We start from the raw sequence: 72,089 nt of genomic DNA, 5'->3' as shown, positions 1-72,089 counted from the left end.
TTGCGCGTCGCAGGCTTTGGACCTTCACGACGTCACGGAATGCAAGGATATTGCCTGTTTCATAAAAAAGGTGAGGTCTCGTGTCTCGTCTACGGATAATGTTCATAAACAGCAACCAATTTGGGTTCGACTCACTGTACGCTAACGACTGTGTGTAACACTCATTGTTACTTAAGCACTCCAGCAGTATCATCCTGCATACACCTTACATGTATTGAAATATTTGGAAAATCTCCCTGAGAGACAAATGCATAGCTGAATCCCTTCATAAATCCTCATGGGAATTTCCAAAATCTGGCTTGCTTGGTTCCTTGAGAAGAAGATTGGAAGCGGCTTGGTCGAGTTTGAATTATTGGGTGTTCTCATGTGCATCTTACTCGATGTTCAATTTGGGGAATAAGAATTAGATAGGACTCGACACCCAAGCTTCAATAGGGCTAATTTATGTTTGTCTGTGCAGGAGTTCGATACTTCCTACGGGCCAGGTTGGCAATGCGTGGTGGGTACAGACTTTGGTTCCTATGTGACTCATACTTGCGGCAGTTTTATCTATTTTTGCCTTGGACGGCTGGCCTTTTTGCTGTTCAAGGGAGTGCCAGGATGAGTGAGAGTCGAGTCTAGTGTGTATAAAAGGTACACCGAGAAGTAGCCTTCTGTAAAGAAATAGTCTTGTACAAAACAAAACACCTGGCAGGAGAAAAAAACCATCTTCTTGTACGTTACAACTTACGGGGCAATGCCATTTTCATCTTTGTTACACTCCTTTCCGTCTTGGAAATTCTTGGGATCGATTCCAAGCCAAGGCAATACCATTTTCCACCTTTACGCCTTTTACCTTGCTCGAGAGAAACATGTCTTATGAAAGCTCACAGCAATAAGAACCTTTGTGAATAGTCAGAAAAGGTGAAAAGAGTACAAAGAAAAAGAAGCCTTAGAAGAAAGACATAGCAAGGGGTTTGAAACTTGGTAGTACCCTTGGAATTCATGGTATTCGATAACTTTTCGATTGAGGTTGATCATTAGAGAGAGAGAGAGAGAGAGAGGGGCGGGGGGGGAGAGGTAAGGTTTGCTTGAACAAATGAAAACAACTAGAGGTAGGTGTGTGTGTGTGCTCGTGCACATACATCCTAAGGGCAAAGTTTGATCTTTTTTTCATATGGGCAATTTGGACTATGTGGAAAGATGGGAATCATAGATGCTTTGGAGAGCCTACTTTCATTTTCTACTATTCTTGGATGTTGCTCAAGCAATCTTTTTATGATTGCCTGCCTATTCGTGAGATAGATTACACTATTTACTTGTCTTCCAATGAATTTTGAGATCTTGTATTTGGTGGGCTCCACTTTAGGGACCGCCTCTTGTAAGATAAAAATACATGGTTTTCACCTCCCAAAAAAAGAGTGAGATTTCACCCAAAAAAGTATGTGTGTGTGAGAGAGAGAGAGAGAGAGAGAGAGAGAGAGGTGTGTGAGTGTATGTTATGATTTTTAGAAATGAAGAGGACTAGAGGAGAGAGGGAGGGGAGTTAAGCTTATGTTATCATTGTAGAAATGAGAGAGAGGTGAGCCTATGTTATGATATTTAGAAATGAAGAGGACTAGAGGAGATAGGGAAGGAGGGAGTCAAGCTTATGTTATTGTAGAAACGAAGAGGGAGAGAGAGAGAGAGAGAGAGAGAGAGAGAGAGAGAGAGAGAGGGGGGGAGGGGGTTTTGAGAGCCCATGTTATGATTGGAAACATAATGAAAGGTCCTTGATCCATGGATATGGAAAAGCATTTTAATCCTAGATCACATAAATTTTGCTAAATAAATGATATTGTGCTAAAGAATTGTCACCCTTACAAATTCTTGTCTATAAAACCTTAAAGAAAAAGTTAGAACATTGGAATTTTATATGAGCTTGCATTTCATGTGGCATACAATCTTTCAAAATCGTTATTAAAGTTTGTTTCTTAATTGACAAAATTACTTTGTACAAAACTAATTGGCCTTAGTGGATAGTCTCTATAAAAAGAGACCATTAGGCTAGGTTAAAAGATCCACTTTTAAAAGGATAATGGTGGATCCACTATGAGGAAGTATTGATTATGGATTTTGCAAGGATTCCCAACCCTTGGCGCGTTGTCTCTTTATTACTTTTTAAAGGGTTTTTAAAAAACTAAGCAATTCATGCCTTACTAATGTGCACTTATCTTAGGCGCTTAATTATTGGAAACAAGGTGGGATATGTGATTCAATGTTCAATTAGATCTTCATTCACTTTCTTTGGAATTTTACCTTTGTTAATATGGAGAATGTGTTCTTTTGACATAATTTGGTAGTTGTCATCTAGTGGAGCATGATGTGGCATGCAACGTTATGAAATCTTTGTAAAGGAATTCTTTGCTTTGAAGTGTACTATTGATCTTGCAGTTCCATATTATTGTAGTAGCACTTAAATACATGACTCTAGCACTTGCAAGTGTCTTAGACCCCACTACAGTATTGCTACAACTCCAAGAATGATGTTATGACACTATAATTGGGGTGTAATGTTATTGGTCATCGTAGGGAAGACTTTATTGGAGTTACAATAGTGTAGTACTAGTGTTGTAATGGACATAAATGTGGTGTAGCAATCATGATACAATGCTAGTGAGAATTGCAATATGATATAATGTTGATACAGTGCTATTGAATACTATTAGTGATACAATGTAACTATTATTGTGGTATTGAATATTGTAAATGATACAATAGAATTGTGGTAGGGGTTCTAATAAGGATTGTAATAGTGATACAATAGTATTGTGAAGTTGGTACAATGTTGATATGGTGTTGTCAATGCTCTAATAGTTCACCAATAGTAGTGTGAGTGCATTGAAATACTCACAGAGTGCCAATCAAAACTGCAATATTGATATAAAAGTATCGTGGTAATGGTGTAATAGTGCTAACCTAGTTATTCTCTCATGTAGACCATAGAATAGTAAGATTTGAGCATAGTTACAATGCTTTGTCCAAGTAGTGCTATGGTGTGTGGAGTGTGATAGCAATAACAATGAAATAGGGTCGCAATATTAATATAGTGTTAAAGAGGATTGTACTAGTGGCACATCTCTCTAATGGTAGTCACTTCTACATGTACTTATCCATTGAAACCACTTGGATGGTAAGCACCACACTCTACACAAACACACACACACACTCTGTGTGTGTGCGTGCGCGTGTGAATTACCCAAAAAAAAAAGTGTGTGTGTGTGTGTGTGACCCTTCAAATGTGGCCAAATATAGAGTGTTCTTTATGAGATGAAGCTATAGAACAACATTTGTGAAGTTTCAATGAGGGAAGTTCTAGTTTTGCTCTTCCCATAATTGAATAGATTAAAAAAATTCCAAGACTACACAACCTTGGTATTAGGCTTGGAAAACTAAGTTCAGTTGATTTCCAACCCTAGTGGTGGCCTTTTCAGTGGAGTAGGTTGTCCATGCGTAAGCCCTTTCTGGTTGACACAAGTGACACATCGTGACACCCTCACCTTGTCAATTGTTATTACCCTCATATGCATTGAAACATTCTTGACATGTCATGAGGATCTCGTGTCACATCAATTGCATGGAAGGTCCTACTTGCCACCTACTATTGCCAAGTCATGCATGTTGACACATTACCATGTCATCTACTCGCCTACTACATCATTTCATGCAGGGGTGTGCTTGCCATATTAGCCTTCCACATGCTCACGCACGTAGCACGTGACATGCCACATTATGATCCACTAGGACGACAATGAATGAGAAGCTTCTTTTGCTTCGCAACTCAGTGAGACCAAGAACTACAAACTACAAGCACTTGTAGCAGTATAGAACATAATGACTCTATTGCACAACCATAAAAACAAATGACCACATTTTGGTTTTGGTTTCCATTATAAAAAAGTATATTTGATGCTTGAAAAATGATGACATTTTAGTTCAAAATAGTGGGATGGTAATGATTGTGTTTAGGGTTTGTATAATGATGCGAGTCTTGGCCCAATTTCCTATGCATGGTATATTAAATCGCTAAGGTATTGAGGTGAGGAGCCTTTGCATTTCGTGTTTGAGACATGTGTATGTGAAAGTCACTATTTTTTAACAGTTTGGTCAGGTATAAATTGTCTTTATTGCGTTTTCTTGAACGTGTTGTATACATGTTATGGTTGGATGAAAAGATAACCTTTCTAGTGTTACTCCTTATGCATCATGGAGTATTCTTGTTGCTGTTGGTTAAATTGGATAGTATGTTCATGTGATGTGCTACCATTTGTAAATCATTTGTAACAAAAAGTGTTCATGGGTCGATGCCTTCTTTATATAAATGTGTTGTTTGTTAAATGCACGAGTTGCTAGAGAAGTGTATCCAAATGATGGTCATTGTCTAGCTTTAAATATTCCATCCACTCCATTTACAAGGCTGTCAATTGTGCTACAGTTACCTGCACAACTCGATTGCATCTCTTTTTTAAAATTTATTTGTTTATTGTCAAAGTCCAATAGTCTTGCTAGGGTCATCTGACAATGAGAAGGATTTGAGGTAGTTTTTATGTCTTTGGTCTCCGGCATGAAAAATGAAAGCTTTATCGCTTGTTTCTAAAAAGGCATGGTCATTGTGCTTACGGGTCAACTTGTTTATGCAAGATAAGTGTGGTAGTGTATAAGTGTGGTAGTGTTAAGTCATGGGGTTAAGGTTTATATCATATGGAATTGGTAGTGTTGACGTCTTGTTGTTGTTGCGTGTTTGTTTAAATTTCTTCAAGATGTTGATGAAGGTTCGATCATTTTGATCGTAGATAGTTGATAACATTTGACATGATCGTTCCAAAAGTTTTTCTTTAGAGGATTCGTTTGTAGGAATATCCATTTTTCACACATAGGTGGTTATTGGTATAGGTCACTAGTGATAATAACATCTATGCCTTCAAACTAACGATTCTGAACGCATTTGATAGCATGTAGGCCCTTGTCATTATATCCAAAGATCCTTTTTCTAATCAAAGAGATTTCATCCAAGATGATTGTTAAGAGTTCAATGTATTGTTTTGAACACTTATTTCATTAATTTTGGACTCATATGTCTACATTTGGACTAATCCTAAAACTCCTTCCCAAATGAAAAGTTTACTTTATGAAAATGTTGTTCAAGAATCAAAAGTTTACTTTTTGCACTGTCATTTTTGCGTAATAAATTTCAGAATATCTCTCTATAATGTTGCACTTAATAACAATTTAAATTAATAATTTAATAAAAAATAATAGTTTAATTACATTTAAATTCATAAAAGCAATTTGAATGTATGAAAACATTATATGTATGCATGCATGCATGCATGTATGTATGTATGTATGTATGTATGTATGCATGAATGTATGTATGCATGTATGTATGTATGTATGGCCCATGCATGACACTAATTTACCATAAGAGTCCTCTAAAATCTTCAAGATATCATAATGGTATTAACAAACACCTTTTGAGAGTTTGAAAACTCTAAAATCTGGTAGATATGGAGTCACACATGACGTTGCACATGCATGCATGGAACGTACATGTCCTTGGTTCATCGATGAAAGGCCATTGATACATATGGTGGGACCAATGCACTGCACTATCCACGTGGCATGGGCGTGCTCGTAAGGCTTTTATATTTATATTTATATTGTTAAGGTCCATGTATGAGATTAATTTACCATTTGAGTCTTCTAAAATCTCCAAGACTTAATAACGGTTTTAATAAACACCTTTAAGAGTTTTGGAACTCTAAAATCGCCAATACTTAATAATGGTGTCAATAAACACCTTTCAAAGTTTCAGCAAACAACATTGGTATAATCTCAAAGAACTTTATAAACACCTTGCAATAGTTACAAAGGTTTTTAAAGATGTGTTTACACTGAGTGAAGCACACATCTTCAAATGATGCATCTTGATGGAAGGCAAAAGAGAGAAAAAGCAAGAAAAGGGAAGGGAAGTGGGAGAGACATGGAATGGAGAGGGAAAGAGAGGAAAGAAGAGGGGGAAGCCTCGGGGAAGGAATGAAGGTAAGGGGAGAGAGAGAGAGAGAGAGAGAGAGAGAGAGAGAGGGAAGGGGAGAGGGAGAAGGAAGGGAGGGTAGGGTAGCTCTCTCGCTATTACAGCAAAAAAAAATTAAAAAAAATAAAAATAAAATTGTGCAACCCCTTGTATTGCCATGGGGAAGGAAAGAAGAGAAGGGGAGGGGGGAGAGAGAGAGAGAGAGAGAGGGAGGAGGGGGAAGAGAGAGAGAGAGAGAGAGAGAGAGAGAGAGAAGGGGGCAGGGGAAGGGGAAGAGAGAGGAGAGGAAAGGGAAAGGAGGAGAGGAAAGGGGAGGAGAGGTCTCTTGCACTACCATGATAGCAAGAGGAAAGGAGAGAGGAGAAATTATTTTTAAAAATAAATTTAATTAGATAAAAAGAGAGCGAGTCGTACTGCTGCGACAGCCTTTTTTCTTTCTTTCTTTTTTGTCGCCATGGCCCCTTGTGCTACCGCGACAGTGAAATGAGGGTGGGGACGCATGGGAGAAGAGTAGAAAATGGTGGGGAAGCAAGGGAGGGAGGAAGGAGAGGAGAAGGGAAGAGAGAGGGAGAAAAGGGAGGAGAATGGGAAGAGAGAGGGAGAGAAGGGAGGAGAAAGGAGAGGAAGAGGGAGAGGGGAACGGAGCGCAACACAAGGGAAAGGGAGGGCAACATGAGGGAGAGGGAGAGGGAGAGGCAGGAAGGGAGGGGACCATGATGGGGGCGAGAGTAGAAGGAAGAGGGAGAGAGGAAGGGAGAGGGAGAGAGGAAGGGAAGATTAGAGTAGGGAGAGGGAGAGGGAGAGAGGGAGGGAGGGGAACACGACAAGAGGGAGGGTGTGATTGAAAATGAATTATAGGAGAGGTGGGAGTCAATATAATGTCCTTAATATAATTACGGTGAGAGTCAATATAATGCCCTCAAGGAATTCAAACTTCTCGCTCCTCCCTCTCCCCCCCCACCTCTCTCTCTCTCTCTCTCTCTCTCCTCCTTTCCCTTCCCCCCCTCCTTTTTCCCTCCCCCCCACCTCCCCTTCTCCCCCTCCCCCTCCCCTCCTCCCCCCCCCCCCCCTTCTCTCTCCCCCCCTCCCCTTCCCCCTTCCCCCTCTCCCCCCCCTCTCCCCCCTTTTTCCTGCTCCCCCCCTCCCCCCCCCCCCTTTCCTCCCCCCCCTTCCCCCCCCCTCTCCTCTCCTCCATTCCATTAATTTCCTTTTTTCCCTACCCAAGATAAATGTTTAAGGGTGAATATTTTCCCAAAGACGAATTTAGGAACTCCAAACTAGTGTGGCTAATATTTCAATCTTGAAATTAGATAAATTTGCCCAAAAATTAACATAACTTTATTGTACTAGATCCAAATTTAGCCCCCCAAGTACTCAAATTGATTGGCATGAACCATCTAAAGTCATCTATAGGGTTAGAATTTTCAAATTCCAGCTTATCTAAAACCTGTGAATGAAGTTTAATTATACTTAAACCAATTGAAACCTTAAAAATGGTAGCATGGCTAACATTTGTGACTCTACCCCATACCCTAAATCATAAACCCTGATCCCTATAGCCTAAATCCAAATTTCTATACCATAAACACTATTTCCTATAACTTAAACCCTAAAATCTATACCCTAAATCCTAAACCCTATACCCTATATCCTAAAGCTTAGGCCAAAAAATAGTATTTGAGGTGTGTTATTTGATCGTGCACATAACCAATGGGCACGATCCTTTGTACATGCATCAATCAAATCTATGTTAAAGCACGTGCAAAGTAACATGTGCATCGGATATGCTTTCGATGGTCAAAGTCCCCATGAATCCCATTTTTCACCAAGTGTTATGCACAAACATCAAAAATAGTATTTGAGGTGTGTCATTCAAACATGCACATAACCGATGGGCATGAGACTCTCTCCACATGTGAATAAAACCTATTTTAATGCACATATAAATTATCGTACCCATCGTATATGCTTTGGATGGTTAAAGTCGCCACAAACCCCATTTTTCATCGTGTTATGCACAACCGTAAAAAAATATTATTTGAGGTGTGCTATTCGTACCTGCATATACCCGATGGACACAATAATATTTATTTGTGTCAATTTAACCTATGTTGAGGCTTGTACAAAGTATCTTGCTCATCAGATATGCTTTAGATAGTTAAACTTGCCACGAACCCCATTTTTCTCCAAGTGTTATGCACAACCACTAAAAAACATGCTGTGAGGTGTGTTATTCGAACATGCACATACCCAATGGGCGTGATACTTTGCAAGTGTATAAATATAAACTATTTTGAGCTGTCTTCAAAGTATCATGCCCATCAAATATGCTCTGGATGGTCAAAGTCACCACAAACCCTGTTTTTCACCAAGTGTTATGCACAACCATAAAAAAATATTATCTAAGGTGTGTCATTCGAATGCGTTCAAACCCAATGGTCACGATAATTTACACACATGTCAATACAACTTGTGTTGAGGCATGTGAAAAATATGTCCATCGAATATGCTTTGGATGGTCAAACGCGCCACAAACACCTTTTTTCACAAAGTGTTATGCTACACAATTGCCAACAAATAGTACTTGAGGTGTATTATTCGAATGCGCTCATACCCAAAGGGTACGATGCTTTACACAAGTGTAAATAAAACCTATTTTTAGGTGCTTGCAAAATATCTTCCTTATCGTATATGCATTGGATGGTTAAATGCACCACAAACCCCATTTTTCACCAAGTGTTATGCACAACTACCAAAGAATAGTATTTGAGGTGTGTTATTCAAATGCTCTCATACTCGATGGGCACGATGCTTTGCACGTGCATAAATACCATATATTTTGATTTGTGTGCAAAGTATCATGCCCATTGGATATGCTTTGGATGGTGAAAGTTGTCACAAACTACCTTTTTCATCAAGTGTTGTGCACAACCACAAAAAAAGAGAGTTTAAGGTGTGTTATTCGAATGTGGACATACTCAATGGACATGATACTTTGCATTCATGTCAATCCAACCTATTTTGAGGTCTTTGCAAAGTATTGTGTCCATCGAATATGATTTCGATGGTCAAACGTGTCACAAACTCCATTTTTCACTAAGTGTCATGCACAACCGCCAAAAAACTTGCTTTGAGGTGTGTGATTCAAATGTGCACATACCCGATGGCCACGATACTTTGAAAGTTCATCAATAAAATCTATTTTGAGCTGTGTGCAAATTATCATGCCCATCGTATATGCTTTGAATAGTCAAAGTTGCCACAAATCCAGCTTTTTAATCAGGTATTATGCACAACCGTCAAAAAATAGTATTGAGGTGTGTTATTCGAACACGCACATATCCAATCGGTACCATACTATTGATACAAGTCAATCTAATAGATTTTTAGGATTTTTCAACATATTATTCCCATCAGATATTCTTTGGATGGTCAAATTCACCACCACAAACCTCATTTTTCACCAAGTGTTATGCACAACTGCAAAAAATACGCGCTCTAACGTGTGTTATTAAAATGCACACATACCCGATGGGCATGATAATTTGCGCGTGCATCAATACAACCTATTTTGATCTGTATTAAAAGTATTATGCGCATCATTTATGCTCTAGATGATCAAAGTTGCCACAAACCCCATTTTTTACTAAGTGCTATGCACAACAATGAAAAAATAGTATCTGAGGTGTGTCATTCGAATGTCCTCATATTTTAGTTTTTTTTTTTTTTGCACTACTGTGGCAGCACGATCTCTTCCCCTCCTCCTTGTCACCCACCTCTCCCATCTTATCTAATTAAATTTATTTTTTACAAATTATTTCTCCCCTCCCTTCCTCCCTGTGTGCGTGTGTGTGTGTGGCAATGCAAGGGACAGCCAAATAAAAAATAAATTTTTTTTGCTACCACGGTAGCAGAGAGCTTCCTTACCCTGCCCCCCCCTCTCTGTCCCTCTCTCCCTCTCCGTTCCCCCTCCATTCTATCTCTCTCCCCCTTCCTCTCGCTTTTACTTCTTTCCCTCTCTTTCTTCCTCCATCAAAATATGTCATTTGAAGGTGTTTGCTTAAAAAACCTTGGTAACTGTTGCAAGGTCTCTATTGGCACCATTATAAAGCTCTTTGAGATTATACCATTTTTTGCTTTTTGAAATTCTGAAAGGTGTTTATTGGCACCATTATTAACTCTTGGAGATTTTAGAGTTCCAAAAGTCGTAAAGGTGTTTATTAACACCGTTATTAAGTCTTGGAGATTTTAGAGGACTCTCATGGTAAATTAATCTCATGCATGGACCTTATATATATATATATATATATATATATACGTATGTATGTACGTAGGTACACACACACACACATATTTTATCCATGGATTTAAAATTTTTAAATTTATTGAAGCTATTAATAAGTTAAGAAAAAGTTAAACTTTTAAATGAGGATTTTTAAAAATAAAAAATTATACTAGGATTTTTGCAATATAGAGTAATGTAAGAATTACATTTCTTAGTTTTTGCATTATTAGTACAAAATGATAATGTAAGTAAATAAACTCTTTATTTCAAAAGGGTAGTGTCATCTTTTGGTTTCGGAAGGATATTTTCATAAAGTAGATTTTTTCAATAGAAATTTAAGTACAAAAATGAATTGGGACTATGCACCTGTCTATGTAAGAAGTTACACTAATTTTCATAATTTTGGTTTTATTTGCTACTGTTTCTTATCTTTTGGTGTAGCTTATCTGTGTTACATTTTTATAATTTTGATTTTATTTCCTTCAAAACACTCTAAAAAATTGTTTGTTTTTATGTTTTTATCTGTGTTTTGAAGAGTGAGTTTTTCCTTAAATTTTATCCATAAACTAGTCCAAAAGTATCTATAAAAATGAATTTGTACATTGATAAGTCCAAAATTAATAAAATAAGTGTTTTTGTTAATTTGCCTAATTTATCAATTATCGATTCAGATGTTATTTTGCAGTTTATAGGGATAGATAATTGGAGTGAAGAGTTGTTCCATTGATGTTGTAGGTTTATAGGTAGCCTTGCCAGTAAATGCCATTTTTAATATTTTGATTTTGAGTGGATCAACATTAAGATCATTGTTATATAGGCAAAGTAGTTGTTTAAAAAGTGTTTGTATGATTGTGGTTTTCCCCATACCAACTCCCCTATTAGAAAGAGGTAGATTGGCTTATGATGATCATATCTTTTGTTCCATATTATGTCATGAAGTATGTGCCGTGGTTCTTGAGCATTCATACTTGGGAATAATGATCTTCTATGGAGGATATAGTTTTCGATGGATGAAGAAGTTGGAACATATTGTTTTTTATAATGCTCGGCTTTTTTGGGTTTAGGGTTGATATGTTGATATCAAGCATAGGATTGTCCATGTAGTTGTGATTTGTGACATCTATTATGACAAATGGATCTAGTAGAATTGCATTATTGAATGTCTCTACCAAAATGTTCTTATTTGCTTCTGTTTCCAATTTCATGAACTTGATGCTTGAGGTTTTGCAAGAGGTCACTAGCTACTTTATGTTGTAAGTGTGTTTGTGACAAACTTGTTTTATGCAAGCTTCTTGCCAAGTATGATTTGTTTCTTTTAAATTCTCCTCCGATTCACAATTGGAAGATAGGGCATCAATTGTTCTCTATAATGTCTCGATGTCAATAATGTGTATCTAATAATGAATGATCATTTTCTAGCTTTGCATGTCTTTATATCTCACGTAGATGCAAATTCTACCAGGGTTATCGATTCCATTGTGTTAGGCCTTTTAAATATCTATCAGCAATTGATAAACAAATTATGTCAGTCCAATCGTTTGGTGCTGCTTATAGGATTTTAACAGCTTTTAGCATTATTTTTGTTTTTGTGAAGGTCATGCGTTTATGAATTTGAATCATTTGTCAACTTTAGTTTCTGGTGGTTGGTTTTACTTTCAGTCTTTTCAAAGTATTTGAGGTGTTAAACCATTTGTCGAATTGTTTTTTTTCCTATGGTTTTTAAAGGCCTTTTTTGAAATTTTTATTTATATTTCTCTTTTAAGTCATGTGATCCTTTTGTTTTTGCTGAAAAGGATAGCTTATTCTTTCAAAGGTATGTTAATATGGATCATTAGGGGAGAAATGGGGTCTCAAAAGGGCCTCCAACTAGTGTTTCCTAATTTCAAGGGATTAGAGAGTGATTTGAGGTGTACCAATGAGAGTGCTAGAAGGTGTGGGGCAATGGCATGTTGAGGTGGAGGGTGGGCTGTTGAGATATCGAGCTCCACTCGTGATATGCCAGGGTGACCATTGTGCATTTATGTCACCGACTTGTTAGCTGCAGATGCAGTTGGTACACCGCCCATGAATAATAGCTAGATGACAGCTATCCTTATGTACTCTAGTTCGTGGCTCAGTTAGTATGCCACCTTAGTTAGCTGAGTTTGGTTTGAGACCCACATATAGGGTTCTTCTATTTCTTTGTACTAGAATTCTTTTGGCTTTCACAACTAAGAAGAGGAAAACTATTTTCAGCCTCCACCTTTGTGTGTATTCCCCCATTGTGTATGTGACTCAAGCCGCAAGTGAGACTCCTTCCTTCTCTCCCACTATCTTCACATGGTATCAGGAGCCTGGTTCATGGTAAGGAGCTCAAGAAAGCAAACCAAGTTTGCAGTGCCCTGGTAAGAGGACCAATGTCGCTTTCCTTTTTCGAGTTTGGGAGAAAATCTCTGCAGGTAGCATAGCCAAAAAGTGCAAGAGTGCATTGTCTCAGATTGAGATGCCCTTCGTGGTGTGGCGAGAGGGCAATATATGCTGCGGGTGAGGGAAAAGCCCTTGGTGACTTTATTTTTCTGATTCGAGGCCATTTCGGGGCCCGTTTTGGAGGTGGAAGTTCTCCGCAAGCACTGAGAAAAAGGCCCTGTTTTTGCTATGCGACCACTGCTCTGTAGATTGGTGAAAAGTTACCGTAGAAATTGCATCATATGCCTGTGTGCAGAGATATTGGGAGTTACAGAACCATCCTTACTGCCTGTTGATGCAAAGTCATCACTAGGAAGTGACTGTGTAATTAAATACCACTTTCGCCAGTTTTGCAGATTTGCCCTTGTGAGGCAGAAGCTGTGTTTTTTGTAGTGACAGAATATTTTGTAGTGTTCTGTAATGGCATCTGATTCTCTTTCACAGATTATCACTGAAAAGCTTGACAAGAACAACTTCCAAGCATGGAAGTTTAGAATGATGAATTTCCTTATGGGAAAAGGCTATTGGGAGTTCATTACAGGAAATGAAGAAGAACCAGTTGTTCCTAATGTTCCCAATCAACACAAAATGCAAGCAGTTAAAGGATGGCATGAGAGAGCCAGAAAAGTCATGTACTAGCTATCTATCAGTATTTCAAATTCTATGATTGTGCATATTCAGGATGCAAGTACGCCAAAGGAGGCATGGGATACTTTGACAAAAATGTATAGCACAAATATGCAAGCCAAGAAAATGCAACTCAAGCAGGAGTTGCACAATGTGCAAAGAGAAAATATGAGCATCAATGACTACCACATAAAGGTGAAGAAAATTGCAGATGCACTTGCTTCCATTGGGTCGCCAGTGGAAGATGATGATCTAGTTTTTGTGACCTTGAAGTGTCTAGGAAAGGATTATGCACAGTTCCGGACATCTATTGCCGTCCGTGAAAAATTTCCTGATTTTGAAGAAATATTTGCTCTTCTAATTTTTGAAGAGCAGAGAAATGGGGGTGCATCTTCTTCAAGAGGAACTTCAAAAGAAACTATCTTCTACTCAAATGCTGGAAGAGGTAGAGGAGGCCGATCTGGAGGCCATGGTAGAAATTAGAATATGCAGCAAACTCAAGAAAATCAGTCCTTTGGAGAAGGACGTGGTAACTCTAGAGGCAGGGGGAGCCAAAGAGGTCGTGGTGGATGGCAGAAAGGCCAAAATGCAAACAGCAATGTTGAATGCTACTATTGTGGTAAAATGGGTCATATGGCTAAAGACTGCTATAAAAAGCAAAATGACATCATGAATGGAAAATTGTAGTAAGGGAATTATGCATCTTCTAGTAGACAGGGTGATGACAAAAATGAGCATCTGTTTATGGTGCAGCACATGACCAATTCTGTGACAAGTGCAGAAGAAAGCAATGATGTGTGGTATGTTGACTCAGGTGCATCAAACCACATGAAAGGTCATGCACAATGGATGTAGGATGCAAGGAAAATAGAAAGACCAGGATTTGTGGAGACTGGTGATGATACTACACATCCCATTGTGCAGATTGGTAAATTTCCTTTGTTTATGCAGGATGGGAAAAAGAAATACCTGTCTGATGTATTTCATGTCGCGAATATCACCAAGAACCTAGTTTCTATTGGTCAAATGGTTGAGCAGGGCTTGTAGGTCAGATTTAATCCTCATGGATGCTTTGTTGAGGATATGAAAAATAACGGTCACTTGATAGCAAAAGGAAAGAAGAAGGGCATGATGTTTACATTAGATGCAGACATGCCTGAATTGAGTGCAGTAATGTTTGCACATGGGACCGGGGTAGTTGCAGATATTGATATCTAGCATAAACGCATTGGTCATGTTAATGTACAATGACTTAAATCAATGTAGGCCCAAAACATTGTTGCAGGATTGCCTAAATTTAAGGTTGCAGAAATGCATAAGGTATGTGAAGCCTGTCAATTTGGAAAACAGGCAAGGAAACCATTTCCTAGACATGTTCAAGAGAGTAAGAAGCCATTGGAATTAATCCACTCAGATGTGTGGACTACTAAAGCTGCATCTATTGGAGGAAGAAAAGTGAAGTGTTTGGGCATTTCAAAGCTTTTAAAGCTATGGTTGAAAAAGAAACAGGCTGCAAATAAAATGCCTAAGGTCAGATAGAGGGGGAGAGTACCTCTCACATGAGTTTGCAAGGTTCCTATAGGAGCATGGCATAAAGCAACAATATTCATGCAGTCATACCCCACAGCAAAATGGACTTGCAAAAAGGAAAAACAGGCATATTGGAGAGGTATCTCGGGCCATGCTAAATGAAAAAGACCTACCAGATTATTATTGGGCTGAAGCAGTTGTTACAGTAGTTTACATAATGAATAGGACTCCCACTGTAGCAATACATGGCATGATGCTAGAGGAGATGCATACTGGTACGAAACCAGATATTTCTCATTTGAAAATTTTTGGTTGCATTGCCTATGTTCATGTGCTAGATGAGTTGAGGTCCAAGTTGGATCCAAAAGCTGAGAAGTGCATCTTTATTGGTTATTCTCTGCAGTAGAAAGGGTATAGATGATATAACCCTTCTACTTGTAAGTTTACAATGAGCAGAGATGTTGTTTTTGATGAGATGAGCAGCTGGTATAAACCAGTAAATGTGATTGATGATGTAGATGCACAAAATGGCAATGCTACACAGAATTCACAGCAGCAATCACAAAATATCAGTGGACTTGTAATGTCCTAGCAGTGGTTCACATACTTCGCCATGGATAGGTAGATTGAGATCAGGAGAATCTCCTCAAAACAATGCAGATAGTGGTATGTAGGTATCACAAAAAGGAAAACAGAAGGTAGATCAGCCCATGTTTGATGTGAATGCAGGTCATTCTTATGTGGATGGTGAATCCAGTGGCTCAAAACAGAGCATTGATGATGAGTTGGGTATTCCTTCTATTGTTACACCTAGAGTAAGGAAGACCAGGAATGTTTTGAGAGCATCTGGAAGTGAGCCTATTTTGCATAGGTCTACCAGAGCTAGGTATCCTGTGGATAGGCTGAAATATGATGGATTTACAGCCATTCACTATGCCTATATGGTCAAAGTGATACAGGAACCAGAACCCACTTCTTTTGAGCAAGCCATGGGAAAAGAAAAATGGGAGAAAGCCATGGATGCCTTGGAAGCAAATGCTACATGGGAATTGGTGCCTTTGCCTAAAGACGAATGCAATTGGCTGTAAGTGGGTTTATAAGGTAAAGCACAATGCAGATGGTTCTGTGAATAGATACAAGGCAAGATTAGTTGTCAAGGGGTATGCATAGACATATGGCATTGATTATGAAGAAACATTCAATCTAGTTGCAAGGATGGCAGCCGTAAGAGCAGTCATTGCTATGGCTGCATCAAAGGGATGGTCTTTACATCAGATGGATGTAAAGAATGCCTTCTTGCATGGTGATTTGCAAGAAGAGGTTTTTATGGAGCAGCCACTAGGTTATGTTCATGCTGTTCATCCTGAGTTTGTTTGTAGGTTGAAGAAAGCCTTGTATGGCTTGAAGCAAGCACCTAGAGCATGGTCTGACAAGATAGCATAGTATCTTGTCACTATTGGCTTTCAGATTTCCAAGGCAGATTTCTCACTTTATGTGAGAAAACCAGAGAAAGGTATTATGCTGCTTGTCATTTATGTTGATGATTTGATCATCACAGGTGATAGTGATGAAGATATCCTTCATGTGAAAATGCTATTAAAGTAGAAGTTTGAGATGAAGGATTTGGGAGAGCTGCATTATTTCTTGGGCATTGAGGTGATTAGATCACCAAGTGGGATACGGCTCTTGCAGAGGCAGTACGGATTGGACATGCTGTCCAAATATGGGATGATAGGGTGTAAGCCTATTTCAATTCCTTTGGAGCAGAATGTGAAGCTGAGCATAGATGCAGGTGAGCTTCTAGAAGACCCTACTATGTACAGGCACATAGTAGGAAGTGTGATTTATATGACTATTACCAGAGCTATGCTGTTGGATTGGTAGGTCAATTTATGCAGGCTCCAAGGAAACCGCATTTGGATGCAGCTAGACACATACTCAGGTATGTGAAGTCCACATTCCAGTATGGACTATTTTATGAGGCTAGAGTATAGATACAATTGCATGGATACATTGATGCTGATTGGGCTGGTAGTATTTCTGATAGACGATCTACCAGTGGATATGTTTTCTCTTTTGGGAGTGCTGCAATCACTTGGAGCAGCAAGAAACAGCCCACAGTTGCCTTGTCGAGCATAGAGGCTGAGTACAGGGGTGTAGCAATGGTTGCATGTGAGGTAGCTTGGTTGCATAAGCTACTTTATGATATGCATCAATCTACAGATGGGCCAGTTGTCATTTATTATGACAACATGAGCACTATACACTTAGCAAATAACCCAGTCTATCATGCTAGAACAAAGCACATTGAGGTGCATTATCACTATGTGTAGGAGAAGGTTTTACTAGGTCTTATTGATCTAGTTTATGTCAGCACAGAAGATCAGGTAGTTGACATATTCACGAAGGCATTGGGCACAGAGAAGCTGTGCAAGTTTAGAGACCTACTTGGTGTGTAGGAATTGGGATTGAGCTCGAGGGGGAGTGTTGAGATATCGAGCTCCACTCATGATATGCCAGGGTGACTGTTGTGCATTTGTATCACCGACATGTTAGCTGCAGATGCGGTTGGTACACCGCCCATGAATAATAACTAGATGACAGCTATCCTTATGTACTCTAGTTTGTGGCTCAGTTAGTATGCCACCTTAGTTAGCTAAGTTTGGTTTGAGACCCACATATAGATTTCTTCTATTTCTTTGTACTAGAGTTCTTTTGGCTTTCACAACTAAGAAGAGGAAAACTGTTTTCAGCCTCCACCTTTGTGTGTATTCCCCCATTGTGTATGTGAGAAAGCCACAAGTGAGACTCTGTCCTTCTCTCCCACTATCTTCACATGGGCAGGCCTGCAAAGAGACCCTATTGGTTGCTCCCCTTACACTAGGGACCACCCAAACCATCCCCCCCCTCTTAACCCATGTTTGACCCTCCTACCCGGTGCACCTCCCCCACATGATCCCAAAACTACCTTCAATGGGATGGTAGGGCCCTTCTGGCAAATTTTCCTTCTCCCCTCCCTCTTTCTAAGGCCTCTGCCCCCCACTATTCTGGTCCAGCCTACCAAATCAGTCCATTTGAACCAAATCCCATGTATTTTCCCTCTTCTTCCTCTTTCTTTGCTCCCTCCTACTCTGGCCTACTTGCTGTAGCTCCTCTCTCTCTCTCTCTCTCTCTCTCTCTCTCCCTCTCTTGTGCTTCTATTGGAGCTGCTCCATCCCTCTCCTTCTCCCTCTCCTATGCCTCTGTTGGCTACTGATCTGTCCCTCTGCTTCTCCCTCTTTCGTGCCTCTATTGGAGTTGCTCTGTCCCTCTTCTTCTCCCTCTCTTGTGCCTCTATTGTTGCTGCTCTGTCCCTCTTCTTCTCCATCTTTTGTGCCTCTGTTGGAGCTGCATTGCCCTGTGTAGGAGTCCCATTCTTGTTGTGGCAATCTCTGCAAGCATGGTGAGGAGCAAGGCTACAAGACCACGCAATGCTTTGACCTCTTGTGTCTTCCATAACACCAGAAATGCTTTGGATGAGTGGATCCCTTGCACCTATAGCTTAAATGACTGGATAGTGATGAAAGGATCAGCCAAAGGTCCACATAGGCTTCCCAAGAGTAAGGAAGGTGACATCTTGCATGAGTGGAAGGGGCGCATCTTGAAGTTCAAGTTTGGGATGAAAGGATGGCTCACAAAAGTGCAACATGTTTACATGGGAAAAGATATGTGGCTTCCTCCATCATACAATCAATCTAGGATACCATCACACTGTAAGCCTTTCTATCTATGTACCTTTTTCACCTGTAAGTGTAATGAGTCCATTTGGAAATTTTGTGTTTGGTTTCTAAGAGCTCTTATTCATGGTGGCAGATGTTTCCCTTCGGACTTCGAGGAGTGGGAACCAGTTGAATCATTCATAGGCAAGTTCACCATGATTCATGAGGATTTAGGTAAGCAAATGCATGCTGGGGAGAAGTTGGCCTCCTTGCGAATGAAGAATGTGCATTGGTATAATGCAACATACATCACTCCAACAACATCATCAAGCTATGGCCGTTTGCAAACCATTGCACCACCCTAACTTCAAGACATGGATTGTAGCAATGTGGACTCGAGGACATTGCAATCATACAAGGACAAAATTGCAAAGGATGTGGGCATGGCCATGAAGTTCACATTTGGATCCAAATGGACAAGGTTATCTTAGTTTATGCCTCTGCACATTTTTGCTTCTTTATTTTAGAATATACATATGCATAGAACAAAAACTATGTGGTCCTGCAAGCATGCAGATGAAAATGCTCTTGAAGATTTACTTGGGATGAATTGGGGAACCAAGTGGGAAGAAAACAAATGGCCGGTGGCTTCCCCTAGACTCTAATGATGAAGACAATATGGGGTAAGTTTGTCTATTGATGTTGAAGAGGAAGATGTCAAGAATGTGAATGTCACATCGCAATGGACTCTAAGGGATGTGCGAGAACACCTATTGGTCATGGAGGACGGCATGTCAGAGTCCTACTTTACCTTAAATGATGGTAAGATCAGCTGCCATGTGGAGAAGTGCATGCATAGTGCCAATTTCATTCCTCCTGCAACTTTGAAGATTGCTAGCAATGTGTTCGACTAGTGCAACATTTAATTTTTTGTCTGTCAAATCCTAGTTATTGCTTCAAAAGATCATGGACAATTAAATTAAAATGTTATTTCTTTTAATGTTTTCTCCTTTTAGTTCATGGGGTAAATGTTTTTCAAAAAATTTGGGGAGTTTATTATTAATTCTAAAAATTAGGGTTTTGATATATATTAAGGGGTAATAGCCCTTTTTACATCACATTCTCACTTTCACATTTAGAGAGCCATAGAAACTCCCATCCTCAAAAGTTACTCCCTCCATCAGCTCTACTATTTGCCACCATGGATTCAGGTAGAACTGCATTCCATGACTTCATCTCACAAACTGCATTTGCAGATCATGAGGAAGAGCTATTTTTAGTGTTTGATAGGAATTTAGATGTCCTAGGCACATATATGTGAGCCAAGGATGAGTTCTCAGATCTCATCCTTTACATGCAAGATAATTTCTCAAATTTTGCTTATACACTTGACTACTCTTCAAAGGTATGGGTTCCCATAGATTACATAAAGTATCTGTTCATAGAGGAACCCAAGTTTGTAAAGCACTTGGCCCGCTTTTGTGACAACCTTATAGACGAAGGGTTTAGGATAGTCAAAGTTCAAGACATCCTAGACACGGGGATCATAGGAAATGCAAGCACCAAATTCCTTTCATGGGAGATGACATTCATCTTCCTTCTCCAAGAAGGAAATTTAGAGGAAGAAGCCTCATCGTCTAGCACCCACTCTAGTAGAACTACTGATCTGGTCATCCCTAGACTAGACTCGAACAAGTACATAGAAGAGAGTCTTGACGATGCAACAGAGGAGATGGAAGCAACTCAAGCATTGAGCCTACTTCAAGAGCCCCCAGTAGAGCAAGAATTTGCATCAGAGACCGCTGACCCAAAATCAGAATTATGGTCCTTGTCCCCCCTCATCATCGATGGAGAAGAGTACGTATTCCTCCATAACATAGAGGTTATTTTTGGACTACGAGAGGATGAGGCCATCGGAGTCCTATCGGGGCTCGATGTTGACACAAGTGTCAAAGATCTTGGGGTTTTAGGTTCCGAAGGCCAGACAATGGAATGAGGGATGCAGACATGTCCATATATGATGCACAACCCTCTATGCAAAAGCTTCCACCTCCAACACAGGTCAAGAGAAAGCATCCATCTCCCAAATGGAACATCACATAGCACTTGGTTCCATCAGCATTGCAAATGAGGAAGGGATAGAAGCCAATGATGTTGTAGTGGTAAGTTCAAACAATATTTTTTATTTTGATGTTCTTTCAGTAGAATTTATTTTTTCAGTCTTCTAATGTTTGTTGAATTGTTGTAGGACACGTTTGAGCTTGATGAGTTCTCATCTCGACGGGGTAATTTTTGCAGCACATTTGGGCGAGATCATTCTTTGGCCCATTACCTTGGCAAAGTCACAGAGCATATCGTGGTCTTTCATAGCAAATTTTCTCCTCCAGGTCCTTCGAAGATGTTGAAGTGCAAGGCATTGTTGTGGGCTATCGGATACTCCAACATTACTCGGAATGTCGACAAAGTCATTTTGGTACACCACCTCACTGCTACTATCAATGCCTTTGGATCAAACATTCATGGCAGGGCATTGATGACAAGGCTATGTCTTTGGTAGTAGGAGAGGAGGATGTTAGTGCTATTGCGGCTAGATTTATATCTAGGAATCTACTGAGGGATTCAAAGACCCCTATTCTCGATGTACTCAAACTAGCCAAGAAGAACTATAGCCTGTGAGGCCTTTTGTATATATAAACATATATTTAAATGGATATTTCAATGGATACATGACTACATGTCTTTATTATTTGTTTTAAGTTATCGTTGCTCGTTATGAATTCCATTGTATTTTGTTTAAGTCGATGATATATTTTCTCCATTATTTTAATTGTGTTAATTTAATACATTTGTAGCCAATTTAGTATCATTTTCACCAATTCTGGGTATTGAAAGTTCATTTCAGTCAAATCCTGAAGGAATTTCACTGTCGCGCAGAAGGGAAAAGTGTTCAAGACGTCGCCAAGACCCTAGAAAGCCCAAAACCCACCACGGCATGAATTTGGGCATTCTAGGCCCGTTGTGGTGGATTTTGGGCTTTCTAGGGTCCTGGTGACATCCCAGACACTTTTCCCTTTTGCATGATGGTGAAATTCCTTCAGGATTTGGTAAAATTCAAAACTTACATTAAAATGATTAGTTACTTCAGTCATAGAAATGGAGAATACACAATAATGCGATAGTGTAGAGAATGTGGATATATTTTATTAAAAAATATCGGCCCTTGGGCGTTAGATACAAGATAGTGCCTTCAAGGGCAAGGGGTGGTCTAAGTCCTAAGAGTGGGCTACAAGAGAATCTATGGCTTCAAGCTTGGGTCACTCCATAGCCGCTTCTTCGAAGCCATATCCTTGTCCATGACCATGACGCGCTTTGCCTGGATGGCACACAAGTTGGCATCCTCGAATAGAGCAGTGGTCACTGTGCAGCCTCTTGGAGCACCCCCATAGCTCATGTGCTAAATCACACATTGTCCTTGTATCCTTGTTATATCTCCTATACCACATGTTGGAAGGGAGCATGTGGGATCAGGTTGTCAATGGTGTTCTGCATTTGTGTGATCTCTCTTAGGGCATGTGCTCCTGGCTTTGCTTTGTATGCCTTCTTGACTCTTGGTGGAGGCTTTACAGGTACCCAAACATGATCCCATGGCCTCCTGTCTACCTTGAATTTCTTCCGTTGCTCTTGTCTACATTGATCCTCCTCCAAATACTCCTCTCACGGACATCTTGAGCTTTTTCCTTCTTTGGGATGGGGCTTCCTTGGCGTCTGCTTTACTCTCTTCATGGGCACAAGTACCATTTCTACGATGGGCTGTATCACTAGGAGAGGGAAGATTGTGCTCTTCCTAGTAGTTGTTGGCCCTCAGGAAGGCTCTCTATGTCCGAGAGGTTATCGAATACGTTTTGTTCGATCAGGGGAGTGCTCTCATGGGGAGGGGAAGGCCGAGGAGAAGGCTGAGGGGAAGGTTGAGGGAAAGGCTCATGCTCTTAGGGCTTGGGAGTGGGCTCACGAGACTGGGGAGTGGGCTCATGGGACTTGGGAGGAGGAGAAGGCTCACGAGACTAGGGAATGGTCTCACATGACTTGGGAGAGGGCTCACAAGAGTTGGGGGAGGGCTCACAAGAGTCCTGGGAGACCTCACAAGAGTTGGGGGAGGGATCACGAGAGTCGGTGGGAGAGGCGCCACCGAACCCAGATAGGTTCATGTGTGCAGATGCCATGGAGGTGGTGGAGCTAGAGGAGGAAGTGTGGAGGTGGCGCCACATGGGTCTAGCAGTGTTCTTCACTCTTGCCATTGAATAATGAGAGTTAGGGTTCTATTAAATGTTTTATATAGGCCCATCATGTTTTGATACCCCTTTTAATTACGTTTAGGGTTTCATCATGCCCCCTGCCCCTGCCCTAACCCCTCCAACCCCCCCACCCTCATCGCCCTCCCCCCCATTGCTCTCCCCCTACTTGCCCCGCCCACACCCGTCGCCCTCCCCCATACCCCCCATCCCCCCCTCCCCCCACCCTTGCTATCACTCCACCCCTCCCCTTGCCCTACCCCGCACCCCTCCCTTCTCTCCCCCCTCCTTTCCTCTCTCTGCAACGTTGTGTGAGTACAAAAATTGTGGTAAAAATAAGCAAGATATTAAAGAATGAGTACACAAACTGTGGTCAAAATAAGCACTATATTTATTTCATATTTGTATACAATTACACCATAGCTTCTGTTGGTGGTTGGACCCATCTGCTCCCTTCTCTCACTCTAGCTTGCAACCAACGTGCAACTCCTCGACTCCCTATGGATGCTTTCCAAGCACTATGCCTTCTATTCTTTGATACGATTTGAACTGCTTTTGCAAGTTCTGATGCCTTTTCCTTTTCAAACTTCAAAGTCCTTCCTAGTAGACATCTAAAAGACCAGTCGAATAGCTCATGCAATGCATTGCTACGAGTGACACCACCACCATACCTTGAGTTCTTGAAGTAGGCTGCCTTGGCTCTATAGTGCGACTTCTCCATGCCTTGGTATTCCAAATAGACAAAGGGCCCCAATTTTGTACAAACCATGGTCCGTGTGCATAGAGAATATGGTGCAAACATGATGAGAATCATTTCAGCGAGACAAAAACCATTTATAAAGCAAGTGTTAAATATTACGATGGTGCCAAGATTACCATGTAATGCGTAATGTGCGACTTCCCCCATGCTTTCACCATTAATTGCATAAACTCTTTCACGGCCATCCTAAACCTTTCATAATGCATCTCATTGATTTGAACCTGGCGAAGCAATTTTATTAATGCATCTACCTTTGTCCATACTTTAGCTCTCAAAGTTGCTACTTGAGGATGAGAAGCCTTATTGGTCATGCATTCACACAATGCTTTCCAGTATTCCCAAAGCACATTGCTTTGAGACAATGTATGTTTGTCTTTGTTGAGATTGTGGCGGTTTAATAGAAATCTCCTGCCTTCCCTCCATCCATGGACATTTTTGCAGGAAGATTCTGTGTTGCCCCAAAGATTTTCTTATCCTCCTTAAGTTTGACATCTCCTCCATGGAATCCCATCTCTGACAACAACTTCTCAGCTTTTGCAATGCACCATGCAAATACTTCTTGCGGAATTAAATTCCAAGCATAAATAAGATGAAAATACAACAACTTATCAAAGTACGTGTAGTTCTACATGTAAAGTACATATGTGTACTCTCTCAAGTGGGATGGGCAAGATGGGATCCCACTTTGGATCCTTCTTGTTGCAATTGGGAGCTTGTGTTTGGTTGCACGATAGAATGCCATTCTCCCATTATAAGCCAACCTTTTGCTTACGTTGTGAACACATGTAATAAAAAGGCATGTGTTCATTGCATTTGCCCCTGTATCACAACCATGCAAGAACTTGAGGGTTTTCAAATCACCAGCAAGATGCCATTCAACTCAAAATGTTCCATGGCCATCGACTATCAATGTTTGCCCTTCCTCTTGTCTTCAGATCGTTGATGGGATTCCTGTTCTATCTAGAACCCACTTCAATGTCTCATGGCACTCTTTTGGAGTCTCAAATGCTGTAAACCACCATATATTTTTCTCTGATTGCATTGAGATATCTTGCTCTACTTCTTCATTCCCTTGAACAAAGGCTAAGGCTTTATTCATAATGTAGATGCTCACTCTCTCTAACTTGTGTCCTTTCACCAATTGAGCTTCATCCATTTTGATGACAAATATGAGCTTTCCATTGCAATTTGTACAACAAAAGAGAGAAATCGTTAGGATAAACATGATATAGGAAATGAACTAAGTAAAGTCCAATGCTATGATGGATTTCCTCTTACCATCTTCTCTCATGCCATAGAATTTGGCCATTGCTTGTTGTAGTTTCTCAACATCTAAGTAGACATTATTGAAAGCTTTCATCTCAAAGGTTTGCAAGCCAGATTTCTTTTTACTCTTCCAAGTCATTGTGCCCCTTACGCAATGGTACCCTCCAAGCATTTCTCTTGCACATTGGTTTGTTTCTCGCCATGCATGTCTCATAGACCAAGGTGTGGGTAGGGGCACTATAGACTTCTTATACTTTCCCAAAATAGCAGACTTGAAAATTTTGAAAATAGATGTGTAAGCTTCATGACTTACACCGGCAGTATCACAAGCTACAAGCATCTCCTTTGCATCCACAATATCCTTGAAGTCCTTGATCACCTCTTCAGCAACTTGCACACATAGGCGCTTGTGTCTTGGGTCCCTTAGTATCCCAATGACATTGCTTGACTTCAATAAACTAGTGAGAGCATATGAACAGTCAATATCATCCCTTTCCGTTCTTCCCATCACATCTTCCATGAAGTTCCTAAAGAAGAACACAAGAAAAACTTAGTCACAAATAGTGTAGTGCAAAAGAGTGTAATTTCATTGGAACATTTGATAACCAACCTTGTAGCCTAGACTCTACTCTTTCTAGCACCACGAGTGGATGCCAATGCATCCATGTTATGTAAGTACCTTCTTTTCCTCTCCTTCAATCCCAAAGGTGTTTCTTTCATCTTTTGCACTCATTCTTCTACCTTCTCTCATTCCTTCTCTATGGCTCATCAAACTTGATTGTATATATATCTTTCCAAGACTTTTTTGGATTCAGCTATGACGCTTCTAATTTATGTCGCTCCAAGTCCAATGCATTTCGCTCCAAGTCCAATGCTTTGGCTTTATCATGAAGATCCTGCTTCTTCCTTTGAAGATCGTGCATAGAGTTATGCATTGCAACAATGGTAATGTTTCCTAAATGTGCTAGTATCTCTACTTGGGCTTTGCACATCTCACTTGCCTGCATAGCCATTGACTGAGCATTGTTTAACCAATTGCAACAATAACCAAGCAACCTCGCATGTCCATTTTCAACAAACCAAACTTGCTCATGCATTGTATGGAAAGGAGGGCTCTTTTGGTTAGCAGGATCTAAAGGATACAAGGATCGTTCTACCCAAAGGTTGAGATGCTTCTTTCCTTGCGAACGAAGACTGTGGATTTTAGAAGCTCCCCTCAATACCAGACTACGTGTGCTTGCATATATAGCCTCCAACTATAAGTGAACCTAGTACTTGTTGGAGACATTCTCGAATGGTGCCATGACTAAAGGAGTGTAGAGAAGGAGAAGGTGTGGAGATGCAGGCTTGAAAGAGTAGCACGCAAGAAGAGGGAGGGCAAGGAGGAGGAGGGATGGGGGAGGGAGGATCAATAGTTGAAGAGGAGGAAAGGGGGGCAAACAAACACAGGTGTGGAGGATGAGGAGGAGTAGGTGTGGAGGAGGAGGGAGGGAGGAGGGAGGAGCAGGAGGGAGGGGGGAGGAGAAGTAGCAGTGGAGGAGGAGGGAGGGGGAGGGGAGGAGGAGCAGGTGTGGAGGAGGGAGGGAGGGAGGGGGAGGGCAGGAGGAGCAGGCATGGAGGAGGGAGGGAGGGAGGGGGAGGAAGAGGAAGGGGGAGGAGTGAGTGAGGATAGGGAGGGGGAGGAGGGGGGAGGGGGAGGAGGGAGGCGGAGGAGGAGGGAGGGGGAGGAGAGAGGGGAGGGAGGGAGGGGGACGGAGGAGGGGGAGGGAGGGAGGAGAGAGAAGGAGGGAGGGAGGAGAGAGAAGGAGGGAGGGAATTCAAAGTTTGAAATTTGAATTTTGAAATTTTTGGTTCCCCCACCTAGGAGTAAGAGTTGTGTAAGAGGTGTAAGAGGTGGGGTCACTTTTGGGCTTAGCCTACCTAGGTGAGGGGGGGTTAGGACTTTTTGGGACCTACCTTGGCCCTTTCATTAGGACTAATCCATTCCTTATGAGGCCTTTTTGAGACCCAAATTCTCCCCTAATGATTATTTTTTAAATAAAAAGGTGTTGAATTCTTGGATGATTCTTTGCATTGTTGGTGTAGGCATTCTTTGCATGACAAATTGTGTGATCTTGTTTTTGTCATTTTGTCCAAAGGTATCATTTACTATTGTTTATTGGACTATATGCCAAATCTTTATTGTTTTTTTTCCTTTATAAAATCTTATAGTTAATCGTTCCTTTTCTTTTTTTTCACATGTAGTTGTACCTTTAAAAAATCGAGTTGGTTCCTTGTCTTTTTCTTTTGCCATTAGTATGACTACTTTGAGTAGTTCTATGAACAAGCTAATTTGTATGGAAATCCATCTAATTTTGTATTATTATTGAAGATGCTTGTTTTTGCTTCCTTTGTGGTTTTTTTCCATACAAAGATTACATACATATAAAATAAATAAATTCAGCTCAAAATATTCCAATATTTATGCTTAGGACAATTGTAATGCTAATGTTTCTAGCAAAGGTTTCAATTATTATTCTTGTTTTAGTGGTAGGTTCAAAGTCGAGACATATATCATATATGATTTGCAATGGAGTTGGGCGGAAGTGTTGATTGTATTTAACAAATTCCATTTTGTGCTACTGAAACACTCATGCATGTGAGATATTCATCATAGATCTATACCTCATGTAGGCCATGTACAAAATCCAAGGAGAGAAATATTTGTAAACAATTTGTTGCTTGATTTTCATTATTGTGCAAGCATGTAAGAAATTTTTGGATTATTACAATTTGAAGTTGGTTTGATGTCAAATTTGTTAGTGTCCAGAGTTTAAGAGAATCAAATCGGCAGTCACTTTCTATATATTGGTAATTTGTGACACTACATAGAAGGTGTTGATACATGACACTATCAATTGATTCATATTATTTCATCTATGAGTATTATGAGTAGGTATGTTATAATTTCAACTTGATACTGCAGATGTTGCAAAATTTTACAGTTTAATAATCAAAATATCTTTTGAGTATTTCCAAATACATAATACCACGTGCAAATGATAGTATGTCAAAAAGGCAAGAAAATGTGAAATTCATCTTATATGATTTTGAGTATCAATAAAACTATGATAGTCTTGAGTTTTTCTTTTACTTTTGTCTTTCAGTATTTTGTCCACATTGATGTCCGAACAATGATTTATACAACTACTATTTTGTCTTGTTGGTATAGATGTATCCAATTTGTTAATAACAAGCTGCCAAATGTCAAGGTAAACTTGCCACTAACTTTAGACTAGGAAAATTTTCCATCAAAACTACTTTTCTTCTTTATGAAAGAACTCATTGATTGGAGTATCTATTCCAAGTATAGGAAATATCCAATAGTCTTTAAAGTTGACTTAAATAAGATTGCCATTATTAGTCATGAAATTGATGTCCTCAGCTTGCACATAATTTGGACTGTGCATGCAATTGAAAGTGTCTTTTCCTATTTTTTGTATTGTGGTATGGCTCTTCTTGAGAGCAATTAGTATTAAAAGAATTATCTATTTGCATAAATCATAATAGCCTAGAGAACTATACAAAAGGAAGCACTTATTAAAACTAAGCAGTTGGTAGTAGTCCTTGTGTTAAAAACTTATTATAACTCATTGAAACTTATAACTCATTGAAACTCAATTAAAAGGTCATACAATATCTTTATTGACCATTTGGTTATTGCTATTGGATATGATTAAGACAAAATGTTGATGCATCAATTATGTGAGTTGCAATTTAGTATAAGTATAAATTCTTTTTGGTAGTATGTCTTCCTATAGTGACATCTGTTAATTATGTGTCTAGTTGAATTTCCATTGCTAAGTGCATTTAGCATCTTGTTCTTAATATCCTTGTGGCCATGGTAGAACGCTAACTACACACCAAAAGATTATAAAAATTAGTTTCATTTTCTTTTTAAAGTATAAATCAACTTACAATTTAGTAGTAGTCATCTCTTATGCCATCTGCAACTCTCAAATAGTGACTCATGAATTTCTCAATCTCATATGTTGTCGCATTCTCCAAAATGACAATTGCCATAGTAACTATTGGTTTTGGTTATGTAGCTTGAAGTAGTTGTGTTATTTTTGTGTCTTTAATGAATGATAGTTTTGCAAGTTGGTAACGATGTACTAGTAGTGTTACGTAATCAGTTTTAACCCCATAGAGGGGTTCCCTTTTTCCCAATATGACTTCTATTTTGTAATGAGAAAATTATTGACTAATAAAGTTCCCTCGATAGTTTTGCATATTCTCTTATGAGTTTGTTATCCAATTGTAAAGTGATTGTTGTGAAGCCATCTTTGTCTATCAAAATCTATTCTAACATTAGGAAATGATGTAGTATTATTGTTCCTATCATATGTACCATATCGGCTCAAAATCATTCCCTCGAATGGTATAATGTATTTTATGTGTGTCACTTGTAGTTGTGATATATCTTGTTTCTATGCTTTTGGTATAATACATTGGTCAGTGCCTATTCTAGACAACCAACCATACATTTGGAAGATGGGGGGATAGATCATATCATCCCATATAACTAGGGCCATGGGAACATAGACTCGCCTGCCTCTGGATGCCCTTAGTAGAGACACAAGGCAATAGTAAGGAGCTTGAAGCAGCAACAACACCCTATTTTGGTACTTGTACATGGCTATAGGTGTGAGATACTTTGTAGGGTACTTTGAGATTATCCTATTTGAAGTATTTATACATAGTACTTTGGTTTTCCACATTATTGTACATAGTCTTTTAGATCTATATGTTTCACTGGGGAATGAAAAGAAAAGTGTTCCCTCTTGGTACTCAAGGGCCTAAAATTTACATAGATTCTCCATTTGTTACTTTTTGTTATGGTGATACTACGTGGAAAACTTGTTACACCTTATTGATCTCCTTTTGTAGTACCTCTACTTCCCTAATCTTCTCTACTTCTAAGTGGGTGATGAGCAAACTGGAAAGCCCAAGATTTATCTTGGTATCCATTAAAGTGACTATCCTCATGTCCATGTAGTGTGTGACAAAACATGAAAATTTTTTCTTTCTTCCTCAGTGCATTTAACAAAAGATCATATGTTCCAAAGGCTCATGCTTCCATTTCTTCTCCATGCATAAAGTCTCTAAGCCCTCTACATCAAAGAAGGGATGGATAAGGATGGTAGGATACTCCTAATGATCAAGCTTTTGTTGTACTATACCTTCTTTCCTGGTCCTTGTAAGATCATATTACCAATTTCCTAATTCTAGATTGCCCCTACTCTCCTTACCAGGCATGACCAAGGATGATAGGATACCCCTTATGATCATGCTTGGTAGGAATTGCTTGAAAAGTAAAAGACATAGTATATCATGGATGTCAACCTTCAAATTGTTGATCCTCCCAAGAGCTTTCACTGTAATATCATAGTCAATTAATATATCATATAAGAAAATCTTGTAGAACACTCTAAGGTAAATTTGTTACCTTGTGTCCCAAAAGGAAAGAGAAAAAGACCAGAAACTTTAGAGAGTATGGGAAACTGGATGGGACAAGTTACCCTATTTGGAAGATGAAGATCTGGAGTCATTTCGTGGCTCAAAAGCTATGGAAACTGACAATGGGAGCTAAGGCGAAGCTGGAGAATATGGTGGACAACAAGGGGGAGATACTACTATTAGAAGGAGAGGAGCTCAAAGCTTGGGAAGATACAGATGCCCACATCCTAGAATTGATCATAGGGACTACGGTAGACTCTGTGCTTTCTCACATCCAGACGACCGACACGTCAGTAGAGGCTTGGGCCATTCTGAAGGATTCGTACGAGATAGATAATACATCTTGGATCTTGCTTCTTCAGCATCAACTCTACAACTTGGATATGGATGAGGGAGATTCAGTACAAGATCACTTGATGAAGGTCAAGGTGGTGTAGGATCAACTAGCATCGATTGGTCAGAAGGTGGACTTGTGCCAGTTGGCCTTGATGTATTGAGGAGGCTACATCGGAGTTTCAAAAGCTTCATTACAACTGTGATAGTAGGACAGAGGACCTAACCTCTAACTTTTGAGGAGTTGGTACCATTACTGCTCGAGGAAGTAACTAGGGAGAAGCTCTACAACAACGACAAAGATGACAAGGCATTGTTGGCAAAGGGAAGGGCAAGCCTAATGGTGGCAAGTCTAAGAAGGATGCCTCATTGATGAGGACACTTCCAAGAAAAGGAAGTAGAAGGAGAAGTGCTTCTATTGTGACACGCCAGGCCATTTTTGCGAAGGATTGCAGAAAGACGAAAGTGGATCAGAAAATAAGACCATATTCAATCAATATACAATACAAGAAACTCCTTAGAGAAATGCTCCAAGGTACAAAGGAATACTCTGTGTCAATTCTTTAAAAGATAACACACACGAAAGAGAAGGAAATAGACATGGTAAAACAAGATAAATCCTTTGAGTGATAATTCATTAGTCTATGATATAAAATTTAGTAAAATATGGAAAAATAATCATACTCTCTACTTATTTCAACCTTTAGCATCTCTCTCTCTCAAACACATACATAGGAAAACATTATCATTAATTCATAGTTGATTTAGATACATAGGAAATCATTATCATTATTACATAATCTATATACTAAAGTGTGGAGAAACAAAAATAAACTAAATCGATAGCAAATTATAATCCAAGGTACACAAAAAGGATTTGTGTTTAAAATTATATTTTAAGTTAAGGATTGACTATCTTCATCATAATATATTATATATTGTATACCAATATACCATATAAATAAATCCTTTTGCAAGTACTCCAAGGTACAAAGTTTAGCACATAGTTAATGAATATACTATATAAGAAAATTACTTTAAGGAAAAACTCTAACACCTTACATCCCCTTTTAAAAAAATTGCTAAACTTTTATCCATTAAATTTAAAAGTTTTGCTAGGATTTACATATTTTACTTAGAACTTCAAAATAAAAATTTTAAAAATCGTACTATGTTTGTTCAATATCATGAAAGTAAAAGAATTAGCTCGATAAAATTTTGCAAAGATTTTATATTAATATAAAAGTATAGCTTCGATAAAAACATCCATCGATCATTGTATGGCTTGGTCCTATAAAAAAATGAAAGGGATTTCTCTCAAAGTTGTAGTACATAGCATACCTATTAGGGAAGAATCCAAACCTAAGGTATGTGGACCCTTCATGATAAATCCTAAGTTTGGCAATGAAGAGCTTGAAAATTTATTGGATGTCAGCTTCATTTTGAAATCAACTAGACTAACTGGTGTCGACAATTTTGATTGTTCCAAAGAATGCCATCAACTCTCAAATAGTGACTCATGAATTTCTCAATTTCATATGTTGTCACATTCTCCAAAATGACAATTGCCATAGTAACTATTGGTTTTGGTTATGTAGCTTGAATTAGTTGTGTTATTGTTGTGTCTTTAATGAATGATAATTCAATTTCGCAAGTTGGTAACAATGTAGTAGTAGTGTTACCTATTAGTTTTAATCCCATAGAAGGGTCCCACCCTTTTTCCCAATGTGACTTCTATTTTGTAATGAGAGAATTAAATTCCCTGAATTTTTAGTTTTGCATATTCTGTTATGAGTTTGTTATCCAATTGTAAAGTGATTGTTGTGGAGCCATCTTTGTCTATCAAATCTATTCTAACATTAGGAAATGATGTAGTATTGTTGTTCCTATCATATGTACCATATCGGCTCAAAATCATTCCCTCAAATGGTATAATGTATTTTATGTGTGTCACTTGTACTGTGATATATCTTGTTTCTATGTGCTAAATTTGGTACAATAGGTTGGCCAACCGTACATCTTGAAGATGGGGGGATAGATCATATCATCCCATATAACTAGGGAACATAGACTCCCCTTCCTCTAGATGCCCTTAGTAGGGACACAAGTAGTAAGGAGCTTGAAGCATTACTTGTACATGGCTACAGGTGTGAGATACTCTATAGGGTACTTTGAGATTATCCTATTTGAAGTATTTATACATAGTACTTTGGTTGTCTACATTATTGTACATAGTCTTTTAGGTCAATATGTTTCATAGGGAATAAAAAGAAAAGTGTTCCCTCTTGGTACTCAAGGGCCTAAAATTTACATAGATTCTCGAGTTGTTACCTTTTGTTATGGTGAAAAATAAACTAAATCGATAGCAAAATATAGTCCAAGGTACACAAAAGGGATTTTTGTTTAAAATTAGCTTTCAACTTAAGGATTGACTATCTTTATCATAATATATTATATATTGTACACCAATATACCATATAAATAAATCCTTTTGCAAGTACTCTAAGGCACAAAGTTAAACACATAGTTAATGGGTTATACTATATAAGAAAATAAGTCTAAAGTAAAAATCTAACATCTTACATCTCCACCCCAAAAAAAAGAGATTAATTCAATCACACCGTTATTATTAACATATAATCACCATATGAGCAAATCATCATGGAAATACTCCAAAGTGCAAAGGAATTTATGTTCAAAGTTAGTTTTTAAGTTAAGGATTAAATGAGCTTCATAATAATATTTTATAAATTACACATCAATATTTAATATATTATACATCAATATACCATATGAGCAACTCCATTTGGAAGTATTCCAAGATACCAACTTGGCACCTTATATCCAAAAAAAGAAAAAGAAGAAGAAAAAACAAATCCATAGAATAACATTGTCAACCACATTAGAAGGTCAAGTCTTTGAAACCAATTTGGAAATTCGTAAAGCGTAATGGCAATGTAATACCCCAAGCTAGCGCCTATAATAGCAAATAGCAAATGGTCAAGGAAAAATAAAAAAGGGTGTGCAACAACAAAAGGATAAGGTGGAGCACTTCAATGAATATGAAAGAATAAAATCCAGAGTGGTGGAGTTGTATCATAAGCACTCGAGCCATTAACTCGAAGGTGTATGCATGGCTTAACACTACTTGTGAATTAGACACTCATTAACTTGAAGGTGTATGCATGGCTTAACACTACTTGTTGTGAATTAGACGCCCATTGAAAATCCATCACAATTCACCAATCTCACAGACTAAGAAGTTTTGGAAATTTAAACCCAACTTGAGAATGAAGAACATTGACATAATGGATCAATCATCTTCCACAACTATCAATAGTAATAATAGAGTCAAGAAAATACTCACAATGCTATAAGAGCTTAAGAGAAGTTCTTCATAAGAGTGTCAAAACTCAAGAAAGCTAATAGCCTAGTGGAAACCCTAGTTTATGAGAGGCTATCAAAGACAATAAAATTGAATTTTTCTTTAGATGAAGCAGAAGATAATCCTATGTCCATCAGTGGACAAAGCAACACTGCTAGAATATAGGGATTGTATTGCTTGGTCCTACAAAGAAATGAAAGGGATTTTCCCCAAGTCAAAACTTAGGGAAACATATAACCTAGTGGAAACCCTAGTTATGAGAGGCTATCCAAGACAAGAAAATTAAATCTTAGTTTAGATAAAGAACAAGAAAAGCATCGCTAACAACTCACACAAGAGGAAGAAAAGAATTGAAAGAACTACTGATGGAGTACAAGGATTGTATAAAGGATGGTTTTTTCATGTTAGTTTTGTTAAGAAGTGAAACTTTTATATTGGCATCAAAAGTTAATATGTCCTAATAATTTGAAAAAAACATTTTTGTTAAGGTTTGAACTTTTATCCATTAAATTTAAAAGTTTTGCTAGGATTTACATATTTTGCTTAGAACTTCAAAAAAAAAATCGTACTATGTTTGTTCAATATCATGAAAGTAAAAGAATTAGCTTGATAAACTTTCACCAAGATTTTATATTAATATAAAAGTATAGCTTTGATAAAAACATCCATGGATCATTGTATGGATTGGTCCTACAAAGAAATGAAAGGGATTTCTCTCAAAGTTGTAGTACATAACATACCTATTAGGGAAGGATCCAAACCTAAGGTATGTGGACCCTATAGGATAAATCTTAAATTTGGCAATGAAGAGCTTGAAAATTTATTGGATGTCAGGTTCGAAATCAAGCAGACTGACTGGGTGTCAACAAGTTTTATTGTTCCAAAGAAGAACAAGAAGCTCAAAATATGGGGGAATGTCAAAAACATTAGTGCGGTCACAATACAAGATTACTACACCCTACCATTGACAGAGAGAATTTTGGAATGGTTTGTGGGGTCAAAAATATATAGCTTCTTGGATGGCTTCAGTTGGTACAACCAAGTACAAATTTCTCTTGAAGATTAGTCAAAGATAGCCTTTGTAGTAGAACATGGAATTTTTGCATATAGAGTCATGCAATTCCTCAACTACTTTTCAAAGGTTCATGTACACCGCCTTTAAGGAATTCCTCAACAAATTTCTAGAAGTCTTCCAAGATGACTTGTGCATTTATTCATGTGAAATGGATCACTTGAAGTGTTTTGAAGATGTATTGAAAAAAGCAGAGAATATGGCATCTTCTTAAACCCTCTAAAATGCCAATTCTTGGTCACCCATGGAATAGTCTTGGGACACATAGTCTCTAGACATGGGATTGCTATTGACATGGATCAAATAAAAATAATCATGGAGTTGCCACCCCTACACAATGGAAAGGGTGCCCAAGCATTCATGGTCCATGCAAGATACTATAGAAGATTCATCCTTGGTATACCATGATTGCAAATTTCATTTACATAGGAGATTGATCACAGCTCATATACTTTATGGATCCCAATTGGGACATTGAATTATCACTATATAGTAAGCTAGTCTAGTCTGTCAGCCTAGAAAATACAACAAAGACTACCCAATATACTTTACACAAGTAGGCAAGTAAATGATACAGAGGTAAACTACACCACCATAAGCCCTTGCAATGGTCTATAGTGTGAAGAAAATTTGACATTATCTATTAGCTATTGACTTAGTATTCTACATTGGTCATCAAGTCTTGCTATAACATGTTAATCAACCTTGTATCATAGGTCAAATAACTAGAGGGCTTCTACTACTACAAGAATTTATAGTGGTGAGAAAAGAAGCTCAACATTACATGACAAATTACCTGTCACATTGATGTTAAGAGAAGAGCTAGATGGAGTAGAAGATGACTTGCTAGATGCAACACTATTTCAAATAGATATTGCTCTTGGCTAGTGCACAAACATCATTGGGTATTTAATGATAGGAAGACTACCCTAGGAATTAAGACCAATAGATGCATGAAAATGAATTCTAAAAGCTTCCCCCTACAAATTGATAGCATACAAGATGGGTAAAGATCAAATTGTAAAAAGAAGATTTATGCCCCATGAAATCATGCCAATCACTGAAGAAGTCTATGAAAGCATAGCAAGAGGTCACTTAGTGAAGCACTAGTAGCAAGAAAAGTCCCTTGGCAGGATTACGATGGCCAACACTTATGTGTTGTGATGTATGCCAAAGAAGAATTAAACCTCAACACAAGTATTTCCACCCTTTGACAACATTTATCACACAAAACTTTTGAAAAATATGGGATTGATTTTTTGGAATCAATCCATCTAGCTGCAAAACAAATGCAAGCATGCTACATCATTGTGGCCATGAATTACTTCACCAAGTGGGCTAAAGCTAAAGCACTAAGAAAAGCAAATGCTTGAAGCACAACATGGTTCTTGTATGAGAATTTGATGATACAACATGGTTGCCCCATTTTTCCCCATTGAAAGTGTGTTAGATATAGGCATTCATTTTATCAATGAGATAATCAAGGAACTTTTGACTAGCTTTATGGTTATTCATGAAAAAAGCACAGCCTACCATCCCTAAGGTAATAGACAAGTAGAGCTCAACAACAAAATGCTCTACATTATCCTCACTAAGATAGTGGAATCAAAGTGATTTGACTGGGCACAAAAGCTAAATGCAACCATATGGGCATATTGAACCACATTCAAGGTCAATATAGGATTTATGCCTTTTCAATTGGTGTATAGATTTGAGGCAGTATATCCACTAGAATTTGTGATAGCAAACTTATGCATAACAGTACAAGAATGCATGGGAGATCATGAGTCCCTCTAAAAAAGGCTATATTAACTAAAAAATCATAAAAAGTTCAAGGTTAGTAGCCTACCATGCCATGATAGTAGAAAAATGGAGAGAAGGCATGGTCTAACAAAAAACTCAAAGATAAAGAAATCAAGGACGATGATTTAGTTCTATTCTACAATGCCAAATTCCACAAAAGCAACCTCAAATATCTAGACCAAGGGCATTATAGAGTCAAAAGGATGAATCCAATTGGAGTTGTGCTAGTAGAAACACTCGATGGTGTCTAGTCCACCTCAATAATCAACAACCGATGCAAACTAAAACACTCCTACATCAACATGCAAGCATTCCATGACAAAAATGAAGATTTGGGAGTCCCAAATCTCCCTTGGTTAGCATTAAATTATATCATGACTGCTCAATGCATATGTACATAGACTTTATAGGTAGCCCCAATACCTTGGTTCCAGAGGTGATTGCTTGGCTACCCTATCAACTTGCTAGCAAAATTAGAATATAGGAGGAGTTCCCACGTCACTAGTCATGCATAGAGCACTCACACTTTTTTGGCACCATGAATAAATTCAAATAAAATCCCCAAGAAAAACTTGATCAATTCCACACTCATGGCACCCTCATTACAAAAAATATTAAAATCCCTTAGCCACTCACAAAAGAAACATGCACTGTGGACACAAGGCACTATCAGAAAAGGGAGGTAACCGATGTATTCAAGTTCTAGGATAAAGATCACATATCAAAGGGTTAGGGATGAGAGCTATCCCAAAAAAAGTCACAATGTGTTAGTGGGCAAGATCAACATCAACATCATCCCCATGTCAATCACTGGAAGAACATGAAAGTTAGGAGCCACCCCAAAGGTAGTCATCTGTACAACAAAGGCCTTGAACAATAGTATAGACAGTGTGATGAGGAAACTCATCAATCATGCCATGGAGTGGTATCACATGCCCCAAGAGGATCAAGAGCTAGGGGAGTTGCCACCAAAATCTGCAACCACCATCCAAAATACAAATTAGGGTAACTCTAACATCCAAGGTAGGGAAGAAGTAGAACCAAAAGACATTCCTGTCTGTATGGTTGAGAGTCTCCACGTTCAACATGTTCATAGATGCATGCACATTCTTATAGTCCAAGGGAACAGGAGAATTTCTTGAGCAGCTACAATACCTCTTACCCATACCAACTATGATTGAATACATCACTAAATTCATAACGTTCTTATCAAAGCAGAGAGTTGGAGGTAGATAAGTATGTCACAATGACACATAATCAAAAGCCTATACATATCTACTTTATCATATCAATAGTGCAAAATGGTTTTGCATTCCTAGAACCAAACAAAGAGTATCCTATGAACATATAGATGCTATATTCTTAAGAATTCAAGATTGGGTTCCACATGGCACAAAGGCACAAAGTGATGAAATATGTCATGGGGTGTATGCATGATTAGGTGGTACACTAGCTACCATTTTTTGTGGGGGTTGCAAGGATGGCTTGCTACCACACTTAGTGATTGGTAGTTGAACATGCTACCACACAGCCAAGGTAGAATGAAGATGCACAGGAAGGAGGTTTCCTCCCCCATCCACTCCGCCTCTCCAAAGAAAGCAAGGAGAGGAAAAGGGAAGGTAGCAACTCCCTCTTCATCTTCAGCTTCACTGTCACCTTTTCCTCCACAGGAAAAAGAAAGGAAAACCATTGAGGCTACCCAAGCTTGATAGTCTAGCATCAACTTCTACTCCACACAACAAAAAGAAAGTAACACCATCGAGAGTGCCTAAGGTTGACAGTCCAGTGACTCTGATGAGGTTTCAAATTTGTGTTGCAAGTTCGTTGGTTTTCTTTGTGCATGATAGCATCTTTCTTTCAAAGAAAATCCATGCACTCTCACAGCATGCCTTCTTCTCCCACTGTGTGTTTGAGTAGATGAATCAGTGACATCCTCTGTATGTGGCATTCAAGAGGAAAAAATTATTTTGCATGACTAAAACCCAAGTGCAAGAGGTATACAACCTCTACAACAATGGCCAAGATGCATGACTCCTTGGCAAGGATGATTTCACTATGCAAAATTGGTTGGTTTGTCTCGACGTTGTGCCCAAGAGAGGTGCCAAGGTTAAGTGCAAGACCATGAGGCCACTGTTTTGGGAAAATTTCTATACTTTATTTACGTATGTGTCCCAAGAACCTCCTGGGAATTATGGTTTGGAGGTAATGAAATCATTTGCAAGGGGGTTTCTGTTTGAACATCTAAAGGGGCTAGTTGATTGGGCATTTTTCCCTGAGAGCGTACTTGCATATATGGAACCCGAAAAGCTGATGCTGAAGTGACAGATGTGGGTAGCTTTCCACTCTATGGAGGCACCTCCTAACTCTCACCAAATGAAGGGTATGGCAGTTGAGGTAGGGGATAAATCTACCTCGTGAGGTTTCCAAAGATCAAAGAAGAAAATTTTTGCTACCCTGCCTCTCGCAAACTTGGACGGTGTGCTGGTCCAAGTTTCCAAAATGCATTCCTTAAAATTGCCATGGGGAGTGAAGGGCATGGCAATGCTCCTAAATGCTTGCAAGGACAATGGTTTTGGCTTGAACTTGCATCATGCAGCCAGAGATGTACTATGTGCCATAAAAGCTACAGCAGTAGGGTGTGATACACATGGCTCACAAGAGGAAGGTAGGGATGCATATTAGCAAAGCAATGAACAAGAGGGGAGTGTTGAGGAAGGCATAGAGTTTTTTGCAATAGAATTTTCCTGGAAGTTGCCATGGGGACAGAGAGGCATGGCAATGGTCCTAGACTCTTACTAGGACCAAGAATTGGCTTACGCATGCCTTGTGAATGTGGGGATGTACTCAATACCATAAAAGTTGTGGCTGTTGGGTGTGATCCACCATGCACACGAGAGGGAGGCACGACTATATATCAGCCAAAGAATGAACTTGAAGCAATTATTGTAGATTCCCAAGAAATCTTACCAAAGAGTAAACAAGAAGAAGTGATCAGGATTCCCCTTGAGGCACACTTACAGTTGTGGAAAGGAGACTTGCTCATATTGCGAATGCTGATCAAATTCAGGAGCAAAGTGTGGCAGCACTTGCTTCTCTCAAAAAGACTATTCACATTGCAGACCCTAAAGTGCTAGTTCTAGATATGAATGGTTTACTTTTGCTAAGGTACAGACAAATTTGGGGCATAAAGGAGAATGTTGATTTCAAGGCAGCTGTACTTAAATATAAGGTTCACCATGTAAAAAAGCAATTCTGCAAAAGCCATGCCTTCACTTATATCGTTCGACCTGATGTGGAGCAGTTTGTTCATTTTTGCTATAGTAGCGAGTTTATTCTATGCTTATGGTCATCTTGCATGAAAAATAATATTCATCGCACATTGGAAGATTGCTTTGAGAACTTGCATCCAAGTATTTGAAGTGATATCCTATCATAGGAGAATTGCATGGAGGCATCTTTCACACTCGCACGAGTGTTGGGCTTGGATCAAAAAGGATCACAACAAGCAAGTCTTCATGAAACATGTGAAGGACTTGATTGCAAAGCAACCTGAGTGGAGAACATATGAGGTGTTGCTAGTTGATGACACCAAGTACAAGAACATGCTGAATTCATCTCGGTTAATGATTTGTCTGACATCACTCAACCCAATGGATGATGAGCATGACCCTTTCTTCCTCACCAATGCTCTATTGCCATGGCTTCTTAAATGGAAAGAAGTTGAATATCTAAGAGCATATGTGCAGCAGAATATGCTTGTAATGAAAAGGATATGGAGTCCACGTATGTAATGAAGCATTGGCAAGACTTGGGGTCATATAGCAATGTAACAAAAAAGCTTGCAATCTGTTGATACTTTTTGTAATTGCTTTTTGATACACCCTTCTGGGGACTATGTGATCCAAGGAAATTTTTGACTTATACATGAATAAATGGTGCTTTTTTAGTATTCTATCAAAATGTGGTCTTTAATATTCTCTTGAAGAAAGTGTGTGTTGAATGGTTATGCACAATTGATTGAAAGATTGAGAATTCTAGAATCTTAGGATTGTTTGTGTACATGCTTTTTTGGAAGGGGTTTGAGTTAGTCACTCAATGAACTAGCTAGTGGATACCATCATAATAGAGAGCTGAATTTATGCCAGGTGGTTGCTAGTGGCCTAGTTGTAGGTAGCTACCATCATAGCAGTGAGCACAACACTTATTGGTAGCTACCACTTGGCAACCATTGTGCTCTCTGTTGTGGTGGTAGCTAACTTTTCGGATTATGTGATAGCATTGTATTACACAATGCTTATTCTACATATCAAATGGAATGATTTTATAAACAGCTTCATACACTTCAGAGGGCAATACATATGTTCTCACACGTCCTTCCCACTGTTGAGATATCGAGCTCCACTCGCGATATGCCAGGGTGACTGTTGTGCATTTATGTCACCGACCTGTTAGCTGGAGATGCGGTTGGTACACCACCCACGAATAATAGCTGGATGACAGCTATCCTTATCTACTCTAGTTTGTGGCTCAGTTAGTATGCCACCTTAGTTAGTTGAGTTTGGTTTGAGACCCACATATAGGGTTCTTCTATTTCTTTGTACTTGAGTTCTTTTGGCTTTCACAACTAAGAAGAGGAAAACTGTTTTCAGCCTCCACCTTTGTGTGTATTCCCCCATTGTGCATGTGAGAAAGCCGCAAGTGAGACTCCTTCCCTCTCTCCCACAATCTTCACATAGTATCAGAGCCTTGTTCGTGGTAAGGAGCTCAAGAAAGCAAGCCAAGTTCGTGGTGTCCTGGTAAGAGGACCAGTGTTGCTTTCCTATTTCGAGTTTGGGAGCAAATCTCTGTAGGTAGCACAGCCAGAAGTGCAGGAGTGCACTGTTTCAGATTGAGACGCCCTTCGCGATGTGGCGAGAGCGCAGTATATGCTACAGGGGAAGGGCGAGGCCCTCAGTGACTTTATTTTTCTGATTCGAGGCCGTTTCGGGGCCCATTTTGAAGGCGGAAGTTCTTCGCAGGCACTCAGAAAAAGGCCCTGTTTTTTGCTGTGCGACCACTGCGCGGCTAGTCGGTGGAAAGGTGCCGCAGAAATTGCATCGTATGCCTGTGTGCAGAGATATTGGGAGTTGCAGATTCATGCCTATTGCCTATTGATGCAAAATCGTCACTAGGAAGTGACTGTGTGGTGAAATACCACTTTCGTCAGTTTTGCAGATCTGCCCGTGTGAGGCGAAAAGCTGTGTTTTTTGCAGTGACAGAATATTTTGCAATGTTCTGTAATGGCATCTGATTCTCTTTCACAGATTGTCACTGAAAAGTTTGATAAGAACAACTTCCAAGCATGGAAGTTTAGAATGACGAATTTCTTGATGGGAAAAGGCTATTGGGAATTCATTACAGGAAATGAAGAAGAACCTGTTCTTCCTAATGTTCCTAGTCAACAGGAAATGCAGGCATTCAAAGGATGGCATGAGAGAGCCAGGAAAGTTATGTACTGGCTGTCTATCAGTATTTCAGACTCCATGATTGTGCATATTCAGGATGCAAATACGCTAAAGGAGGCATGGGATACTTTGGCAAAAATGTATAGCACAAATACGCAAGCCAGGAAAATGCAACTCAAACAGGAGTTGCACAATGTGCAGAGAGAAAATTTGAGCATAAATGACTACCACATGAAAGTGAAGAAAATTGCAGATGCACTTGCTTCCATTGGGTCGCCAGTGGATGATGACGATTTGGTTTCTATGACCTTGAATGGTCTAGGAAAGGATTATGCACAGTTCCAGACATCCATTGCCGTCCGTGAAAACTTTCCTGATTTTGAGGAGTTGATTGCTCTTCTAATTTCTGAAGAGCAGAGAAATGGGGGTGCATCTTCTTCAGTAGGAACTTCAAAAGAAACTGTCTTCTACTCAAATGCTGGCAGAGGTAGAGGCAGAGGTAGAGGAGGCCGATCTGCAGGCCGTGGTAGAAATCAGAATATGCAGCAAACGCAAGAAAACCAGTCCTATGCAGGAGGACGTGGTAACTCTAGAGGCAGGGGAGCCAAAGAGGCCGTGGTGGATGGCAGAGAAGCCAAAATGCAAACAGCAATGTTGAATGCTACTATTGTGGCAAAATGGGTCATATGGCTAAAGACTGCTACAAAAAGCAGAATGACATTATGAGTGGAAAATTGCAGCAAGGCAATTATGCATCCTCTAGTAGACAGGGCGATGACAGAAATAAGCATTTGTTTATGGTGCAGCATATGACAAATTCTGTAACAAGTGCAGAAGAAAGCAATGATGTGTGGTATGTTGACTCGGGTGCGTCAAACCACATGACAGGTCACGCTGAATGGATGCAGGATGCAAGAAAAATGAAAAAACCAGGATTTGTGGAGACTGGTGATGATACTGCACATCCTATTGTGCAGATTGGCAAAATTCCTTTGTCTATGCAGGATGGGAAAAAGAAATACTTGTCTGATGTATTTCATGTCCCGAACATCACCAAGAACCTGGTTTCTGTTGGTCAAATGGTTGAGCAGGGCTTGCAGGTTAGATTTAATCCTCATGGATGCTTTGTTGAGGATATGAAAAATAACGGTCGCTTGATAGCAAAAGGAAAGAAGAAGGGCAGGATGTTTACGTTGGATGCAGACATGCCTGAATTGAGTGCAGCAATGTTTGCACATGGGACCGGTGTAGTTGCAGATATTGATATCTGGCACAAACGCATTGGTCATGTTAATATAGAGCGACTAAAATCAATGCAAGCCCAAAATATTGTTGCAGGATTGCCTAAATTCAAGGTTGCAGAAATGCACAAGGTTTGTGAAGCGTGTCAATTTGGGAAACAGGCAAGGAAACCTTTTCCTAGGCATGTTCAAGAGAGTAAAAAACCATTGGAATTAATCCACTCTGATGTGTGGACTACAAAAGCTGCATCTATTGGAGGCTGTCACTATTTTGTCACATTTATTGATGACTTCAGCAGAAAACTGTGGGTGTATTTTATGAAAAAGAAAAGTGAAGTGTTTGGGCACTTCAAAGCTTTCAAAGCTATGGTTGAAAAAGAAACAGGCCTGCAAATAAAATGCCTAAGGTCAGATGGAGGGGGAGAGTACCTCTCAAATGAGTTTGCAAGGTTCTTGCAAGAACATGGTATAAAGCAGCAATATTCATGCAGTCATACCCCACAGCGAAATGGATTTGCAGAAAGAAAAAACAGGCATATTGGAGAGGTATCTCGGGCTATGCTAAATGAAAAAGATCTACCAGATTATTATTGGGCTGAAGCAGTTGCTACAGCAGTCTATATAATGAACAGGACTCCCACTGCAGCAATACATGGCATGACGCCAGAGGAGATGTATACTGGTAGGAAACCAGATATTTCTCATTTGAAGATTTTTGGTTGCATTGCCTATGTCCATGTGCCAGATGAGCTGAGGTCCAAGTTGGATCCAAAAGCTGAGAAGTGCATCTTTATTGGTTATTCTCTGCAGCAGAAAGGGTATAGATGCTATAACCCTTCTACACGTAAGTTCACAGTGAGCAGAGATAATGTTTTTGATGAGATGAGCAGCTGGTATAAACCAGTAAATGTGATGATTGATGTAGATGCACAAAATGGTAATGCTGCATAGAATGCACAACAGCAATCACAAAATATCAGTGGACCTGGAGTGTCCTCTACCAGTGGTTCACATACTTCGCCATGGACAGGCAGATTGAGATCAGGAGAATCCCCTCAAAGCAATGCAGAGAGTGGTACGCAGGTATCACGAAAAGGGAAAGAGAAGGTAGATCAGCCCATGTATGATGTGAATGCAGGTCACTCTTGTGTGGATGGTGAATCCAGTGGCTCAGAACAGAGCATTGATGATGAGTTGGGTATTCCTTCTGTTGTTACACCTAGAGTAAGGAAGACCAGGGATGTTTTGAGAGCACCTGGAAGTGAGCCTATTTTGCGCAGGTCTACCAGGGTTAGGTATCCTGTGGATAGGCTGAAATATGATGGATTTACAGCCATTCACTATGCCTATATGGCCAAAGTGATACAGGAACCAAAACCCACTTCTTTTGAGCAAGTCATGGGAAATGAAAAATGGGAGAAAGCCATGGATGAAGAAATGGATGCCTTGGATGCTAATGCTACATGGGAATTGGTGCCTTTGCCTAAAGGCAAGAATGCAATTGGCTGTAAGTGGGTTTATAAGATCAAGCACAATGCAGATGGTTCTGTGAATAGATACAAGGCAAGATTAGTTGTCAAGGGGTATGCACAGACATATGGCATTGATTATGAAGAAACTTTCAGCCCGGTTGCAAGGATGGCAACCGTAAGAGCAGCCATTGCTATGGTTGCATCAAAGGGATGGTCTTTACATCAGATGGATGTAAAGAATGCCTTCTTGCATGGTGATTTGCAAGAAGAGGTCTTTATGGAGCAGCCAGCAGGTTATGTTCATGCTATTCATCCTGAGTTTGTTTGCAGGTTGAAGAAAGCCTTGTATGGCTTGAAGCAAGCACCTAGAGCATGGTCTGACAAGATAGGACAGTATCTTGTCACTATTGGCTTTCAGATTTCCAAGGCAGATTTCTCACTCTATGTGAGAAAAACAGAGAAAGGGATTATGCTGCTGGTCATTTATGTTGATGATTTGATCATCACAGGTGATAGTGATGAAGATATCCTTCATGTGAAAATGCTATTGAGGCAGAAGTTTGAGATGAAGGATTTGGGAGAGCTGCGTTATTTCTTGGGCATTGAGGTGATTAGATCACCAAGTGGGATACAGCTCTTGCAGAGGCAGTATGGATTGGACATGCTGTCCAAATATGGGATGACAGGCTGTAAGCCTATTTCAGTTCCTTTGGAGCAGAATGTGAAGCTGAGCACAAATGCAGGTGAGTTTCTGGAAGACCCTACTATGTACAGACGCATAGTAGGAAGTTTGATTTACATGACTATTACCACGCCAGATTTGAGCTATGCTGTTGGGTTGGTAAGTCAGTTTATGCAGGCTCCAAGGAAACCGCATTTGGATGCGGCTAGACGCATACTCAGGTATGTGAAGTCCACATTGCAGTATGGACTATTTTATGAGGCTGGGGTTTAGATACAGTTGCATGGATACACTGATGCTGATTGGGCTGGTAGCATTTCTGATAGACGATCTACCAGTGGATATGTGTTCTCTTTTGGGAGTGCTGCAGTCACTTGGAGCAGCAAGAAACAGCCTACAGTTGCCTTGTCGAGCACAGAGGCTGAGTACAGGGGTGCAGCAATGGCTGCATGTGAGGTAGCTTGGTTGCATAAGCTACTCTATGATATGCATCAGTCTACAGATGGGCCAGTTGTCATTTATTGTGACAACATGAGTAGTATACATTTGGCAAAGAACCCAGTCTTTCATGCCAGAACAAAGCACATTGAGGTGCATTATCACTATGTGCGGGAGAAGGTTTTACTAGGTCTCATTGACCTAGTTTATGTCAGCACAGAGGATCAGGTAGCTGATATCTTCACGAAAGCATTGGGCGCAGAGAAGCTGCGCAAGTTCAGAGACCTGCTTGGTGTGCAGGAATTGGGATTGAGCTCGAGGGGGAGTGTTGAGATATCGAGCTCCACTCGCGATATGCCAGGGTGACTGTTGTGCATTTATGTCACCGACCTGTTAGCTGGAGATGCGGTTGGTACACCGCCCATGAATAATAGCTGGATGACAGCTATCCTTATCTACTCTAGTTTGTGGCTCAATTAGTATGCCACCTTAGTTAGTTGAGTTTGGTTTGAGACCCACATATAGGGTTCTTCTATTTCTTTGTACTTGAGTTCTTTTGGCTTTCACAACTAAGAAGAGGAAAACTATTTTCAGCCTCCACCTTTGTGTGTATTCCCCCATTGTGCATGTGAGAAAGCCGCAAGTGAGACTCCTTCCCTCTCTCCCACAATCTTCACACCCACTCCACACACAAAAATTGCATGCACCTTAAAGCTGTTCCATTTGTCAAAGAATAGCCTGACACACAATGTAACTCATGCGAATTAGGCATAGCTTTACAATCCCAATTCTGGCTTCTGTCCACATCACCTTCCTTGATTTCCCAAAACACTTGGGTAACAGGTCGAGCCTTTGAGGGGTATGTGGTATTAGTACCTTCGGACAATGTCTCTCTTAGAAATAACACCACTTCCTTTGCACATGGGAGCTTTGCACCATTTGGCTTTAGCTGCTCATGAGTGAGATGCCTTTCAAGAATAGCCCCTGCACCATCATGTTCACCCTTTCCATGTCTTGAACCAAAAACATTATGTGTCATTTTCATTCCTATCATTGTGCCATATCGAGCAACGAAGTAAAAATTCCTCTTTGCTTTGAACTATGAGGCTACTCCATCTGACCACACCCAAATGCCTTGACCTTTCAGCCATTATAATGGAGCATAAAGCAATGCTAAGCAAAGAGAGTGTCATGCATCCTATCATCGGATATATAAAAGTGACAGTATGTGGATGATGCCTACAATATGCACATACATAATTGAAACAAAGATTGTAACTTGGTTGGAGTGCCAATGCATGGATTGGATCTCATTTTTTTCTTTAAAAGTGTAGTTTTTTGCAAAATCCATGACAGATACCACCACTTCTTTGGGGAAGTGAACAAGACACTCCTTGAATTGCTTTGCCTACCATCTGTAGACAAAATTATGCATTATAAACTTGTTCAAATGGTCCTTAAACATTACCAAAAGCTCCCTACATTGCATCTCTTTGAATGAAATAACTTTCCTTTTTTTTTCCCATCAAATGTGGTTCCAAATTGTTGGACGTCCTCAAATATCTTTGCTGACACCGTACATGTAGTAAATGATTCCTCCCTTGGGCAACATGCCATTTTTCCTACTCCACATGAAGAGTAGTGCCCCATCAAGCACTTAAGGGCATGGTAGCTAGCATAGATTTCTTTTGGGCAAAGGATAGATTCCTAGAGCACAATTACGCTTGTGAAAGTTTTCACACTTGCATTGCAACTATCACCTGAACCACAAATTTCACATCTGCAATTGCACTCTGCTCCATGCACACCAAAAGAGACCTGTCATAAGTGGTTTACAACATCCTTTAAAAAATACATTTGCACGTGTGATGCAACAATAAGTGTACCGATCCTTAAGCTTGCACACAAAGTAAGGCTTCAACTTCTCAAAGGCCCTTTGGTGAATCTGTACCTCTGGGTGGCTCTACTTGAAAGCAAGAAAGAACTCCACCTACATTAAACATATTAGTTTGTTAGTACTAGTTAAACATATTAGTTTGTTTAGTACTCATTAAAGTTATTGGAAAACATTAATAGATAGGGAGTTTCAAGTTTACCTATGACAAGCAAAAGGATGAAAGGGATACTTCTCTTGTTGTTGTATGTACCACCAAAAGAATACCTACCATTGTTCTATTAGTGGCAAGTAGTTGCTGTTGGGAAGTACCACTATGCTAGTGTCTCCAACAAGCACACGAGTAGCTACTGTTCTATCATGCAAATTGAATATCTGTAACTTGAATTAAGTGCCATGTATAGAGTGAAAACACGTACTCAATCAATGTAGCTGATGAAAGCATCTCGCAAGTTATTTTTTAAAGCAAGCGTTGAATCTTGAGTGCACCATGTTCCATCCAATGATGTTTAATCTAGTCACCTTTGGAGATGTAGAGATAAACCCTTTGGTCACCATACTTCAAAGCTGAATTTGTTCTTAATTACCAACTAAATTGTCTTTCTGAGTTATGGATGCTCTCACTCAGTGGTGGCAGCAAGTAGTAGCTTCCACTCGAATAGTTGCCTCGCTTAGTGGCAGCAAGTGGTAGCTTTCACTAAAATAATTGCCTTGCTTAGTGGCAGGAAGTGGTAGGTTCCACTCAAATAATCAATGTACCTGATGAAAGCATCTCCAAATTTACATTTTTAAATAGGGTTTCATTCTTGAGCGCAGCATGTTCCCTCCAATGATGCTTAATCTGGTCATCTTTGGAGATATATAGAAAACTCTTTGGTCACCACACTTCAAAGGTGACTTTGTTTCTGATTGCCAACTAAATTGTATTCCTGAGTTAAGGCTGTTCTCGCTCTGTGGCAACAAGTGGTGGCTTCCACTAAAAAAATTGCCTCGTTTAGTGGCAGCACATGGTAGCTTCCACTAAAATAATTGCCTACTACATGGTAGCTATCGCACAATCATGCGGTAGCTACCACATATGGATTCAATGGATTGGTAGCTCTCTTGGCATTGTCACTTGTGGTAGCATTTGATAGCTATTGGTGGCAATTGGTAGCAAGTGCTACCAAGGGCTGTGTTTCTATTGCTCTAGTTTAGTGGCAGTATTTAGTGGCAGTAAGTGGTAGAAAGTGCTGCGTTTCTGTTGCTCCCTCTTAGTGGTAGCAAGTGGTAGCTTGCACTCAAATAATTGCCTGCTCTTTGTTTGTGGTAACAAATGGTATCTTCCACTCAAGCAATTGGCCACCACCCATGGTAATGGCAGTAATAGGTGCCTAATGACAACTATCATGCCAGCAAAATGACTGTGACTAGAATGTTCACCATAACGATTTCCTCTACTACAAAAATTCCCTCGATTACTGCCTAGATTGACTGCCTTGGTTGTACTGCTTCTTGTGGCAATCTCTTTCATAGTGTCCAAACTCGTGACAGTAGTTGGACTAGATGTTTGACATGTTGGTGGATGCATTCCCTCATCCTTGGAGTCTTCCTCGGTTGGAATGATTTCCTCTTTGTTGATTCTAATGTTGCTGAGGATGCTGACTTTGCTGATGCTGACCTTGTTGTTGTTGATGATTACCACTTTGTTGGAATGATCTGTCTCTACCTCTGCTTCTGTCTGAAGCTGTGAATGCCTGATCATTAGAATTACCTTTTCATGCTTATATGGCCTGAGTCCTCAGTTCTTCACCAAGTAGGACTAACTAAAGTTCTTCCAGTGTCGGAATTTGCCATTGGATGGCAATACTTTGGACAAGATTCTCGTATTCCTCTACTAGTCCATTCAGGATTACTTGAACCATTTTTGTGGGGTCCATAGTCTCTCCTGCTGTTGCAAGTTGATTGTTGTAGTCTTTTATCCAAAGTATATAAGCATGACCGATTTCACAACTACTATTACAAAAACTCTAGTTAATCTGGCTTCTCAGTGTGAGAATCCTGGATGTGTTCTTGGACTCATAGAGAGTTGCGAACATATCCCATGATTCTTTCAATGTCTTGGCCATGTTGAGCTATCCCAACAGGACGTCTTGCACATTCTTCTTAATCAAATGATAGGCGTACTTGTCTTTCTTATCCCACTCTGCCTGAGCGCAGGCAATGGCAAGATCTGCTACTGGTGTGAAAACTGTTTGTGTAGCTATAGATTTCGTGCTGGTGCTGTGATAATAGATGGACTAGAGCTACTACTGGCTGGATCATCCAATGGTCTAGGTGTAGACCCATCAACATACTCCCATTTGTCTTGAAGTACAAGAATGGTCTCCACTCGGTATTTCCATGTACCGTAATTAGAGTTGTCTAGCTTAGCAGATGCCTCCAGATTGAGGTTGCTAGTCGTAGACATGGTGCAAGGAATATACTCAAAGTGTCGTAAAAATCACTGTATGAATCAACTACAAAACACTAACTGTGGCAAGTGAAATATCTGAACTGTCGAAGATAGAACTACAATGTATAAAATCCAATCTATGTTACAAGGCTTGTGGCAAATGATGTCGGGAATAGCCAAGAGGCTTTACAAGGCTGAAATGATGTACACAATGCCATGAAATTGCCATATAGGCTTTAGAATGGTGGCATGTGTGTGTGAAATCAAATACTATCTGCCCACTGAACAATCGGCAATGCCTTTGAACAACTCTGAAGTCTGCTCAGTGAACTGATGAACATAAGGCTTCAGGTAATGTGATGATGTGAAACCGTATGTGAGTGTATGGACTAACTCAGAGTAGGTACTAGTCGAGAATTTTGGGCATGGCTTATATTGACAACTTTGGGAAATTCAAAGCATCCCCTCTATGGCAATCTAGTCTACGCTGATCTAGATCTATACCAACTATTAATCAAAGAAAGAACAGCAAATAATTCATTTTCTTTTGTTCTTTTTAAGTGATAGGTCAAATGCGTCGATGTAGAGACTGATGTGCATGTAGGAAGTGGTTTTGTTGGACGAGGCTCAAATGTGAGTGTAACTTGCACCAAAATGTGTGTGTGATGTGACAAGCGCATAGAGCATGAAAAATCGAGCGACTTTCCTTTTTGGGGCACCCTCAAATTCTTCTTGGATGAAGAGATAGGACTTGATTTAGATGGAGGGGCAAAAGGACTGCAAATGGTGCTCAATGATGATGTGTCACTATGGGTCACATGCAGTGATGATGTGGCACTCTGTCTAGCAAGAGGCGTGCTTGTGAAGTAGTGATGAGGTGGTAGGTGTGGTCACATGAAGTGCCTGCAGCAGTGATGACTATGCTACTGATGTGGCACTGATTAACCTAACCCAAGATCAGGTTCACCTAACCATGGTCCCATGATGTCAACAAGGGGTCAAATTGCCATGTGGCAATGACGACATGGCACAAGTGATGTGGTAGATGATGTGGCATATGTTGATGTGGCAAGGGCGATGTGTCACTATTGAGTTGGCAAGGGTGATGTAGCAGGTGATGTGTCACTACTGATGTGGCATGTAACTGGACTATTGACATGACAATGATGTGGCAGATAAGATTTTGTGATGATGTGGTAGCCTCATGGGACTATTGATGTGGAGGGATAAGATTGACATGGTAATCGTGCCACGTATCTGAAGTTTGATCACTTGAAGTTGAATGACGTGGCAGAGTGATCTGCCACATGTCATTTTTAGAAATGCCAGAATCTTTCAATATTTTGATGGAGTCTTCAAGATTCCATCGAGTAGATTCCTTCTATGCTCGTGGCTCTTAGAAGCCTTGGTACAGGGAGAAGGTTGCCTCAAAGGCACCATTCTGTGTGGCAGAGAAGACCCGCGAGTCACCAGGAGCTACTGTTGGTGTATGCACTGGAGCCTAGCTTAGTTAAAGCCTTAGTCGAAGCTAGCAGTACGTGGTCGTGAAGGTCAGGAGCACTATGGAGCAATGCGTGGTCGTGGATGTCTTGAAGCATGGGACTTGCTATTGTGGAGCGTTTGGAAAAGCTTTGAAGCCGTTTGGAGTCGCCTGTTGTATCTGGTCACCCATGAGTAGGGAGTCGTAGAAGTTGTCGGTAGGCTACTAGAACTACGTGATGGAAAGGCTTTGCTACCATGCACATCTAGCGCTATGATAGAGCTGGAGTCATCATCTGGAGTGCTTGGAGCACTGCATGTACTGTCGGTGCTAGTCGGCCGTTTGAAGCGACTGTGGTGCTTTGCCTTTGGAGATAGGAGCCGGTTGTTTGGGCTACAAGAAGACCATTTGCAGTTGGTTGCATGTGCTAAAGCTTGTGTATGGCATCGCTTCAGCTTGTGTGTTGAGCCCATTGTGCACTTGGCCATCGGAGTAGATTTACGGTGGGGTGTTAGAAGTAGCTTAGCTGGAGAGGCTTCTGGTGCTATCGCACGAGAAGTCTGTGGGTTGGCGTCACATTGGACGCTGGGCGCTCAGTTGTGCTGAGATCCTGAGCTCTATGCTAACTGTTGGTGGTCGGGCTGTGCAAGTCATAGAAGTCGACAACCCTTAGTAGTTGCGTGCATGGAGCTGCCTAGAGCATGGAGCACTGCCTTTGGTTTGAAGCTTGGGCTTTCGATGGAGAAGCTTGCTAGAGAGAGCAGCTTGTAGAGAGGCCTTTGATCATGAAGGGTTGGCTTTGGAGAGGCTAGCAGCTTGTGTTGGGAATCGGTGTACTAGCTGTAGATAGCCTTTGTAATAGAGTTGGAGGAGCAGCAGCAAGGTGTAGATGGCACTGTGGACTTATGCTATCCTCCAAATGAACTCTCTCACTCAATGGAATGAATAAAATCTCTCACAAACACTCAAGAAGAAACTCGTAATGAATTTATATATCTCGTAACAAAAATCTCTCATGAAATCTCTCTCCATAGATGGAAATTCTTCTCAATGAGAAGGAAGATTCTATCTTTCAATGAACGGAAATCCTTCACTCAATGGAAGTGAACGGAATGAAAGATTACTCTCAATCTCTCAATCTCACACTCTCACAATGATGGCGCCTTAGCAAAAGGTACAACCATGCTCTGATACCATGACAAAATATGAAGAGGGGAGAGGAGAAGAGTGGAGATGAGGAGAGAGGGCACAGCTAGAGAGCACACCACAAATGACTATCTGTACACTAGATTTAGTTGAAAAAATAGAATATATACAAACCCATTTAGGGTTAGGGTTAGGGGATCTAACCCTTTCCTTTATAGCACTCTATTGGGTTAGTGCTATGCACATATGAGCACATGATGGTGCTATGCACATGTGATCACATGATGTTGAGCGTGAACTGTCAACACCCTCCTCCTCCCTCCTCTTTCTTCCTCCCTCCTTCCTCCTCCCTCCTCCTCAACTTTGTTCACTACTTGTCAACCCTTAGCCTTATGAATCTATGAAGGAGGCTAGTTCTCCACACCACCAACCTTGAACCCCTCCTAGACCCTACAACATGTTCTCAAACTTGAATTCCTAGTTAGATAACTCAACCCTATCATCCTTCTAAACCCTAAAACCCCTTTCTAAATCCTTGAACTTTCTACAACCCTATCCTCCTTCGAAGCCCTACAACCCATTTCTAAACCCTTGAACTTTCATGGAGGTGAGAATCTCCATCAAAATGTCATCAACACCTCTTTTTTGCCCAAGCATAACCCATAAATATTTTTCGAGATTTAGCCTACACCTCTCACTAGCACATGACCCAAGGACATATGCTACATTTAAGTGCACCTATGCCAAAATAAGAAAACAACATTACTATAGGTGGCCAACACCCTCAAACTTGGAGATGAGAGGAAAAGTGACAAAACAATTCCATCATACAATAGTTAGTAGAACATCGGGGGTACCAAACATAATTTGCAGTTCAATCAAGTTTTCTCTGTTTGATTGGATAGGAACAAAAAAGACTTGATGTCGAATTTGTAATTGCAATGAAGTTCATGACAACTTCAAAGTGAGGTGGATGCATATGCCTTTGAGTATGAAGGTACAAGTCTAAGGGGGAGCCTACTATTTCCACTCCTACCCTAGCTTTTACAAGTGATGAATAGGGACTAAATTTGCTCTTTGGATGTGAAGACCCCTCTTAAAGTGGGATCATGGATGATCCTTCTTAGTAATGAACCCCTTGCTACTGCTATTTCTTATTCTCAATGCTACATAAATTATGATGATGTAATACCTTAAGCAACTTTTTCTCATCTTCCTCTACAAGCAATTAACCCTTTTTCTAGAATGGAACTATCATTGTAAAGATCTTTTGATATTAATATAAAGTAGCAATATTGTTTTGCTCCAAAAAAAAGAACATCAGGGATATATGCTCTATGCTTCAAGCCACCCTCCAAGCTAGAGGCATATGAGCACTAGCTTGTCTGGGGCACTAGTCTCCAAGACTCACACCAAGGATAGCTGTTAGTCCATGTGTTAGCCCAAAAAATTTGTAGCCTACTCTAGGTTAGAGTCTCCCTTGGAAAGCTTCTCAGTCAAGAACACCAACTATGAGCATATTTCCTACTTACTTAGGCCCTAGCCTCTCACCTATACACTTGCCATATATAGCATATAATATACCTCAATCCTCTAATTACAGTGTCTAACTAAAAATATTTTGAGTGAGAAAAACAAGAAAATGCATTTTCAAGGATTCAAGACGTTCCCAAGTGCTATCATCCTCCGACTTCTCTTTCCTCTTTATAAAAAACTCAAGGACACTCATGTCCTAAGATGCCTTTCCTTATAATTTTGAGAATTTCTTTTGGCTCATGTGGAACATACATCGACAAGTCCTCCAATCAAGAAAACTCTTTAATTAAAACAAGATTGCCACTTCCTCCAAGGCCTTTTACTCCATTGACAAGAAACATAGGATATATATTGACTCCTTATGGTGGTGGAGCTCAGGTTCTAGTTCATAGGCCACTTCATTAATATTTTGGATTGTATGAAATGGTCCACAATACTTAGGTGAGAGTTTGTGCTCTCTCTAGTCCTCCATATGTTGGAATTTGCAAATATACCCATTGGTCTATTGTGAACACGTCGAGATGAATTTTGATTTCGATAGAGATGTGCTTTCTATTGAGTAGTAAAAATGTCCTCCTTTAAAAAAAACATCATCTCTGAAGGGAAAAAGGTGGCTCTGTTTCAAGCTACTTAGTTCTAAAAAGTGGAAGGTACCTTCCCAAATTCAAAAGCTATAACTAAATCATAGAATATCCAAAATAGTACCAAATCATCAAGAGGGGAAAAATATGCTACAAAACTAGAATCCTTTATAATTGAGAAAATACTTGATTAGTACCAAATCGAGGAGAGGGGAAAAATATGCTACAAATCTAGAATCCTTTATAAATGAGAAAATACTTGATATACAATAGCAAATGTTGCCTCAAAGTTTGACCCTAATGCTGTCCAAGATTTGCCCACAAAATACCCATGGAATTAGCCCATGCAATCACTAAATAAATGTTCTAGCAAGGATTTATCCTTATTCAAATTCTTCCTCATTGGGATCAAGGTTTGTAATGTTGATTTTCATGCTGAGTTTCAATTTATGATAGTAGATGTTCATCATATACATCATGGAATTGGGTTTGAATTTACTATAGTTCATTATGATAAAGTAAGTTGGGCTGCCACGTTTTATGCATTGCAACACTGTTCCTTTGTCTATAATCGATAATGAATAGAAGGGTGGACATATTGAATGATGGCAAGCTTGGAATGAACATCAAGTCGTTGCAATGCTTTCAAGACAAGAAGCTTTGAAGTTTTGTAGCATTGTCCCGTTAGGGACAGAGCTATAGCAACGATCTGCTTTGCCCTTTAATTCAGATTGTGAGACATGTGTACCCAAGGCATGGGTTTTGATTCAATTCCAAGGTGAGCCCTCTTCACTCTTTTGGCAATTTTGTGGCACGCATGCCCACCTGCTCGGGTGAGATAGATCTCCAACATTCATCCTCTCCCATCACTCCACCGCATTCATCCTCTCTGGCACCACAAATTTCAAGCGACCAAGCCAACTCTACTTCAACTAGCTTTGCAAGAGAAAATTCTAGCTTTGTGTTGAGAAGGATTGTGTAGGCCTCGATGTCGAAGAAGTTGCAAATTATGCTTCTTGGAATGCTTATCAACATTGGTTTTGGATATGCTTCCATTCTTCTGTCCAATCCTTTGTGCCCTTTGCACGCTAGCACCAAAGGGTTCATTGTTTTCTCTTTTTTGGTTGGCTCAAATTCCTATCACAATTTTAGAGGACATGGTCCTTGATACTGAGTCCACAGAGTGCACAAAGTGAGTTAGTATGCACATTGCAACCTAAGGCTGTAGAGGATGTGCACCTTTTGTCATGGCACTAAATTGAAGCATTCTAAAAGTATTAGCTGTGCATGGACAAGTTATTGAGAAATTTTCAAGGATATTGAGTACAAGCACATTGTCGAACGTGAGGTTTGCATATTTTCTGGAAGCTCGACAGAAGCATCTGACAATATGACTGAATTGTTCGTGTGTCGCAGGCCCCATGATTGCATGTCACAACAAAGCTAGCCTCTTACAATCTAGTCTAGTAGTCCGCGTATAGAAGTTATTAATGTTGATGCAGATGATCCGATCTATTACTTGCGCTAAGTGCCCTTTCTTAAGAATTGTCTTCAACTTCTTTTGCAAATCTTAATCGTGGGTATTTGATTTGGCTCACAGATTGGGAATTAAGTTGATAGTCCTAGAGCAATACGATATATTAGGAGACCACCTTTCTTTTGTCCATCGCCAAAAAACTAAGCTAGGAGTGTTGTTAAATGGATCGGATACAAGCCCTTAACACGCCTTACTGGACACATTCAATATTGCGATGGCTAACATATTTAATGCCCGAGTTTCTTTTTAATGTTGTTCGCCTCAGAGCTTGCATGGACATGCACGGACAAAGTCAACAAAAAGAGGCTCGATAAGGAAGCTTGACATCGATGATGAAAAAATTTGGTCTAATCCATGGAGATATGGGTTTTAACAAAAATCACATTCTCTTTGGCTCTTGTCTTTCTATAAAGATGAGAGAGCACCTTTGCAATCATTAGGAAAAAAAAGAAGCTCATTTTAGGACCTTTTAGGGTTTTAAAAAATAGGCTCTCGACCAATCAGACGAGGACCAATGTAACATTGAAAAAATACCAAAAACCATGTAAAAATATAAAATAAGTCATATTCAGAATCTTTTTCTTTTATTGTGCATGTGATCTTCAAAAGATGAGTTTATGTGCAAAATTTGATGATTCTAACACTGCCAATGCGTCCAGAGCGGACCAAAACCCTCAAATCGACCTTGAAGACACCAAAAACTTATGCCCGAAGGCTCGAAAAAGAGCAAAAATGCTCGAAATGGGTGATTTGCACTAAAACACAAATTGGCCAGTTGGCATTGGGTCCGAAAAACATCAAAAATGCATGGAATTGGTGATTTGCAATAAAACACGATTTGCCCAATTGGCCAAATCATGTTTTAGTGCAAATCGAGTCTCCGAGCATCGGTTTCTGATGTCTCCAAAGTCGATTTTGAGGTTTTGGCCCACTTTGAACACGTTGACCATGTCAAAATTACCGAATTCCGCACAAAAAATCAAAGATCTTATATATGCATTTAATGTGAAGCATGAGTACTAGACTAACATTTTTACAGTGAGTATTCGTATTTTATGGCATTTCCCATACTTTGAGTGCAACAAAAATAGATAAACAATGAATTTCTTTGAGGCCCCAAAATGAGTTTCCTAATATCACATGTTCTATTTCAATTGGTGTGATATTTGTACAACTTGGGCCTTGCTCTCTATCTACGAAGTTTACCGTCTTTCTCTCATATGGCGCTCAATTAGTTGTAGTCAATGTTCTGTTAGATATCAATGCTCCACTCTCGTGTAACTACACGAGAACCAGCTAACTCTACTTGTAAGCCCCCCATATGAGGAGAAGGCATTTGAGTAGCTCGGTTATCCGGTAGGTCCTCGTTTGGACACCAGATAGGGACCATGTGTGGCCTGATGGCTGGACGGCTTCAGATAGAGTTAGCACACTGCCAACTAGGCTACATGCAAGTGCGAGAAGGCATCCCATGACTGACCGCACTGAGGGTAGACGGAACATTTCTCGAGGCAACCCACTCTCGAACTGCGGGGCCCGTTGGGAGTCCCAGATGATCCCAGATGGCTCTAGACCGAACAGCAACCGTAGGTTAGTTGCTCTATTCTCCACCACAGTTCTAACGTGTGGTCAGTGGCCTATTTTGGGACAGACCTCCAGTCGATCGTTTTGGGCTGATTGGGTCGGTCTCCCAATTGGGTCTAACTCACTACGACTGGTGGCTATATAAGAGCAAGCCCGTGAAGCCCATTATCATCACTGGCTACATCAACCCTGATTCCTTAGCATCCAGCCTTCATCCTCTACTGTTTCTAGCATGCCATCAAAGCTTCTCACATAGGAGCACACAACTGGGTGGCAACGCCATCTATTGTATCGGTTTTACAGTAATCAAATTTTTGATTCTCCATACTATCTGCTTTTCTCTCTTGCATACGAGATCCTGTTATCTATTGAGCACAGAGGACATTATTTTTTTACATGTTCAACCTGATCAATGGCACTGACCTAGGAACCTGACCAGTGGCCGTTGGTCTACTGTGTTCTCAAACTACGAACCTACATACGATTACATACTAGTCTTGAAACAAAGACACACAAACTTGGAAGGAAGATCACATATGAGATTTTATGAAAAACCATAAACCTCAAGAGTCAAAAGAGTCGTGCTACCGTTGATAGGAAAGCTTATGTAGGCCTTGTGTGCCTCCTTCATAGCTGCGTTTGTTAGCATTGCTCGAATGTAAGCAGAGCTCTAGCAACGATGCCCTTGGAAAACGAGCACAACAAGCTCTCTAACTAAGGCAAGTGGTTGGACAATCTACCCTTGGACAATGCTTGTGTGTTTTCATGCCCTTGTTAAGTTTTCAAATTATACTTCATACCAAAGTGTAGTTGCAAACGTATGATTTGCAAGAACGTCCTTGATATACTTGACCCTTCCCACACAAAGCCCCTCTCCATCCTCACCAATAATCGTTGAAAAAGCTTCTGCATATCCTCCACACCTCGAGTAAAGCATTTTTCTAGAACGTCTTTGAATTTTTTGCTGGCTAGATCCTCGATCGTCTTCTTGGGCTTTGTTTGTCGTTGCAATTTTTGCTTCCGACGCGAGAATGTGTAACACAGTCAAATAGCCTTGTAAACAAGACATGGCCATACACTAATCTGCGATCGTGAGTAAGAACAAATAGATCAGAGGAAAAACCTAAGGCAAGTCGACCAAGAGAAGTATAACTCGAGGAAGGCTCATGGATACCAGTGAAACCAATTCCATGGCTGTCAATTGTCCAACCCAAATTCCAAGGAAAACTAAAATAATCCTATAGCTCGCCGCTTTTAAGGGCCTTATGTCATGGAAGGGAAATACGTAAGAACTAGCTATTTTTGTTATGCTATGCAAATGCACCATGGGAAATATAAGAAAAATAGGTGGGAAATAGGATGGGACCAAGGGAAATAACACTCCATGCTCTAGACCTCAAGGTGCTATTTCCCAAACTCTTAAGAACCATTCATGTGACATTTTCTTTATAGCATGTCTCATTTTCCCTCGGATCATTATGTCATGCATCAAAGGAAAAACATCGAAATTAGGCTCTTCCAAGGGAAAAGCATCCAAAATAGCCATCATTATTTCCCCCCTTTTTCCCCTCCATGACATAAGCCCATAAGGAGCAGTGCTAACAAAGCCCCAACTCTTGCTTGGTTTCGTTACAGCTTCGTAGGTACATACACGACAATGCTTTTTTTAACAATGATAGACGATTAATCCTAGGCCATGAGAAGGACTACTCTTAGAAATAGTATCCTTGATCTTCTCCGTTCAAAATCGTCTTTAACAACAAGAAAAATGCCTTAAAATAATGAGCTCAGCAAATTTCAACCAAAATGGGCAATTGTTCAATTGAACCGGAGTTCACACTCAAATAATCGATACAACTACCAAGAGAAGGCCTCTAATACTTTGTTTATTCACCGCGTGAATCCTAGCTAAACCAATTCTGCATCAATCGAATTGGAAGCCCTGTGAAGAAAACTGTAACCCAACCACCCTGAGCATTATTCCAATGTAAGACTATCACAATCATCGCTACCCTCGTGGTGACTGACGAGAGGAGATTCAGAACCAAGTAACCTTTCGATCCCCCCTTTAAAAAGCTGCAGCGTCTCCACTGCATCATCCCTATTATAATCAGGACTAGAGAGCCAGCTGCTTAGTTTCCTTTCTTTGAAAATAGAAAATGCAGAGTCAGGCTTTATTGCAGCAGATGCTTTGCTACCCTTTTCACTGACGACTTCATCACCGAGTTCGCTGCCTTCTGGGTCAGGAAAAATGTTCACGCTTCGTTCTGAGCTTGCGTCGTTGCTGCTAGCAGTCATTGGAGAATCTCCTGTAGAAAAAGTGGAAGGACCTTGTCCTTTGCCAGATCTAACACTATAGAGCGATGACGTGGGGGCCTTGGCCATGAAGGAACGAAAACTACTTGCTGTGTTTTGTCGGATGTCCTAGACATACAAGAGAGATTGGTGAAAGCAATTTAAGAACGTAAAAGGGGGACTGTTGATGAGGATAGCTACACAATGAATCAGAGGCCTTTAAATAAAAACATCAGCAGAAAATGGAGAGAACCAGCATACCGTTTGTGTCAGTCCCATATCAAATGACTTTTTAGATAGGTTCCTACGAAATCCCGATGATTCCCGTACTGATGAAATACTGGACTTTATATCTCGTAATGTTGGAGTCGGTTTCAAGGGCTTCTTTGCATGAGAACCCCCCGCATGACGTTGTTCCTCGTGTGTGGAGAGTCCAGGCTTCCTTTTATCTACCATGGCTAGCGTCCCGCCTGTACTTTTGACCACCTTACCGTTCTGATGGACGGTTTTATCACAGTTTTGAGAATCACAGGAAAGACGATCTCTTGTTACAAGAGATGAGCTCGAAAGTGTTCCGTTCCTTATACCTGCATCAGGTGCTTTGGCCTTTATAGGTCTGTCTGCAGGTGTTCCTCCCATGTTAGATCCTACAGATGAGCTCCTCGAATTAGAGAGGACATTTTGTGAAATTCCTGTCCTGAGGTTGGGCGGTAGCTCCTGGGAGAATCCAGTCATAGCTGCAGGCTGCCGAGCTCGACTTCCAGGGGTGGGCGAAGTTGCGCGGGAAGAAACAGCACTTTTGCATGGTGTACCCAAGGAAGATGACCTCGCCAATGTAGTGGGGTGGTTACTTCGGTGAAGACTTGGAGTAGAAGGCTTTCTGATGGGTGTTGATGGTCTAGACAAGCTTATGGAATGGTTGGAGGAAGGGTTGGAAACCCTCCTAGAAGAAGATGACAAGCGCAAACCGCCATCTGAGCTCGACGTGGAATGTCGTGGTGATGCTACCGGACCAGAGCGTGTTATCACAGAATTTGAGCTTTGCGTCCATGGTCGTGCAGCTTCATCTGAAGCCAAGGCGGCAGGCCGAGCCACTGAAGTAGATTTCAAATGCAGAGATGCTTTGGAAGTTGGTTTGGACGAGTTTGAAACGGAGGGACTTGCAGAGGATTGCAAGAGCAGGTTCCTGCAAAGAACTCTTATGGATGGTTGTAATGTGGAATGAGGCTGATCTGACTTTGAGCTTCCCATCTATAGACAGCCACGACATGGATGATTTTGCTTGTAGTTGAACAACAAAACCATTGATCACACGCAGAACAAAGGTTGGAACTGCGAAAACTAGAGAGGGAGTTTCGAGAGCGTAAATCAAAAAGGTCGGCGTGCACTCACCCTGGATGCATTGGAAGGGGCTAGCGATCGAAGGGAGGGCGCAACATCGAGCGAGAATCCAGGTCTGGGAGGATGCGGATCCAGAATGGGAATGGGAGGCGTGTCCGGGGGTGTCAAGAGCCTGCAAACATGGTGCAAACACTTCACAATCGGTGAAATGCAACGCAACATCGGAAACCGGTGCAAGCAACATCCGGAAAAATCTCCCGCATTTTCGATTGAATCAAGATTTGATAGCAAGAAAGAGGACTTTTCACCACTCATAATCGTTTCTGTCCCAATCCGAGTTGAAGATATCTTCCACAGCTTTCTTCCTGGCGGGAGTGCAATTGAGAATGGGGTACAAGGATGAATCTGCACACGTTTCTCCTCCTCCTCTTCCTTGTACTTGTCTTTCTTCTTCGACAAGCGAGTGTGTCAAGTTGTTACACTCCCGCTCTCGTTTCTGCAGGTCGTGGAATAGGAACAAATCATCGTCCCTGTCTCTCGTGTCTCTCATGGAGGAGATGCTCAGACTGCAGCCTCGCCTGTGCTGCTGCTGCATTGACGACTGCAGTACTTTTTTGCTAGCCTACCACTATTTCATCATCCTGCTCGCACGCTGCAGCTCTCCGTCTCTGGGCCTTTCAAGCCTCTCAACTTTCGGAGGCACCAACAACGCTGCGAGCCCCATTCGCCCCTTGTTCTCAAAGCTGGAGGCCCAACTTGACTAACGCGCAAGCCCTGCCTGTCCCTCTCGCGCGCGCGCGCTCTCTCTCTCACACTACAGATACGTGCACTCCCGTACACTCCCACTCTGTAGCGTGGTGTCTAACGACGTGCTCTCGCCCACGCGCTACCGAAACGGAGTGTGATGAGCGCGTGGCCCTGTGGGAAGCGGACATGTGCAACGTGCTGAACCTGGAGAGAGTCGGGAAGGGATGGGATGGTAGGAGGAGAGGAAAGTCGAGAGGGGAGGGTGTAACTAGAACATTCATACGTATTATAGTAGGTGCCACGAGGTTGTCCTCGTATGGTATTATTATATGTGCTAGCCAATAAGCTGAGCGTATTTAAGGCGCATCAATTCCATTAACTGGCCGCCCATCATCTGCTGCTACTATCAACTCCCGTGGCTCACAACCTAGTCCAAACTTCAAACAAGGTTGACATACTAACTTAGAGTATACATCACACGTAAGAGGACCTCCCGAGTCCCCACGCTGCTCATATTGTTGAAACTTGAGATGTGCAATGCTCGGCGGAACTTAGCATTCGAGCGGACGTCCCCATGAAAGCTTTATTAAGTTGAAAATGGCATTTATGAAGCCTCTCAGAGATTCGGTAGACTATTTCAGCAAATGGCAGGGAGGATAGAAGGACTTGTGAGCCAATGAGAGTGTTTGGACACTAGAGGGCTGAACCAGAATAGCTCCAAACATCCCTCCTAGCAGCTCAATGCTACATTTCAGCATTAAGCTAAAGGTGGGAACACACTTTTGGGCTGATAGTGGGACTAGGCTAGCCCTCCTAGCCCACACAAGGAAGCCCTCTAATAAAATGGTGTTTACTTGCACACACATCACAAAAAGTGTATTTGGGATTCATGGCGTAGGGCCTTTTCCTCATCGGTCTAATGTCATCCATGATCAAGATAGTAAGTTGCATGACCTTGGCAGGCATGGACACATCACTTTTTATGAGGATGACCAGATGAGAAAAGAAAAAACACCATTTTGCCCAAAACAAGAGCCTTGGAACTTAGAAGACATGCTTTTAGGGGAATACGAGCATGACCACATGGAACATGGAACAATGAAACTCCTGCAATTAGCCAGAGATCTGACTGCCTATTCAAAGGCTCTACAACAACTTAGATAATGACATCAAGCATGATTAGTTCAAGCCCATTTATGGCTATTGTATTTTGGGAGGTCAGGCAAAATCTTTTTGTGTATAAGAGCGTGGCCACATGCAACGCGATTTGGGAGAGTTGGGAGGGTTTGGCAGAGGAAGATGCTTTTTAAGGCATCCCACCCAAAAACTCTTGAACAGTCATTGCAGCAATGAAACGGAGATAGACTGTTGTCTAGCGCATTGATGATATGCCTTGAACTCTGCAAAGTGGGAGGATGGAGGGTTTGGCAGTGCCCAAATACCCTCGCTATTGGACCTTCAAAACCTTCCATTGGGACCTTTGTGCCTAAGCCAGTGTGCCCTACATTGCCCTACAGCCCAAACCCGTTGATCCATGTGGCAAGGAGCGCAGCTTTTCTTGAGATCTAAAAATGGAGGTGCAGCAGCAATTCAAGGGAGGTTTGGAGGGTTTGGGGGGTGGCATGTGGCCGCGCTCTAAGAGTGAGGTACCCATCTTGTCGAAGGCTCTTATTGTAGAATATTTTTGCCTATTAATGTAGATCATAGGGTATGTAGTTCTTGTTTCATTAATGCAAAGTGCTTGAAGGTTGTCGTCATTATTTAGTTCAAGATGATGGGATACCAATGATCACGTGTTTAGAGTTTGTATAATGGTGAGTCTTTGTCCAATTTTCAAGGCATGGTATATTAAATTGCCAAGATGCTGAGGTCACAAGATTTGGAGAAAAGAGGTTCACAATCTCATTCAAAACACCCTCAGAGGCCATATCAGGTATTATGGTTTTGCAGTTCCTTATAAAGCTCTTGAGAAGTGTCTGAGCAAGCAAGGAGTTGAACATTCCCGTCTTTCAAAATGATGCGACTCAAGCAAAGAAGCTATCAAAACAATTCATACAATTCTAGAAAGCTACATAGACAATTCCATAAGTCTTATATGCCCATGAGCATTGAAACAAGAAAACTATCAACAAGTAAGCTATCAAATAATATGAAAGGATATGGCAAAGAAATCCTTCAAGAAAGCTTTCTTCAATGCTTACTTAATGTATGAATGTTATTTAGTAAGTTGACCACGAAGGGAATCATGTACATGGCAAGGGAGGGAGTGGCAAGCTAAATAACATGTCTACTATTAAGTAAGCATTGAAGAAAGCTCCATTTCGCATTTGATACAAGTGTCTACGTTAAAATCATTGGATTTTAGCGGGTTAAAGAGGTATAAATTTAGTTTGCTATGTACTCTTGAGAGTGCTATGTACATGATTCCTTGTCGTGGTCAGCCAATTGGATCGAAAGATAGACTTTATAATGTTAATCCTTGTGCACAATGGACTATTCTTGCTACTTGCTAGTTATATTGGGCATTGTGTTCTCGCAATGATGTAGTTGCCTATTTGTATTTCTTTTGTAACAAGAAATATTGCAGTCCAAGATGGTTCAATGTGTTCCTTTTATAATTGTATTGTTTGTTGACCTGTTGTATTGCTACAAATTTGTATTTAGATGATGGTCATTGTATCAAAGTTTGTTGTGCCTTTAAATGTTGGAACTACTCCATTAACAAGGCCATTAGTTGTATTGTAGTTCCACGCACGCAACTCCATGAGCATTTCTTTTTTAAATTTTATTTGTTTATGAAGTCTAGCAGCCTTGCTAGGGTCATTTGACAAGGAGAATGATTCAGGAAAATTTATATGTCTTAGGTCTTTGGCATGGAAAATGAAGGTTTCACCACTTGTTTCTGAGAGACATGTTCGTTGTGCTTACTAGTCAATTTACTTGTGCAAAACAAATGTGGTAGTGTCAAGTCATGCGGTTTAGGTTTGTAGCATATGGACTTAATCGCGTCGATGTCTTTTTGTTCTTGTGTGTTTGTTCTAAATTGTTCAAAATGTCAATGAATGTTGGATCATATTGGCGCATGACAATTATAGTTGATAACATTTGACATGATCCTTCTAGAAGTTTTTCTTTAGGGGGATTCTTTTGTAAGAATACCCATTTGTCCCCCATACAGATGGTAATTGGAATAGGTCCCCCATTATAACAACATCTACACCTCCAAACAGAAGGCTAGGCATGTGCTTGATATCACATAGGTGCTTGTCAACAAATTTGAAGATTCTTTTTCCGATTAAAGATATTTCATCATCCAAGATGATTGTTCAGAGTTTAGTGTATTGTTTTGTTAAGTTGTCTAACTTCTTAGTTGCCAATTGGGGTATTATTTTGCAATTTATAAGTATAGCTAATGTGGAGTGAAGCGTTGTTCCATTGATGCTATAGGTAGCCTTCCCAGTGAATGCCATTTTCAATATTTCAATCTTGAGAGGGTATGCATCAAGCTCATTGTTGTATAGGCAAAGTAGGTGTTGGACAAGTATTCACATGATTGTGGTTTTCCCTGTACAAGCTCCGCCTCTATTAGTAAGAGGTAGATTAGTTTATGAAGGTAATTTCTTTTCTTCCATATTATGACATTAAATATGTGCCTATGTACTTTGTTGAGCATTCATATTTAAGAATAATGATCTTCTATAGAGGATAAATTTTTTCGATGAGTAAAGAAGTTGAACGTATTATTCTTTTGAATGCTCTTATTTTTTTGATTCGGGGTAGATATGCTGATTCAATCACAGCGTTGTCCATATAGTTGTGATTTATGACATCTGCTATGTCAGATGGATCTAATAGAATTACATTGTTGAATGTATGTGGCCAAATGTTGTTGTTTGCTTCTATTGCCAATTTGTGAACCTCATAGTCGAAATTTTGCCATAGGTCACTAGGCTCTTTCCTAGTATGTATGTTGTAAGAGTAAGACTTCTTGTGATCTTGAATATAATAGTGATGTCACATCTCTACAATTTCTCATTGTCACTGTCCTCTTTCCATTATGATCATGTTGGTTGAATATACTTATTAGAGTTGAAATTCCTCTTCAGATACCATGGTTTATTACTTCCATGCACATTTTGAGTCGACTTCATGCCATTGCTATCTCTTAGTATAGACTTGCACATGCATCAATGGATACTAGAGCTGGGTGATTATAGAGTGAGCATTATTGCCTGGTGTGTTTGGAGATCTAGATGCATATGACGGCACCCAGTACCACCTTGCTCATACCTTGGCCAATACAATCCAATGGATATTTGGTTGAGCATGTAGGGATCTTCTAGGACTAATTCGATCGAAATGAGGATGAGAATCTCATAGAGTGAAGAGGTTGTTGTTTCTTCTTGCAGCCAATCATAAACATGATTTAGCATTTCTAGCCATAGTCTTGGTTCTTAATAGGTTTTTAATTTGCTCATGTAAGACCATTTTAGTAATTTTGGGACAATCCCTTAATTTTGGGATGAATTTGATCATCTCTGTCTACTCTCTCTCTCTTCTTATTTTGCTCTTTTGCCACCCTACACTACAAGACATGGGCCTCTTTTTGACGCTGTCTACCGAGGCTTTGTGGGCGTGGGCACGAAGATCGTCGGCGATCGATTGGCAGGCGTGGAAAGTGTCGGTGTAGATGTCAAAATCTCAATCGGTATGGTAGTCGGTATGTATGTCGATATAGATATCGATATATACCGACCCCTATACCGACATATATATTGACTACTACCAACCCTTCCACTGAGCTTTTACCGACGCTTGCATATCGACGTTCTTACATAACGTCATTTCCAAGGGTCCCAAAATAATTTTGGACCACAAGTTTGGTCATTTGAAAGATAAAAAATATAAGAGTATGTACACCAAAATTGAGATCAAAACACTCATATATTGATAGTGAACTTAACATACAAATTAATGTACAAAATGTCACTATAAAAATGTGATGGTCAAATTACACATAGGAAGTCTCGTTAATGTCAAAACAATGAATCAGTAGCATTTACATTGACGACTTCATCTTGAGCCAAGTCTTGCGCACCAAATATGTCTATCTCAAGGTTTACATAAAATTGATCACCTACATCATCATCCCCTATTGTATGTCTATCTAATACTTGATCCTCTAGTTCACCGGCCTCTAGTTCTCCCTCTTCTTCCCCAAAGTCGTGATCTCCACCTTCCTCCATTACAATGTCGTTATTGTCACCTTCTTCATGGCCCATATCGTCATCTTCATCCTCTTCCTAGATCCATCAACATCATTATTTGGATCTTTGTTGGAATATGGTGTCATGAGCACATAATTAGAGGTTAAGGTATGGTATAGGAAAGGATTAAAGTAGCCACCCTAGGATGTGGACTACATGATGTGGAGATGTGGATTAAGGATATCCACAAGGAGAGATGTGGATTAGAGGATCCCACAGGTGTTGACTATTCAAAGCGCTCTCTCTATATAAGAAGCCTATCATGTATTGTTGATTATTCACATTACAATAGATTGAGTGTTTGCTACCATATGTCTCTCTTATGGTGCTTTGATCCTCCTTGATCCCTCACTTTGACATGGTATCCAATGGTACTCCCACTCCCTTCATGAGTGATAAGCCCTCCATTTGAGGCATCTTCTTTATCTTGAGAGTTTCATCTTGTAGAGCTAGTCTTCCTCTCCAATTCAGTTCAGAAAGCTTGTCATTCCGAGCTATGGAGAGAGAGATTGGGGCTCCTTCTATAAGATGGAGAGGTTCAGTGTGATGGATTCTCCGAGAGAGATGAAAGAAGAGGACGCTCAACATTAGGCTTCATCATAGCTCCAAGTCGCCAACCCAGAGCTTCAACAGCATCCTTCAACACCGTTTGATTTGTAGCGCCTTGCTACCGCCCAGCTCAATACACTACCTTGAGTCTTCTGCATCAACAGCAACAAGGCAGTCACCTCACACGGCTCCTCATGCTTGACACAATCTGCCAGCTCCAACCGATAGCAGCCTCCCATTTCTCCATTAAACCTGTAGCTCCTTGTGGATGCCTTAGCTTCTCCTATGAGCCACCAAGCACAATAGACTAGGCAACAAAGTCTCCAACTGAAGTTATGCTCGGCTTCCACGATTGACTACCTCAACAAACGGCCCACCTCCAAGCAACCTCCACAAGCTGAGCGCTCCTACAATGGCAGGCAGTCAACGCTACAACCCGCAAGCCTGACCTAATAAGCTCCCGCCGAAGCTCCAACAGAATGCAAGCATTACCACAGCTACTATGATCTTCACGAACGAGCTAGGCTCCTGCGTTGTTTTGCCCATAGTCTCATGCGAGCCTTTTTTCAGCTTATCAGTAGCTTATAGAGTCTCTAGAAATCATTGACACTGCGCTTTAGCGACGCGCCCTATTTCACTGCAATAATGAAGAACAAACATTGTTCAGTAAAACATCAACGAAGTGTTACCATTGTGAAAGGATGGGTCACTATCAAAGCGACTACAGATTGAAGAACAAACCAAAGTGTCACCATTACAAGAAGCTAGGACACAAGGAAGAAGATTGTAGATTGAAGAACTAGCAAGTCAACTACATGGAGTCATCATCAAGCCAGGAGAAGAATCATAAGAATAACGTGTATGGAGAAGCAAAAGCCTTTCCACCTTTAGCCTATATGCTTGTAATCAAACCTGACCACCTGAGAGTAGCCATATAAGCACCCAGGGGAGTATTTGATCTTGTAACTCACATCTGACCACCTTGCAGTAGCCAAAGGATCATCGCACCAAGGGGAGGTGTTGGAATATGGTGCCATGAGCACATAATTAGAGGCTAATATATGGTATAGGAAAGAATTAAAGTAGCCACCCCAGGATGTGGACTACATGATGTGGATATGTGGATTAAGGATATCCACAATGAGAGATGTGGATCAGAGGATCCCACAGGTGTTGACTATTCAAAGGGCTCTCTCTATATAAGAAGCCTATCATGTATTGTTGATTATGCACATTACAATAGATTGAGTGTTTGCTACCCTATGTCTCTCTTATGGTGCTTTGATCCTCCTTGATCCGTCACTTTGACAATCTTCTGCCGGCATCTCTATATCCACATTCTTATCTTCAAAAAAATGTTTGTTTCAAGAAGCGACTTGGACCATGTACCACCATCTTGGATCCAAACGATCCGAATGAAAGACCACCTATGTTGAAGATGAAAATTAGGTGCTAGTAATTATATTCATTTATGCTTAAGTATATATATATATATATATGAACATCTACCAACATTTGTTTGAAAATGAAGATATTAGCTTTTAATCAATTCATTAGTATGTACCTGTTCACAATGCTCTGGAAGAACAAAAGTATCACTTTCATCGGTCCAAGGTCTAGTGGAGTCAATGGCAAAGAAACCATTGCTATCTCTCCTAACTGTAGCATTGGGACCATTGCAGATAGTTCTAAACCATTTGACATCAAGAATGAAAATACTAGAGATCGTCTGATGTCACGTATGGTCCCACAATAATCTAACTACGAGGAGATAAGATTGGTATCAAAGGGACTTGCTTGGCTATCTTGTACAAAGTTAGCCATTACTCCACAATCATATGTGACTCTCCTTGAATCGACGCGTTCCACATGAAAATTCCGTCCATGTGACCACAATGCACTGTACTTTTTGTACTACAAAAGAACATGATTAAAGCAATGAGGATGCATTTTGTAGCGATTGTGATCATAAATACCAAAACTAAGTAGAAAAATAAAAAATGAACATGTGGCATACATCCGACTGCAATCTCTCTCTCTCGATCGGTTACATCCTCTCCATCATCTTTGGCTTCACGAAGAGCTTCTTGTAGCCAATCATGGGACGTGTCTGGGGAGAAGAGCAAGGTCCAGTGGATATGGCACCCTCCACCTGTGCATGACTCTAAATATCATCCTCTCATTTATTATTTTTGCTTTGGCCTCTTCATATCTCTCCACCCATCTTTGCATCTCAGGACTATTGTGGATTCAAAACTTATTGAATCTCTCTCTTTCCTCTTTGCTCATATTTCTTTCAGCCCCTTTACCTTAGGAAACCTTCGCAATGACACGATCATCATCCTTGATGTTCCAAGCATGTGGCATATTGGGATCCATGGATGCAAAAAACTCTGTGATGTATACTGATGACTCTTGCACAACACTACTACGCACGGTTCCAATGGTTAAGTGCCAACATTTAGTGCGTGTAGTGTGCTAATCATCGGTACATACAGCGGGTTTAAAAAGGTCAGTATATACCGACCTTTTATAGAAGTGTAACAGGTCGGTATATAAAGACAATGAGACACTTTCCTATACCGACATTTTATAGAGTGTTTTTCCCTACACCGACCTTTAAAGAGAGTGTTTCCCAATGACAAATAATTTTCCTTTTCATACATGTTTGATCCTTTGAAAGAATAAAAACAAAATATCATGTACATCAAGTTTGAAGCTCATATATTCATGCCCAAGTTTGAGATGAACAAAATCAATCAAGAGCATTTACATCAACAGCTTCATTGTGAGCTAAGTCTTGTGTGCCAAACAAGTCTATCTCCAACTATATACCAAGTTGATCTCCTCTATCATCATCGTACTCTGGCATCGTATGTTCACCTAAGACTTGATCTTCTTCAATAAAGTCGAGTGATTCTTAATTGTCATCTTCTTCCTCAATATCATGATCTCCAACTTCCTCATATACGATATCATTATGTGCATCTTCTTTTTGGCTCATATTGTGATCTTCATCTTCTTTGTTAGATCCATCTGGATCAATTGGATCCGGCATTGGTAGTGGCATCTCCATATCTACATCTCTATCTTCAAAAGTCTATTTACTTCATGGTGCAACTTGGATCATGTACCACCATCTTGGATTAGAACGATTCGGATGAAAAACCACCTATATTGAAGATGGGTGTCAAATGCTATCAATTATATGAATTTATGCTTAAGTACATGTACCAATTGATCTTTAAAACAAAAGCATTCGATTAATTAAATCATTAGTATGAATCTGCTCACAATGCTCAGGAAGAACAAAAGTATCACTTTCATCGGTCCAAAGTTTGGTAGTCTATCACAAAGAAACCACTACTGTCTTTCCT

General features: G+C 40.3%; 2 protein-coding genes across 3 annotated transcripts in view; one reads left to right on the top strand and one right to left on the bottom strand.

The window, feature by feature from the left end:
- Positions 1-956, top strand: part of LOC147889895 (uncharacterized) — a 2,191-nt gene extending 1,235 nt beyond the window's left edge. For both annotated transcript variants that reach the window (XM_087390633.1, XM_087390634.1), the window contains 2 exons: positions 1-70; positions 461-956. The exon at positions 1-70 is cut by the window's left edge and continues 119 nt beyond it. In XM_087390633.1, coding sequence (XP_087246759.1) covers positions 1-70; positions 461-604 — 214 coding nt within the window. In that variant the 3' untranslated portion in view covers positions 605-956. The remainder of the gene's footprint in view (positions 71-460) is intronic.
- Positions 957-60,394: 59,438 nt separating this feature from the next.
- Positions 60,395-63,128, bottom strand: LOC147889894 (uncharacterized). The gene is made up of 4 exons (XM_087390971.1): positions 62,458-63,128; positions 62,201-62,321; positions 61,070-62,059; positions 60,395-60,937 (listed from the first exon to the last, which is right to left on the bottom strand). The coding sequence occupies exons 1-4, from the start codon at positions 62,742-62,744 to the stop codon at positions 60,491-60,493; spliced, it is 1,845 nt and encodes a 614-aa protein (XP_087247097.1). The 5' UTR covers positions 62,745-63,128; the 3' UTR covers positions 60,395-60,490.
- Positions 63,129-72,089: the final 8,961 nt, after the last annotated feature.

The sequence above is a fragment of the Dipteris shenzhenensis genome, chromosome 19 (genome assembly GCF_047967505.1).
Source record: "Dipteris shenzhenensis isolate YYH24624 ecotype China chromosome 19, Dip_SZ_1.0, whole genome shotgun sequence".
Lineage (NCBI taxonomy): Eukaryota > Viridiplantae > Streptophyta > Polypodiopsida > Gleicheniales > Dipteridaceae > Dipteris > Dipteris shenzhenensis.
This window is presented reverse-complemented; position numbering and strand designations above follow the sequence as displayed.

Bases quoted from the DNA above. Each gene is read 5' to 3' on its own strand.
- LOC147889894 (XM_087390971.1), bottom strand. From the start codon at position 62,744: ATGCAGCAGCAGCACAGGCGAGGCTGCAGTCTGAGCATCTCCTCCATG. The intron at 62,322-62,457 runs GTGAAAAGTCCT...CCATGTTTGCAG, and splicing joins GACAGAAACGATTATGAGTG to GCTCTTGACACCCCCGGACA. The intron at 62,060-62,200 runs GTGAGTGCACGC...GGCTGTCTATAG, and splicing joins CCCCTTCCAATGCATCCAGG to ATGGGAAGCTCAAAGTCAGA.